This window comes from Lampris incognitus, chromosome 19 (genome assembly GCF_029633865.1).
Source record: "Lampris incognitus isolate fLamInc1 chromosome 19, fLamInc1.hap2, whole genome shotgun sequence".
Classification (NCBI taxonomy): domain Eukaryota; kingdom Metazoa; phylum Chordata; class Actinopteri; order Lampriformes; family Lampridae; genus Lampris; species Lampris incognitus.
The window spans coordinates 40,073,711-40,145,799 of record NC_079229.1 but is presented as its reverse complement, the minus strand read 5'-3'; the positions used below and the strand labels follow the sequence as shown (position 1 = coordinate 40,145,799).

The 72,089-nt window shown below is 43.0% G+C and overlaps 1 protein-coding gene across 1 annotated transcript; it reads left to right on the top strand.

Annotated features, from left to right (window-relative positions):
- Positions 1 to 24,311: 24,311 nt before the first annotated feature.
- On the top strand, positions 24,312 to 67,215 carry gcm2 (glial cells missing transcription factor 2). The gene is made up of 8 exons (XM_056299807.1): positions 24,312 to 24,404; positions 26,996 to 27,059; positions 39,628 to 39,816; positions 42,645 to 42,757; positions 58,345 to 58,470; positions 58,951 to 59,249; positions 61,931 to 62,162; positions 66,904 to 67,215. Exons 1-8 carry the CDS (start codon positions 24,312 to 24,314, stop codon positions 67,213 to 67,215), a joined length of 1,428 nt encoding a protein of 475 aa, XP_056155782.1.
- The last annotated feature ends 4,874 nt before the right edge of the window (positions 67,216 to 72,089 follow it).

The following is a 72,089-nucleotide window of genomic DNA, read 5'->3' as shown; positions in this document are numbered from 1 at the left end:
ATTAGGAGACCCTGGATCAAGGTGCGGTTTTTTAAGTAGAGGTTTAACCACAGCTGTCTTAAAACTGCCGGGAAAAATGCCAGCAGTAAGAGATAAATTAACAATGTCTAGCATTGTAGGTCCAAGAAAAGGCCAGAGGTCTTTAAAAAGTTTTGCTGGTAAGGGATCAAGTAGGCAAGCAGTTGGTTTAGAAGCTGACACAAACTTAGTCAAAGTATCAAGAGAGATAGTCTCAAAAGCTGTAATAACTGGAACTGTCAGTGACTCATTGTGTAGATATGAAAATAGTAAGACAGGATCTGCAGGAGTAGATGGACTTGAAGAACTAATTTTGTCCAAGATCTCATCAACCTTATTGCAGAAAAAATCTAGAAATTCATGGGCTGTGAATGGTGAGCAGCTAATAGACGGTTGCTTTTAGTAAATTTAGATACAGTGTCAAATATAAATCTGGTGTTATGTTTATTAATACCTATTAAGTGAGAGGGATACAATGTTTTTGCAGTAGATAAAGCACGCTTGTATTTCAATAAACACTTGTGCCACGATAGGTAAAAAACTTCCCATTTTGATTTTCACTATTTACATTCAAGTCTACTGCAGGTCCGCCTAAGAGCATGTGTCTCATCATTTGAACCAGGGTGTAGGCCTCTTTAGTTGCCTAGCTCTGGTAGTGAGAGGTGCAACTGAATCGAGGATACTAGAGAGGCCCACATTTAAGTCACTAGTGAAATTTTCAACAGAGTCATTTAACCACAGTGAAAGGAGCCAAGACTTCAGGCAGCTGCTGGCCAAATGCAGCTACAGTGGAGGGACCAATGTGGCGAGTGGCAATTACATCTGTGCTGACATTAACTGGACAGGCCAATAATGCTTCAAATTTGATGAGAAAATGATCTGACAGCACATGTGATTGGCAAGACATTCAGATCAGAAACAGCTATTCCTTTAGATAAAACCAAATCAAAGGTGTTACCACGGCAATGAGTCGACTCTTGAACAAACTGAGTGAACCCAAAAGTATCAACTAGTACCAGAAAGGCTTTACTTAGAGGATCAGCAGCCTTATTCAGATGAATATTAAAATCACCTCGAAATAGAATCTCATCAGAGTGAGTAACAAGACCTGAGACAAATTCTCCAAATTCTTCAAGAAATAACAAGTAACAGCCAGGAGGCCGATAAGAGTATCACAATTTGGACTGAGCCGAGTCTATTCATGGCTGAGGGAGATGGACCAAGAACAATAGACTCAAAAGACTGGAATTTAGATTCAAGTCTAGAAGTCAGATTGAAAATAGATTTATATATTAAGGCAACACCCCCACCTTGTTTATTTGCCCAAGCTACATGGGCGTAAGTATAGTCAGGTGGGGAAGCTTCATTTAAGGGAAGGAAAACATTTGGTTTCAGCCATGTTTCACATAACCCAATCATATCAAAACTATGTTCGAGAATCAGATCATTTATTAGTAAGGCTTTGGTAGACAGTGATCTGATATTTACAAAACAAAATTTAAGTGTCTTGTGGAAGTGATCAGTAGTAGGCAGAGCTTTAGAGCTACCAATAGGTGAAAGATTAATTGGATTTAGACACCTTATTGAGAGTTTTGGCCACCAACGCTTTGGACGATATGTGGTCACATTCTTGATAACATTAGCTGTTTGGTTTTGTAGATTATTAGGTACTTTGGCGCACATCTCACCACTACCAGTGGTAGGAATAATTACTAGATTATTGTGATTCACACATTTAGGAGAGGAGAGCTTGGGAGCAATACAGCAGGGCAGGGAGACAGTCTCAATGTTATAGACCAAGCTATCAGGCTGATAATCTACACTATGATAAATTCCCTGACTAATCATATTAATTAAAACTACTTGACTCCACATCCGCACTAGATTTAAACCTAGCAGACTCTCTAATCACCTGCAACCTGCTGAATGATAAGTCCCTAGTGTCAAACTAAACGTAAACAGCTATCTATATTGCTAGACAAAAGAGCGGCGCCGTCCCCAGTAGGGTGAATGCCGTCCGTTTTCAGCAGGTAAGGGCGGCCCCAGAAAGAAGGCCATCTATCAACGAAGCCGAATCCCTGCTCATTATAGTAACGAGCCAGCCAGCGGTTCATTGAGGTGAGCCTACTGTACATCTCATCATTACCCCTCGCAGGTAAGGGACCAGAGACAATTAATCGATGCCGACATCTTTCTAGCAAACTCAAGCATTCTGACTAGGCTGGCTTTTGTGATCTCTGATTGTTTCATCCTAGCATTATTGGTGCCGACATGAATAACAATGTTGCTGAAAGTAGTGGTGCTGTGTGCCTGGGTTTCCCGACTCTCCCTACGTGATGCCAGCACCCTAAGATTATCCTCTATGTCGGAGACTCTGGCCCCGGGTAAACAGTGAACCAAGGCTGGTGAAAATAATTAACATTGCGGGTAATGGAGTCTCCTATCAGTAGCGTGCATTGCTTTACTCTGTCGACAGAAGGGGGAGACGCACGATGACCCGTAGGACTACCAACAGGGCTGGTGAGTGGTGAAAACCGGTTTGCAGTCAGGAGGGGTGACTGCAGACCAGGCCACACGACCGATGGCTTGCTCTTTCGAGCCTTCCCACACCGGTAAACAGAGACAAACTCCGCCGCATCTGCAAACGAAGCTGAGCTACTGCTAACAGTAGCAGGTCTGCTGTCAGGCCCGGGGCTAAGGCTATCTGGAGTGCCCGTCACATCTAACGTAATCCTAGCCGAAAGCAGCTACTCTAACTCACGGACACGTCTCTCTAGTAGAGACAACCTATCTGTAACTACGGAGCAGTCACCACCAACCATCGTTTTAACGAGGCTGCTTTCACTGCGAATGTAATAGAGCTAACTGGTAAGCTAGGCTAAGCTCAAAGTTAGTAACAAACTGGGAACAAGAAGCAACCTACGAAACACAAGATTTGTATAAGAAACTAGAGAATCTAGCGATAAGTGAACTAAGCACAGAGACTAGCTAAATCCGAACAAAATGAGGTTAGGGCAGAATATAAATAACTAATAAGAGAAAAATAAAAGTTGTCGATCTCACGAAGCCGCCGCTCACGAAGGCGGAAGCTGAAAACAGCTGGCAGTGATCAGTCAACTCGGTGGAAGTGGGAAGATTGTATGTGTGTGTGTTACATGAAACACTGCATATTACTCATAAACACAGCACTGGTCTTAACATTAAGGCAGATTTGTCTCTGGAAATTTGTCTTTTACTGTTTTGGATTGGTGTATTCCCTGCTTGCATACTGGCCCTGCGGGCCACTGAACAGTTTAATCAGCTGGCCCGCTGTGGCCCGGAGTGTTGAAAATAGTAATGTCAAGCCCTGCTGCACAATACTCACTTGCGGTTGATGGTGTTTCCTCAAAGATTTCCTCCCTCTCAAACTCCAAACCCATAAACCAGTTGTCTGGTACGTTGAGCTTTCCTTTTTGGACAGACATGGCAAGAGCAAAGGTGGAAAATCCGGCTTCAGAAAGTAGAAATACTATGTATTTGCTGCACCATTGAACTAAACCAGCTGATTTCACTAGTTAGTTCTGCTACCTAGCTGAAGTGTTGTGCTAATTAGTATCAGCTGATCCAAATCCAATTTCTCATGTGGGGATTTATACTGTAGTAAAGTATTACCTTACCATAGATCATAGCTACAGTACAGATGTAACAACAGGTTTCTCATCCTTTCACTTAAGGTAAACCGGCCTACTTGTACAACAGGACCAACACTGACTGGGCACCAACACAAAATATGGGCCATAGCAAGCTGATGGTCTTCTCACCATTACAGATTTCCAGAGGGGTACGCTCAAAGAAACGCTCAATCAGACAGTCCCTTAGTACAGATGAACCAGGCACACCCAGGGAGGCTGAAACACAGGGAACAAATTGGCTGGACACGAATGAACCTATGGATATGAAAAATGTTTCATCTCACAAAGGTACTATGAAGCTCTTTCATTATTAAAATGTAATGTAAATTTTCCTATCCTAAAATTAAACTGTGTTTCTGTATGATTTTCTCCCCGACTCTGACTAACATCCAGATGAGTTATTTATTAATTATTTACACTGGATGTGTTTTGGTTTCAGATGCTGAACCCATGGAACTGAAAAGTGTGGCTCCTCACAAAACTCTGTGCCAGGGCCCTAAACTGAGGGCCAGTGCTGCTGAAGCTGGATGAAGTACAAAAGAAGAATATAGAAGAAGGTATGATGCTTTTCCTCCCTTAAAATTAAAGCAAAATGTGGTACGGTTTGATTGGCTCTCCAGCAATAATATGGAGGGAACTGTATATTCCTGAATGTTTTGTGTTTTCCGATGCTGAACATGTCATTTCCACTTAAGATGAGCCTGAACCGGGGGTTGGATGTCCGACTGATCTCTCAGGACAGCATTTGCTTCACATGGAGGAATGCATAAAGTCAATGATGAATGAACTGCATAGTCTAAGGGGTAGGGTCATGGAATGTGATTTTTCAGAGGATGGCTACTTGACAACAAAATGTATCATTTTACAATATGATGATGTACATTTGTAGCTTGCGTCTCATTTTTGTAGAGTACAGGTGTGCTATGAAATTGTATTTTTTTAATCATATTCAGACTGTCAGCATAAGAAATCAAATGAATAAAGGCAAAATGTAAAAGATTGTGCTTTGCTGTCATTACTGACACAATAAGAATTATTTTTTTACTTAAATATTGCACCAATTGTAAACAAAATAAAGTGCAAAACCAGTGAGGTGGGACCTACAATCATATGCACATGTTAAGTGGATCCTTTTCATCAAACTCAGTTTTCTTCAAAATGTAGGGGTCAAATCCAACAATTTCCACTTTTTGTTCATGATGTTTTTTAGCTTCTATTGGCAGTTTTGTATAATATTCAGAGTACATTAGGCTAGCTACTCGGAATCTCTACCCTATCCCACCAAACGTAAACAAACCTCTACCAACTACCAAGATAGCGGAAAACTCCAGTTTAAATATTTGTGATGTATATATGCAACCCTCCTATAATATTCATTCCCTTGCAACTCGGACTTTAACTTTAATGTTCTGTTTTATATTAGTTTATCAACTCAAAGCTTACACGTAGTAATGTAGTTACAAATGTGCACGTTTTCCACTGATGCAAACACTTCATCAGGGCCAGGACTATCTCAGAATAAGAAAGCTGTTGACATTGCCGGACAAGCAACCTAAGTACTACACCTGTGGCAATCTCATAAAACAACTTCCTTGCAGTGGGTGAGGTGACTGGAAAGAAGGCGTTGCCTTTCAGCTTAAACGCCTGCATCACTGCATGATGGTGCTTGCAGGGAGCACGCCATCTGGGCAGGTGAATGTGCCCATAGACACATTCACCGGGTATGTGGCATCTGATGATGCACTGGGATCGGTATAGTTTGACTCATCTTCCTACAATATGAAAAAAGAGAAGAATGTTGACAGTAATATTATGAAAATTTTTTGTTGTGAACTCTACAATATGAGCCGATATGCATTGAGAATACACACCTTGACAATTCTGTCAGCACTCATGATGCCTTTAAATTTGGGCTGATGCTTCGTGGTCCTGTTGTTTGCCACATCCGTCAATCTCCTCACATAATATGCCTCCAGCCAGGTTGTGATGAAGTCTAGCAGTTGTGTGACATTGTAGGCCTTCAGCCTGTAAAAGATCTTGTCCTTCAGGACCCTCATTGCACTTCCCACAAAGTTGTTTGTGTTGTTACCTCATGTTGGAAGGTCCCGACTGTAGGCAGATAGCCCAAACCTCACGCCTCTCAAAAACTGAAGCCAGATGGTCTTTGTTGGTGTACTGTGGGGTCCTGGACTGCCTGATGGTATTACACCTCCAGATCCAGTGGTGACTTGGCGTAGCTGAGATGCTTGAAAATTTCAAGGAGATGCTGCCGATAATTTTTAGGCACCCCACGGTGAGCGTCCTATAGCCATCTCCACACCACTTAGAGCGCGTGGAAGACACAGAGGATGGGGTTGGTTGGTTTGACAGTAGACATCTCTTACTGCCTGTCGCAGAGCTTTACAGTCGTCAGTCATTACGATCTGTGGGCCAAGCTCTCCCCTTCAATAAAAGGCTTCCTCAAGAAGGATGGTCTTCAGCAACTTCAGTCCTGCCCGGATGTTGTTGTGTGACTCACAGGTTGTGATCACCACTCCCAGTGGCAGCCCACCTGCAGCTGAATGTGTCAGGAGGAGGAAAATCCTGTTGTTCATTCAGTCGCAGTTTCCTGATGAATCAATAAACATGATCTCTCCACTGTGCTTTTCGTGTTTGAGCACTCTTTTCATTACAGGACTGCAGACAGCAATGATGGTTTGACCGTTGTCTGTGCACATCTTTACACATATCTCACCTTGTTTGTTGTTGTAGGCATCGAGACGTTCCTGTAGGTTGCACAACATGCCATCCCCAGAAGATGCTCCATAAGCCCTCCCAAAAATGATGTAGCATAATCTGTAATGACAGTAAAAACACATGTTGGTACTCTTTTTGACACCCTTTTAAGTAAAACAAGACATCATTTTCGGGTTGAATTTTGCAGGTTGGGCTTCTTTACATTTCACTTTCTCTTTTTTTTTTAAAAAATGGGTTAATCTCCACTAGGATAACTTAGTGTAAATAACTAATGTCCATAGGATAACCGCTACTCGTATTAAGTATGAACTGACAGCTGGCAATGAAACAGAATTGTGTCAGGGGTATTTTAAAGGAAAAAGAACGGGGAAATTTGAATGCCATTGATAAACTTCAAGCACATGATACATTTTAGGATTGTATTTGGATAAGGAATATGTTAGAAGCAGTATTCATGAAACTAACCTGTAACAAAACTTCACATCAGGGCAGGTGGAGCAATCTGCGGAGGCGCACACAGAAGAATCACCCTGCTCCTCCTGCAGGTCGTATTTGAGTGTTCAGTGCTGAAGAGGGAGAGAATGGCCACTTTCAAATAATTTGGTAATTTCTCTACTGTATCTTTTGACACATCCCGGTGCTACAAGGCCTCAGCACAAGTCAAGTGGTGTTTATGCTGGTTTTTAATGGTCACATGGAACAAAAACCCCTCTTGATTGTGGCAATCACCAGATCTGCAAAAAATGGAACTGAAACATGGAGCATGCTACCTTGATTAAACAGTATGCAATCTCAAAATGAATGATATGGTATTTCTTATTACTATGTTTAACAGCTAACCTGGCCTTTCTGTTTTGACTGCAAGTATTTTTTTCAGCACTAGATAGAGCACAGCTGGACAGAATGTGTTCTTTTTTGTAGGTGACGAATGCTGTGTGTTGTGCTGGCATCTTAAGTAAACCTTAGAACATAGAAATGCTTCATTCAATGTTCTGACTATTCAAACAATCATAAAACAAAGAACATTCATTTATCATGAATGCTCTTACTCTGTACCTGTTGTGGCTAACAGAATCCTCAGTAGCAGTATAGGTTTTTGCCACCCTCCAGGCAATCTGTGATAACCTTTCAAAGACCTCCAGCCATCTCTGGACCTCCTCCCTAGTGCTTAATTGTAGTTTCAAGGAGTCCCTGAAATCCCCCCCCCCCAGTGGCTAGTGAAATCACACATTGTGTTCATACCTTTCAGAGAAAAGTTGCTGTTTAAACAGATTAAATATTATTTTAGTATATCAACGTTATTTCAAAATTTAACCCTAACTGTCCTAACACAAATTCACAATGAACTATTTATAAAAACCGTCTATTTTACTAGCTTTGAATAGCTGTCTATTTTAGTAGAACAAAGTAGGGTGTATACATTGGCAATTCAGTCCTATGAGTCAAGTACCATGTACCTGAGAGAAATGTGCTTTATTTTCCTTATAAAATAATACCTCAACACAAAAATGGCTAATGCATGGTCAGACTGTAACTATAATTATAATAACTTGTGTTTAACAGTAAGATACTCTTAGCCATCTAACCTCAAGATGCTCCAGTATCTCCAAATCATCTTGTTACTCGCAAATATGACACCACTTAATTGGCATAGCTTCCTTCTCTCTGCACATGGCTGTGTAATGGGGAGTGGGGGTGCACATTTTTGCGATTAGATTTGTTCTCTTGTACCGTGGTGAGGCGATTTATAGATTGTCGTGACAATTCTGGTCTGCCGAACACACAACCCCCCAACCAAAAAAAAAAGAAAATCTCCCATAATTCAACGAAGTCGAGCTGGCCTTCCTATCGGGGAAATAGACTCGCCTGTCATAAAATGGCCGACGTGCGGAGGGAAGATGTCGTCAACCACCTGTTGCAGCTAGGAAAGCGCTATAAAAATGCAACCTGATTGATTGACTGATCATATTAAGATCATCTTTATGAAACCGATTAAAACGAGGCTGTCAAACTAACCTACGAGAGTAGGACCGGAAGAAAGGCATTGTGGGAAAAAGACACTATCTTTAAAATTAATTTCGGTAATTCAATAAACAATCCGAAATGGACGAACGATATACGGAAATTTCTACTTCCCATGAAACCACCATAATATACGAACCTTTCATCATAAGACCGGTTAAAATTAAAGAAATATTAGACTCAGGAAAACTGACCCCTGAGAACCAGATGAGAAGAAACGTTACTTTCTGTAAGACCAACAGCTCGACGTCGGGAAGCCCCGACCTCCTTACATAAATCGAAGGCCGGGCCCGTAACTTTCAATAACCATAAAACAAATTAAACACGAAATAAGACACGGCGAAACCAAATACATGTAAGACCCGTTTAAATAGCTACTGAGCGCTATAACTCGCTAATAACACAATAGGCATTTCACTCACTTTGCACAATGGCGGCAATCACTGGCGGTTTAGCGCCGGTGGGGCGGGGCTGTCCTGCTCATTACTGATTGGCTGTCTCTGGTGCGTGTCTCCAGGCAGATGTGGAGTTTGGGCGCGCTTGTTTTTCGGAAAGATTTCTGTAACTAAACGTTATCCCTCTCGTGGCAGCGAAACCCAGAGCTGTTTTGTATGTGTCTTAAACACACTGGACTATCACTTCCTTTTAGCTTTGTATTTCGAAGGCAGCTTCTTCAGTTCCAGCAAGCGCCTTCTCTTTAACTCCTGTCTGCCGCGGAAGGATGCGCTGAATTGTGTCTGGTTCCACCACTCATCCACTCTGGCTCCTGGAGGACATGTTGGCAGCCCATATCACTTGCACACCTAAAGACAACATGTTTGAAATTATAGTTAGTGTAAAAGCAAAAATCTTCTCGTTGCAATTCAGCCAAGTAGGCCTACCCGATCAAAGCCAGATTCAATCACAAGTTTATTAAATACAGTAAAATTATCTTTAAAATAATTTCTATGTTCAGCTTAATTACTCTTACTTGTATGTTTCATGCAGAAAGTCAGCTGTTTCTGACAGCTGCACAGCTGGAAACATTTTTGGCAGCTTTTGCGAGAAAGCCATGATGTGATGATTTCCTCTTGCTTCTGGATCCAAACATGTTAGTACCCTTAAGCAGGGGTTAAAGTGGGATTTGGTAAGTGGGGGATCTCTGTATTAGAGAGGTGGGAAAAAGTGCGGGAGTGATAGCATTGTTAGCTAATAATAGCTACCGGTAGCTAACGTTTGCTAGCTAGTTAGTTATTTGAATGAAAATATTGCATGGCCAGAGCTAAGGTTGGACAAACATAACTAGCTAGCTACCGGTAACGTTACCGGACGCTACCGATAGTTAGCTTGCCTAGCCGCATTCAAACAACTAGCCAGCAACGTCAGCAACTAGCTAGCAACGTTACCGGGTGGAAGATAGCTAGTTAGCTAGCTAGCTACGTTACGTTCGCTAACGCTAGTTGCTTGAATGAAAACCACAGCAGAGCTAGACAAAACTATTGGAAACACTATTGGAAATACACTGAAGATACTCACTCTTTATGCCCCCCAGTCCAGGATAATAGTGCAGGTAGCAGGTTGACGCTCTCTCGAGTCTTGTCTGCCTGGTGCGGTGAACTGACCCTGACCCGTGAGTGTGAAGCCAGTCTGCTTTGATGTCAAGTCTGGTGAAGCCAGACAGCAGGCAGGTGCGGGTCACGTGAGGACGCGATATCATTGAAACTTTTAGAAAAAGTAAAGTAGTATAAAAATAGAAGAACGACTTTATTTGCGATTTATTTTGTAATGCTTGTGAATTGGCTGCATCATGTTTTTTGTTTTAAATTTTACTGTGACAAAAAGGTTGATATTACTCCTGTCTACAGAGTGCCGGATCTCAGCTCCGGTTGACTTGGGGGAGGAGGAGGGGAAGTGCCGGTGTCTGGATCCGGGGAGCTCCGGCCCACTTTAATCACTGCCCTTAAGGTGTCGCTGTCCAGAGGCAGCTTGGTTTGCAGAGAAGAGGGACAATTTGCATATGCCTTGAAGACCTTGGTCATCAAGTCAGTCACTAGCGGGTGCTTCCTTCCAAGCTGCATGATGATAGACTTAGCCGCACACCCAAGAAATGGCTCTTCAGGTGCAGCCTCTGAGCTTGTAAGGTATAGAGTCTTCAGCTTTGGCCCAGACAGGTTTCTTTGTTTGTTGTCAATTAGGACACTTGGCTTTATGTAGCAGGAGAGAAACTCTCTGAAAGGTGTCTCCTGTGAATGGTGGAGCTTGTGTACCTGGGGATCCTTGGTCTGAAACAGTAAGACATACTGCTTGAGCATGGACATCACTGCTGTGTAGTAGTGCAGTTCAAGCAGGGTCCTCTTCTCTTGAAACAGAACCTGTAAAACAAGTAATCAACACATGAAGTAGGCATATGTTTGGCATAATATTCATCAACCACTTTTTCATCATGTCATGTATGACTACACAATAGTTTTAGGACAAGATATTGAAACTAAATCTATGTGCAGCAGAGCAATAGGTGAAACACCATCTAGACTGCTATCTACTCTAATTGGCTAGACCTGGTACCCACCATTTTCAGTAATTTCCTGGATTTTTCAGTAACAGCCTTTGTATATGTTGAGTTATTATTTAAGACCTATCTGCCTTGTGCAAAATTTATTTCCAAAGCCTAAAAGGCAAACATAAATCTCATTTATTTATATTTGTAAAAGTTCGATGTCCACAAATAAATGGTCCATAAGCTGTGTGTATTATTACACTAGTATTAGTAGGCTTATACTATAACAGTGACATATAATGACCAAAAAAGGACTAAATTAAATCATCAATTGCAATTATTTGTATGACAGTTAATCACATGAAATGTAAAATGTTGTGATTATGACAGCCCATACACACTCCACAATCATGTTCATTTCAAATTGAGCTCCACCTGATATTATTTCCAGAATGTGATAGGTATTGTTATCTTTGCAATAACTTACCTTGGTACAGATACGAGTCTTCATCCTCTTGCCTTCTTTCCTCTGTGAAGTCCTTGGACATCCTCTCAGCTCCTGCCAGAGCTCTTGAATTTGATTCTTGCCAGGCTGGGGAACTTCCTTCTTTTGAAGAATGGCACCTCCGACATCTCTGTAGATGGTCTTGTCTTCAGTCTTCTAGAATGACAAATAAAACAGGACAAAAACATCCCACATTCGGATTGTGTCAACACTGACATCATATGCCGACAGCCATCTGTGGGGTACATAGCACTCTGGTCTAGAGAATTTCATTCCGATGATGCCACATATTTCCCTCAAGCACTCCTTCATGTTGACAGACCACTTATGGTCGGTGTGAATATCTGGCAATAGTCCTTCAACCCAACGCTCAAAGGGGGCACACAACACCTTGCTGGCATTTTGGATATGATGACATGCATCACCGTCGATGTCAAGGAGTTGAGGGGCTCGGAGATCACTAATTCTTTTTTCCAGGCCAGTTTTGGAACCCCTCATAACAGCGCAGGACTCCATTAGAATGGACGCGAGGTTTTTCCAGGGCAGTTCTATTCTCCTGAAGAGGTCATCCAGGCATTGAAAAGAGTCAGTGAATTGACCGTTGTTGGCTCAATGGCAGCCAGGTGTTTGACAGCCATTGTCTTCACACCCTCTGACCAATAGCTCACTAGAAGACAAAGGACCCTTGCATGGGTTTTGCTGGTTGCTTCATCAATGTTCAAAGAAAATGGTGTTTCTATGATCTCTTCCAGGATCCCATCAAGCACCGTCTTTTTCAACCCATAGGTCAGTTTGTATGATGCTGACGTTCTGTCCATTGACAGATCTCCAAGCTTTGGGGTCTTTTGCGCGCTGCTTTGCCAAATCAGTCAGAGCTGGAGTGACCGATAGTGGCACTGTGTGCTCTGCTATGAAAGCAAGTACAAGTGCCTGGGGAGATGACCAAAAATAGGTTTAGAATAACACAACCATTTTAATAAAGTTAGGGGAGAACAGGGTGAATAGAGCCAGTGGTTAAACTGAGCCACCCATTGTTTCAATGAATCGCAAAACATTATCATTATTTGATTGAAAGTTGTATTTTTCTGGCCATGACAATTTTACTTTTAGAGCAGAAACCGGAAAAGCGGCCTGCAGCGGATGTGGTTAGTGGACCAATCACAACCAATGCTCCTGTGCTCGTGCTACGTCGCCTCGACGTGCGTCTAGGATTTCGGGGAGGCACACGTCAGGCCCTTGCGGTGGACGTAAGTGGACGTAAGGGGGGGCCGCAAGGACGTAATGGGTGAACGCTCGGGTATAAATTGCCACGACGTAATAGTATAAATCCCGCATTACTGTGTTGTAAGCTAGCGTCTGAACTCTCATGAGTAAATGATATGATTGAAAGTAAAGTTCCGAGTCACTATGCGTTCATGAATACGGATTATCGAGTGATACTAATTCCAGATCTGGTAATGTTTATTTTATAAAGAGTAATTGAGTATTGACCTGCTATGCAGGTTGGTTTTTTGTTTATGCGAGAAATTTAGACGATCCAGCGGACCGCTAGCCATTGGACAGACGAGTGCGCAGCCGCGGAACAGAGGGCGGAAGTGCAGCATCTCACCGCCAACACGGACTGTTCCAACTCCACGCTGTCTCCATTTCACCACACTTTAAAAGCATACCACCCGGGTAGATGGACTTTGAGTTTTATTTTGGGTTTATTTTATCAGAGCTCTGAATAGGTACTTTTCTTTTATATTTTTGGGCTACACACGCATTTTGATTTACTACACTGAAAATACCATTGCAAATGGTTAACGTTGATTTATACAACTGAAAATACCTTTACAAATGGTTCATTTTGATTTACACAACTGAAAAGACATTGAAAAAGAAAGTGAGAAATCACAAACAGTGTGTTGAATAGTTCATGTTTAATAAATGCCGGCTATTGTTCTGAGTTAAACTAAAAGAAGTGTTATTGATTTTCATTGAGTCACTCCTCCTCGAAAAGGTCCTTAGATCGGAGCATTTGGATATTGTAAACATATCTAGTCAGGTGCCCTGCCTTACATAGACTTACAGTGCATCCGGAAGGTATTCACACCCCTTCACTTTCCCCACATTTTGTTGTTACAGCCTTATTCCAAAATGGATTAAATTCATTTTTTCCCATCAATCTACACACAATACCCCATAATGACAAAGTGAAAAAGGTTTTGTAGAAATTTGTGCAAATTTATCAAAAATAAAAAACTGAAATATTGCATGTACATATAAGTATTCACACCCTTTGCTATGACACTCAAAATTGAATTCAGGTTCATCCTGTTTCCACTGATCATCCTTGAGATGTTTCTACATCTTGATTGGAGTCCACTTGTAGTAAATTCAATTGATTGGACATGATTTGGAAAGGCACAAACCTGTCAATATAAGGTCCCACTGTTGACAGTGCATGTCAGAGCAGAAACCAAGCCATGAAGTCAAAGGAATTGTCTGTGGACCTCCGAGACAGGATTGTATCGAGGCACAGATCTGGGGAAGGGTACAAAAAATTTTCTACAGCTTTGAAGGTCCCGAAGAGCACAGTGGTCTCCACCATTCGTAAATGGAAGAAGTTTGGATCCACCAGGACTCTTCCTAGAGCTGGCCACCCAACCAAACTGAGCAATCGGGGGAGAAGGGCCTTGGTCAGGGAGGTGACCAAGAATCCGATGGTCACTCTGACAGAGCTCCAGCGTTCCTCTGTGGAGATGGGAGAACCTTCCAGAAGGACAACCATCTCTGCAGCACTCCACCAATCAGGCCTTTATAGTAGAGTGGCCGGATGGAAGCCTCTGCTAAGTAAAAGGCACATGTCAGCCCGCTTGGAGTTTGCCAGAAAGCCCCTAAAGGACTCTCAGACCATGAGAAACAAGATTCTCTGGTCTGATGAAACCAAGATTGAACTCTTTGGCCTGAATGCCAAACGTCACGTCTGGAGGAAACCAAGCACCTCTCATCACCTCGCTAATACCATCCCTACAGTGCAGCATGGTGGTGGCAGCATCATGCTGTGGGGATGTTTTTCAGCGGCAGGAACTGGGAGACTAGTCAGAATCAAGGGAAAGATGAATGGAGCAAAGTACAGAGAGATCCTTGATGAAAACCCGCTCCAGAGCGCTCAGGACCTCAGACTGGGGCGAAGGTTTACCTTTCAACACGACAACGACCCTAAGCACACAGCCAAGACAACGAAGGAGTGGCTTCGGGACAAGTCTATGAATGTCCTTGAGTGGCCCAGCCAGAGCCCGGACTTGAACCCCATTGAACATCTCTGGAAAGACCTGAAAATAGCTGTGCAGCGACGCTCCCCATCTAACTTTACAGAGCTCGAGAGGATCTGCAGAGAAGAATGGGAGAAATAGCCCAAATATAGGTGTGCCAAGCTGGTAGCTTCATACCCAAGAAGACTTGAGGCTGTAATCGCTGCCAAGGTTGCCTCAACCGAGTAAAGGGTGTGAATACTTATGTACATGCAATATTTCAGTTTTTTATTTTGAATAAATTTGCAAAAATTTCTACAAAACATTTTTCGCTTCGTCATTATGGGGTATTGTGTGTAGATTGATGAGAAAAAAGGAATTTAATCCATTTTAGAGTAAGGCTGTAACATAACAAAATGTGGTGAAAGTGAAGGGGTGTGAATACTTTCCGGATGCACTGTATCTCACTCTGTGCATGACACAGTGGCATGTAGAGTTCCACTCACAGGAATAGGATTGCCTCCGTAACTCACAAGTTTCAGTGTCGGTTTACTCAGTCAGGTGTTTGGGAAAAGTTGCATTAACATTGCATTGGGAAGGATTGAAACGGCAGAGCCCGTTTCCAGCATACGTTCCAAATTTTTGTGTTGTCTGGCCCTCAACAGCCATCTGTACTGTGCACATTATTGTATTCCCAATGCGAGCTACAGTATCTACATTTAATATAGTCACTTCAGGCACAGTGCTCTCTACTTGTTCCACATCATCTGTAATTTCACTTACTCTCTTTGGCCCCCTACACACCTTTGCAAAATGTCCCTGTTTCCCGCAGTTATTACAGCGGGCCGTCCTGGCGGGGCAAGATGGGTAGGAAGCTTTATGGTCGCGTGCTCCACATCTGAAGCATGTTAGCCCTTGTCTCTTGGCATTGTCTCTCGTGGACGCTGGCGGTCCCCTGGTTGTGTCCACCGGCTGAACACCCACAGCTGCTGCGGGCGGCGCTGCAGCCGCAGTTCCCCAGTCCATGATTTTAGCATTAGATGTGACGGATTCAATTAGTCCAGCAATAGTCACAGACTTTTCCAGAGTTAGGGGCCCCTCCAGCAGCAAACGCTCTCTTATCCGATTGGAGTTTGTCTTTTCCACCAACTGGTCCCGTAGCACGTCATCCTCAAACGTTTTAAAGTCGCAAGTAGCAGCGAGTTCTCTCAGCGCGGACACGTACTGTGCCACTGACTCTCCGTGATACTGACTCCGTTGTCTAAACTTGTATCTTTCAGCCATCACGTTAACAGCAGGAACGAAAAACTTCGTCAGTGCAGCTACCATTGCATCAGAAGATTCATCTTCGCAAGTCAGTGTGTAAAATAATTTCTGTCCCTCAGCACCGAGGCTATGGATGAGAAGCGCGCGCATTCTAGCTTCCGACATTTTCTCCTCCGAAGCTAGTAGATCATTTTCAAAAGCACGTAGCCAGCTTGAAAAGCTTGTCGAAGGCTCACCCAGAGACAAGAGGAAAGGTGGCATTGGGTTCACATCCCATTCTCGTCGCCAATATGTTGTGTTGCTAAGGGACCACTCGAAGACACATGTCTGTTAGCATATGCTTCTTTACTTCAACAACCCACATCACACTCCTTCTCCCCTCTTACAGTCACTTACATCCTACTTGTCCTCTAGCTCCCCCTACTGTCCTCCAACTGCATCAACTCAAAACATCACACTACGTCGCACAGGTGAGACAGGTTCAAAGACGGGCGTTATTACGGTCTTATGACCGAAGATAACCTGGGACAAAAGTCTGACAAGCGTCAGAAATGTAGGATGACCATCTATATATCTATATGTTTATCTATAGCTCTATATATGTATGTATAAGGTTGAATATATATATTTGTTGAATCACATTAGCAGCTGATGAGTGCGAGACGCACAAAAGAGGCATGTACTGCTATGCCTATATATATATATAATACATGTAAAATCTAGTTAGTCAAGTAAATTCTCTGAGACAGTAGAAGCCTGTTTCATGCCATAAACAACACACAAACACACAAACTCCGCACAAACTAGCTAACATTAGCCACTAACTACCGCGACCTAGGCGCTGCTGCTGATTGGCTGAACAATCGGTCACGTAGGCTGTATGCAGCGAAGGCCCTATGACGCTGGCAAGTATAAAAGAATACGCGCACCCGCTACACATCAAAATCTGATTAGTTGAGTAATCTATCAATCCAGTATTAACACCTAGCTTATTTAGACAGCGGAGACCTTCACTCGAGATGCCGAAGGCGCTGGCAGGAGTCTTCTCACACGGTTACAACAGAAGGAAAAAGCTGATTGGATGATTTTATTGGCTGAGAGACTGCAAGAAGAGCCTCCCGAATTCGTATGTGTAGTCGAAATCGAAATGTAATGCGATAGTAACAGATTGATTAAAAGATTGTATTATATTTATGAAAGTGTTTTCCTTTTTCTATGGAGTCTTAGGCCTTCACCGAAGGCCTAGAAGGTCCTGAGAGTTCGCCGCAGATAACAAGATATAGTGAAATGTACACTCAAAATAAAATGACACTTATATCAGCATAAGAGAGCTGCTAAGTTGGTTGAAATATTCACAAGATAAATATATGCAGTATCACACAACTACAATTTCGGGGGGGAAAATTAAGGGTTCGGTTTCTTAAAACACTACGGAGTACCACATTGTAACTGGTGTTGTGAAGTATCTGGCGATCTGCTGGCGAAGAAGCTGCCCCCCCCCCCCGGATATCGGCTGTCCGCTGATTAAGAAGAGGGTTGACGGCACCAATGTAACCTCTATATTCTGGTCACAACTCCAAAGCAGAAACCACATCCACGCAGATACGTCGGGTTCAGGCGACAAATGTCCCGTTTATTATTGCCTGGCAATAAATCAAAATAACAGTTGGTCAAGATGAATGAGTAAACTCGCTATTAGCCGATTGGCTAACGGGTTGGACCCTTTAGTCGACTGGTTAATGTCGTCGCTTGTGGTGCGTGAGACCCGGGTTCGCGTCTCGGCTGCGGCTTGGATATATGTGTTAGTTTGGGTATGTGTGTTCTTGTAGTTTTTGAATGTGTTTTTGTCTTTGTGTTGTACTGCTATGGGCTGGGGGAAATGATGTTTCGTTTCATTTCATGTACGCAAGTGCATGAAATGAAACGACAAATAAAAGTGTTCCTGTTTCAGTAGGGGGAGTACTAGGTGGTCCCTATCTCCTCTCCAGGTATGGGTGGCCACTGCTTCATAGAGGCAAAGGACATCCTGCAAAGCCTGGTAGAAGGAACTAGGAAGAGAGGGAAACCGAGAAAAACTTGGGTAAACAACATCAGAGAATGGCTACAGAGCAGTGCAGTGGAGGCGGGGAGAGCTGCGATGGACAGATGGATAGATGGATAGGGAACAGTGGAAGAGACTTGTTGAGGCATCAGCTGTGCTCCTACGACCTCCGTATGTTATGGAACTGATGATGATGATGATGAGTCTTGATTTCTCGTTCATTACAAAAAGCAGAAGATTCCACTGCTTTCATAGTTTTCTTGTTAACATCATTAACACTAGTCTTGTTAGTTTAACATCATTAACATTAGTTTTACTAGTTTAACATCATTAACACTAGTCTTACTAGTTTAACACCATTAACACTAGTCTTGTTAGTTTAACATCATTAACACCAGTCTTACTAGTTTAACAACATTAACACTAGTCTTGTTAGATTAACATCATTAACACCAGTCTTGTTAGTTTAACATCATTAACACCAGTCTTACTAGTTTAACAACATTAACACTAGTCTTGTTAGTTTAACATCATTACTACCAGTCTTGTTAGTTTAACATCATTAACACTAGTCTTGTTAGTTTAACATCATTAACAATAGTCTTGTTAATTAAGATAGTTAACACTGGTCTTACCAGTTTAACATCATTATCACTAGTCTTACTAGTTTAAGATCATTAACAATAGTCTCGTTAGTTTAACATCATTAACACTAGTCTTACTAGTTTAACAACATTAACACTAGTCTTGTTAGTTTAACATCATTAACACTAGTCTTGTTAGTTTAACATCATTAAAACTAGTCTTGTTAGTTTAAGATCTTTAACAATAGTCTTGGTAATTAACGTAGTTAACACTGGTCTTACCAGTTTAATATCATTAACATTACTCTTACTAGTTTAACATCATTACTACCAGTCTTGTTAGTTTAACATCATTAACACTAGTCTTGTTAGTTTAACATCATTAACAATAGTCTTGTTAATTAACATAGTTAACACTGGTCTTACCAGTTTAACATCATTATCACTAGTCTTACTAGTTTAAGATCATTAACAATAGTCTCATTAGTTTAACATCATTAACACTAGTCTTACTAGTTTAACAACATTAACACTAGTCTTGTTAGTTTAACATCATTACTACCAGTCTTGTTAGTTAACATCATTAACACTAGTCTTGTTAGTTTAACATCATTAACAATAGTCTTGTTAATTAACATAGTTAACACTGGTCTTACCAGTTTAACATCATTATCACTCGTCTTACTAGTTTAAGATCATTAACAATAGTCTCGTTAGTTTAACATCATTAACACTAGTCTTACTAGTTTAACAACATTAACACTAGTCTTGTTAGTTTAACATCTTTAACACTAGTCTTGTTAGTTTAACATCGTTAACAATAGTCTTGTTAATTAATATAGTTAACACTAGTCTTGTTAGTTTAACATCATTAACACTAGTCTTGTTAGTTTAACATCTTTAACACTAGTCTTGTTAGTTTAACATCATTAACAATAGTCTTGTTAATTAACATAGTTAACACTAGTCTTACTAGTTTAACATCACTAACACTAGTCTTGTTAACTAACATCATTAACACTAGTCTTGTTAGTTTAACATCATTAACAATAGTCTTGTTAATTAACATAGTTAACAATGGTCTTACCAGTTTAACATCATTAACACTAGTCTTGTTAGTTTAACATCATTAACACTAGTCTTGTTAATTAACATCATTAACACTAGTCTTGTTAGTTTAACATCATTAACAATAGTCTTGTTAATTAACATAGTTAACAATGGTCTTACCAGTTTAACATCATTAACACTAGTCTTGTTAGTTTAACATCATTAACACTAGTCTTGTTAATTAACATCATTAACACTGGTCTTACCAGTTTAACATCATTAACACTAGTCTTGTTAGTTTAACATCATTAACACTAGTCTTGTTAGTTTAACATCATTAACAATAGTCTTGTTAATTAACGTAGTTAACACTGGTCTTACCAGTTTAATATCATTAACATTACTCTTACTAGTTTAACATCATTAACCTAGCCTTGTTAATTAACATCTTTAACAGTAGTCTTGTTAATTAACATAGTTAACACTGGTCTTACCAGTTTAACATCATTAACACTAGTCTTGTTAGTTTAACATCATTAACACTAGTCTTGTTAGTTTAACATAATTAACACTAGTCTTGTTAATTAAGATCATTAACACTAGTCTTGTTAATTAACATCATTAACACTGGTCTTGCTAGTTTAACATCATTTACACCAGTCTCGTTAACTTCGAGCGAGGTAGGGAACATACAAGCCTGAGAGGAAACAAGCAGATGTACTTAATCAGAAAGAAAGAGAGAAAGAAAGAAATGGAGGACGGAGAACTGCAAACAGGCCCAAAAAGAAAATGAGAGAGGTAGCGGGGTGGGGGTGGGGGTGGAGCTAGAGAGGATCGGCAGTAAGAGGGTATAAGTCAGTGTGTCCTCTAATTGATGACTAATGACTTGTTTGTTTTGGGACCAACACTTTTGATGCTGCTCTAATATTTACACAACACACACGCGCGCGCGCGCGCGCGCACACACACACACACACACACACACACACACACACACACACACACACACACACACACACACAGGACGGAGGCCGCCGTCGATGTATGCGTGATGTCCTGATAACGGGCCGTTGGTGTTTAACAGCGTTTCGTTTTGCTGACAGACAGTCAGTTGATTCTGCTGACAGACTGTCAGTCAAATCGACTCACGTTCCCAGCAGTTCTCACATCACCTCCAGCCCTTCATCATGCAGGCCTCAGACACGCAGCTACAACAACACGGATCCACTTCATAAATCGACTTCAAGGGCTCGCCTTAGAACGGGGACGCACAGTGTTCACTGCTGGTCCGCCTCCACCCACCAGCCTGGTCCCCCACAATACCTTGAAGTATGTCCAGCCTACAAGACGCTGAAGTATGGCATCAAAGGTCCACATGTGTCGTTGTTGTGACAGCAGCCTGAATTTAAGTCAGATGTAACAAGAAGGCAGTAGACAGAAGTGAGCAGACAGGTGAGGTGGAGGGTGAGGTGGAGGATGGGAGGAAGGCTACATGCTCCTCGGCACTTTTTCTAAAGAATGTAGTATGTTCTTTGCACCATCGGGGTTGTATACAGGTTTTGGTTTCGGAATGACCGTTACACTCAGCGTTTCCACAGTGAACCAGAGAAAGACAGGTGATGGGTTGTACACCAGCCAGTAACGTGAAATAATCCTACTGACACTGACAAGAACTGCAATCTAAATATGCATTTTCAGAGTGCCTGACACACCGTTAGCCAGTCAGAATGCAGACTTCTTTCACAGTAGCCATTAAGAAGCAGTGGAACAACGCGCGCTCCAGCACCCCGAGACGAGCTCCAGCACCCCGAGACGAGCTCCAGCAGCCCGACAGTGAGCTGACGAGCTCCAGCACCCCGACAGTGAGTTGACGAGATCCAGCACCCCGAGACGAGCTCCAGCACCCCGACAGTGAGCTGACGAGCGAGCACAATTTTTATTCAATCCCATCAAAGGACAAACACACTTCCGTCCGCCGGACAGACAGCTGAACAGCCGGACATGTGGCCTGTGGGCTGCACAACAGCCAGTAGGCAAGACTTGGTCTTCTGTAGCCTACATGGCCCGCCGCCCCTGACACTTAATAATAATAATAATAATAATAATAATAATAATAATATACCGGAATATGGTGGCTTGCTCCCTCCATGTTGGGGATGAGTTGTTGCCTCAAGTGAAGGAGTTCAAGTATCTCGGGGTCTTGTTCATGAGTGAGGGTAGGATGGAGCGGGAGATTGACAGGTGGATTGGTGCAGCATCAGCGGTAATGCGGACGTTGTACTGGCTGGACCGTTGTGGTGAAGAAGGAGCTGAGCCGGAAGGCAAAGCTCTCAATTTACCAGTCAGCCTTCGTTCCAACCCTCATCTATGGTCATGAGCTTTGGCTAGTGACTGAAAGGGTGAGATCATGGATACAAGCAGCTGAAATTAGTTTCCTCCGTAGGGTGTCTGGGCTCAGCCTTAGAGATAGGGTGAGGAGGTCAGACATCCGGAGGGAGCTCGGAGTAGAGCCGCTGCTCCTTCGCATTGAGCCAGTTGAGATGGTTCGGGCATCTGATTAGGATGCCTCCTGGGCGCCTTCCTCTGGAGGTTTACCAGGCACGGCCAACTGGGAGGACACCCCGGGGTAGACCCAGAACTCACTGGAGGGACTACATGTCCAATCTGGCCTGGGAACACCTTGGGATCCCCCAGGAGGACGTTATGGGGAGAGGGACGTCGTACCTTGCTGCCACCGCGACCCGACCCCGGAGAAGCGGCTGATGATGGATGAATGAATGAATAATAATAATAATCCATCCATCCATTATCTGAACCGTTTATCCTGCTCTCAGGGTCGCGGGGATGCTGGAGCCTATCCCAGCAGTCATTGGGCAGCAGACGGGGAGACACCTTGGACAGGCCGCCAGACCATCACGCCCCGCCCCCCCCCCCCCCACACACACACACACACACACACACACACAGACACACACACTCAATGACACCTAGGGAAAATGTAGTACGGTGATTCACCTGACCTACATGTCTTTGGACTGTGGGAGGAAACCGGAGCACCCGGAGGAAACCCACGCAGACACGGGGAGAACATGCAAACTCCACACAGAGGACGACCCGGGACGACACACCAAGGTTGGACTACCCAGGGGCTCGAACCCAGGACCTTGTTGCTGTGAGGCGACCACGCTAACCACTCTGCCACCGTGCCGGCCGCAATAATAATAATAATAATAATAATAATAATAATAATAATAAAGCCCCGAGGCTCTAAAGCACCGGGTTGGCATCCGGCGGGGGTTATCCTGCCTCATGGGCAGGAGAGCTCTTTAACTTTGGTCGGTAACTCTCCTAGAGCTGGTATCTCGAAAAAATACTGGTGGTTGTGCAACCTAAAATTCACTCAAACTTTTATTATGGAAACTCGTATTACCAGATATTCATACCGCATCGGTTGTCACGCGGGTTACCAAGGACCGCGATCTTCAGTGAGGAAGCAGACTGAGATCGAAAAGTGTGCTACTGGAACAAACTATACCCAAAATGCACCTGAGGATCACCACACCGAGTACATTCCTCAAAGAGGCCCTCATGATGCACCATCACAAAATCCCACTAAAGCCAGTCGACAGAAATGGTCTAGGGAAGAGTACAATGAAGTCATGGTAGCTTTCTACACTGCTTCCTCCAACCCAAAAACATCTGTAATTCAAAGCACCAATAACATCTGGCGTGCCAATAACACCACAAACAGTCTGTTCCTAAGAAAGGCACTAGCCATCAAATAGACTTCTACCTCATTCTATCCCTAGGCTCAAGGAACGGGCCCGGTTATTATGCTGTATTATGGCATGAAATTAAAAGACATTTGTATAATAATAATAATTAATAATAATGATGATAATAATAATAATAATAATAACAAACGTGATGTAGAGCGCTGTACTCAGGTTGGGGCCCCTGGGCGACACAACACAGTTGACGCAACAGAAGTTTTCATTAAACAACAGATGGAGATCCAAGGTCGCACTCCACTTGGCCTCCTTATGTTGGTATTATTATTGTTGCTATTATTATTACTGTTACTATTACTATTATTGTTGCTATTATTATTATTGTTACTATTACTATTATTGTTACCATTATTATTTCAGAAATACAAACGCTCTCTAGTAGAAAAACGAGACACATTCAATTTCTCCTCCTCCTCTCTTACTCCTCCCTCCTCTCACCTGTCCGCTTTTACCTGACATCACGGAAATGCACGCGCATACCGGGGAGCGGGTGTGCCGAGCAGAGGACACGTGTCGTTAACTAACACCGTTAAAGCTGAAACCGCGAGCTGAAGGTACTGGAGACTGGATTCTGGTGAGAATCAGGGACACGTTCATCTCATCTCTGCTCTAACAGAGGACACTGAACGGACCAGAACCGACTTCTTACCAGTTCTGAAGTTGGACTGTTTCAGTGGAGGGGCCAATAGTGGGGATCTGGTCCACAGCAGAACGGTTCTACTGCTTCTGTTTAGCCGGACTTTGTTCTAGCTGTTTCTTGTGCACGCTGAAGCGTTTCCTCTGTAAAGTCCACTGAACGGCACTTGCGCCAGTCGGCTGAAGAAGTTGCAGGAATTAAAACGGAATCAGTCACGATGTGTCCGGGTGTCTCGGCGCGCGCGCTGAAATAAACGAGCGGACGGAATCAGACGCGTCATGTCCAAACCGGAGCAGCACGAGGACGCGGACTGTGTGTGTTCCGTCGGGATGAAATTAACCTGGGATATTAACGACCCCAAACTACCACAGGTAAGATGTGATGAATGTACCTTTCCTTTCTACTGACCCGAACCCTAACCGACACAGAGAATCACCGACTCACTTCTGTCATCATTCAATTAGCAGCTCGTGACAGGCTGGTGTTTCTAATTGGTCTGTAGCGTGCACGACAGACGCGGTGGAAAAAACAAAACCATGAAAGCTGCAGACGGAGAATCACATCAGTCTGATCTAGTCTGATGTAGGCTGGTGTTGTTGGCCTTTAGTTGTGTTTGATATTAAAGTATCTCGGTTAGAAATACCATGCAGAATCCTGTCACATTGGTTTTAATCGTCTCATAAGATCTGTTCCTTTCTTCACGTCTTCATGAAGACTCGTTCTAGTTCACATGTTGATTACAGAAAGTCTTCGTGTCTTTACGAAGACTCGAGTTCACATGTTGATTACAGAAAGTCTTCATGTCTTCACGAAAACTCGTTCTAGTTCACATGTTGATTACAGAACGAGTCTTCATGTCTTCACGAAGACTCGTTCTAGTTCACATGTTGATTACAGAAAGATTCTTCGTGTCTTTACGAAGACTCGAGTTCACATGTTGATTACAGAAAGTCTTCATGTCTTCACGAAGACCTAGTTGACATGTTGATTACAGAACGAGTCTTCATGTCTTCACGAAAACTCGTTCTAGTTGACATGTTGATTACAGAACGAGTCTTCATGTCTTCACGAAGACTAGTTCACATGTTGATTACAGAACGAGTCTTCATGTCTTCACGAAGACTCTAGTTCACATGTTGATTACAGACATCACATCACATCTCATTCAACTCTTTTACGTCACGGAAAATTGGGTTTCAAAAACGGAAAATGTGTTTGGATTCTTTTTTCTCTCTTCGCTTAACTGTCACATTTTCACTTCGGAGCCGCGCGCTGGTTACACTGTTCCTCACAGCAAGAGGGTCCTCCAGGTTCCCTTCTGTGTGGAGTTTGCATGTTCTCCCCGTGTCTGCGTGGGTTTCCTTCCACCATCAAAAAGACCTGCATATTAGGGTTAATACTCCTGCCTGTGCCCCTGAGCAAGGCAATGGACAGAAGAACTAGAGTTGGTCCCCGGGTGCTGCAGCTGCTCACTACTCTTGTACAATAGGATGGTTACATGCTCCTGTACAATAGGATGGTTACATGCTCCTGTACAATAGGATGGTTATATGCTGCTATACAATAGGATGGTTGCATGCTGCTATACAATAGGACGGTTACATGCTGCTATACAATAGGATGGTTACATGCTGCTATACAATAGGATGGTTGCATGCTCCTGTACAATAAGATGGTTACATGCTCCTGTACAATAGGACGGTTATATACTGCTATACAATAAGATGGTTGCATGCTCCTGTACAATAGGATGGTTGCATGCTCCTGTACAATAGGATGGTTGCATGCTCCTGTACAATAGCATGGTTGCATGCTGCTATACAATAGGATGGTTACATGCTGCTATACAATAGGATGGTTGCATGCTCCTGTACAATAGGATGGTTGCATGCTGCTATACAATAAGATGGTTACATGCTCCTGTACTATTTTGAAAAGTGAAGACTTAACAAATTATTATTATTGTTGTTGTTGTTTTCATACAGGCCGATCTATTTTTAAAAGTGAAGACTTATTAGTGAATTATTATTATTAGTATTATCATCATTACTATTGTTGTTTTGATACAAGGCGATCTATTTTTGAAAAGTGAAGACTTATTAGTGAATTATTATTATTATCATTATTGTTTTGATACAACGCGATCTATTTTAAAAAGTGAAGACTTATTAGTGAATTATTATTATCGTTATTATTATCATCATTATTATTATTGTTTTGATACAGGCCGATCTATTTTGAAAAGTGACGACTTATTAGTGAATTATTATTTTCATTGTTATTATATTTGTTTTGATACAGGCCGATCTATTTTGAAAAGCGAAGTTATTAGTGAATTATTATTATTGTTGTTGTTGTTTTGATACAGGCCGATCTATTTTGAAAAGTGAAGACTGAAAAGTGAAGCCAAACGCATTCATTTTAAAAACAAACCTTTACCACAAATGTAATAACATTATTATTATTGTTGTTGCTGTTATAATTACTACCACTGCTAATGATAATAACAATAATAATAATAAGTAATCAGCCGTGAAGCATTTTGCCGTCAAACAGCTAAATTCATCTTTTGAAAAGGTGCTTGGTAATTTACTTTAAGTCCGCTGACCGGGGGAAAGCATTTCGTCAGTTTATAGACGTCTTCCTAACTTATTTCCAAATTTGGTTCCGGTACATCAATAATAATAATAATAATAATACAGGTATATCATAATACCCTTTATGGACAAATAAAGACGATTTTGGGTGTTTAATTTTAAAATGCATTGCTGAATTCCAATAATTTAATTTAGCCGCAATATATTTTAAATGTGGATTATTTGGTTCACATATTGTCGTTTTTCTCCAAATAAAAATATTTAAAACCTTGAAAATAAATGAATTGTTTCTTCAAAGTGGGGTGTGGCGTTTAAGGTGAATACTTAGTCTTTTCGATTCAATGTAACGTGTTTTGTGTCTTCAGGACAACAAGCAGTTCGACCCGTTTCAGGAGTGGACGGACGGTTACGTGCGTTACATCTACAGCGGTAAGAAACCCTGTTTACATGAACGTATACATCATCAACATCACGTGACTGAAATAACCCGGCAGCTGATGAGCGCGCGACGCACGAAACAAGCGTGTACTATGTGTTAAAACGTCTTGTCCTACAGCTATATTGATATTCCACTGCTAGTTTGTCGAGCACTTTCATCAACACCGCTGACGTTTTCCAAAAAAAGAAAAAATATACACACACACACACACAATATATATACACACACACACACACATTACTATTCTAGTATTGTACTAGAATAGTAATGTGTGTACACATTTATTTACACACACACACACACACACACACACACACACACACACACACACACATTACTATTACAATATAATGAAAATCAACGCTGGTGTTAATTTATAGCACTGATGAAAATAATACAACAATTTCCGAAGCAAAGACAAGAGACTAATCAAGTAAAGGGGTAGCAGCAAAAAACGATATATAAGATGGATATACCTATGTATATACATATACATCTAACAAACAAGCCAGCAGCTGACAGAATAAAGACAATTGCAGAGTTGAAGATGAGTTTTGAATCTACATTGAGAAGCTTTTCATCCGTCTGCTGGAGTTTCCTGAAAACCGTTTTATTCAGAGGTTCTGGATTTTAGTGGCCATCCAAGGTTTAGAAAATACCAAACACGTTTGTAAAAGTCAAATATATTATGAAATACATTTAGATTTAAATTATATTATTTTACAAATAGTATCTATTCAAATGTGTATATGAAATGTGCTCCGTTTCATTGCAGATTTTTGAGACAACTTAACAGTGAGTTAAGCTCTTCTGATCCATAAACAGGCCTAATAAATAAATAAATAAATAAATATATATAAAAAACAGGCCTTCGCTTATTCAGCCAGTCACAGTACGTTTGCTCCGCATCATCCATAAGATGAAGTAAAGTTATATGTCCCGACACACAGCAGAACACCTTAAGGGTCCAACGACCTTGATGTGGATCATTAACATTTTAACCTATTGACACTAACATTTCAACATTTTAACACATTAACGTTTCAATATTTTAACATATTAACACTTTAGCATTTCAATATTTTAACATATTAACACTTTAGCGTTTCAATATTTTAACATATTAACACTTTAACATTTCAACATAACATTTTAACATCTCAACATTTTAGCATATTAACATTTCAACATATTGATATTTTAACATATTAACATTCTAACATATTAACACTAACATTTCAACATATTAACATATTAACGTATTAACATTTTAACATATTAATATTTTAACTACTACTACTACTACTACTACTTTCGGCTGCTCCCATTAGGGGTCGCCACAGCGGATCATCCGTTTCCAATCATTAATATTTTAACATTTCAACATATTAACATTTTAGCATATTAACATATTAACATTTGAACATTTCAGCATATTAACATTTTAACATATTAACATTTCAACATATTAACATTTTAGCATATTAACATTTTAACATTTCAGCATATTAACATTTTAGCATATTAACATTAACATTTGAACATATTAACATTTCAACATTTGAACATATTAACATTTTAGCATATTAACATTTGAACATATTAACATTTCAACATTTGAACATATTAAAATTTTAAACATATTAACATTTGAACATATTAACATTTGAATATTTTTACATTTTAACATATTAATATTTAACATATTAACATTTGAACATTTCAGCATATTAACATTTTAACATATTAACATTTCAACATATTAACATTTTAGCATATTAACATTTTAACATTTCAACATATTAACATTTTAGCATATTAACATTTGAACATATTAACATTAACATTTGGACATATTTAACATTTCAACATTTCAAAATTTTAACATATTAACATTTGAACATATTAACATTAACATTTGAACATATTAACATTTGAACACATTAACATTTTAATATTTTAACATATTAACAATTGAACATTTTTATATTTTAACATATTAACCTTTGAACATTTTAACATGAACATTGTAAGAGGCAAAGGACGTTGCTGGCTCCTGATTTAAGCCGCCTGGTACGTTCAACTAAAAATGACATCTTTTATGTTCGGGACAGTTTGATCCCATCAGTTTAAAACTCGCCCTGGTTATCCAGATGAAAATGGTTGCTTTAATTCTTGCGAGCTCAGCACTGATCAATGCAATCATGTAATAAAGCACTATCTCTCTGATATTCATTTATTTATTTCAGTTCAATTCAATTCAATGTCATTAAAAACAATGTGCAGACACATTAAAAACGAAAATTATTTATTTGCTTATTTGTTTGTAAGGGACAATATTAAAAACATCAAAACAAATGCTTCCATTTAATGAACTGTACCTATGGTGACGTTCACTGTTTGTGTGGTTTATACAAGGTTCTGTTCAAGAAGTTGTGACTGCTGATTATCATGATGATGATATATTCTGCTCTGTAAGTCATGACCTGACACTTGGCATGAGCTTTATATATATATATATATATATATATATATGGGTGTGTGTTTGTGTGTATATATATATGTGTGTGTATATATGTGTATGTATGTATATATACATATATATGTGTGTGTGTGTGTGTGTGTGTATATACATATATATATATAACGTTTTCTTTTCTTTTCGGAAACCGTCAATGGTGGTTAGGGCTAGGGTTAGTTGGGGTTGATAAAAGTCAATGGTGTGGATAAAAGTGCTCAACTAATGAGGAGTGCAATATCAATACAGATGTAGGGGAAAGTTTTACTCCACAGCAGTACAAGCTTGTTTTGTGTCACACACTCATCAGCTGCTAATGTGATTCAATAAAGAAACACACAGTACACGTTGCCTCGCGTGGAGAGCAACCAACGAGAGGAGAAAACATTTGAACTATTACAACCAATGGGGTAGGTAGTTACGATGCACAGCAACCAATGGTGGGGTAGAAAACATTACAACCAATGGGGTAAGGGGGTGGGGCTTGTTTTGAAAAAGCATTTAAAGGACCAGGGCACTGTTGAAATAGCCTACATTTAGAATACAACAAGATAACATCCAGTGGGGTACTTTATGTATATCATATAGTGGGATGGTGGGGCACAGTTGGAAGGGCAGGCAGTTAAAATATTTTTTAAAAACTGCTGCCGTCAGGGGGCTTAAACCTTAAACCACTACTTCATGTGTCTACATATCCAAATCTGAGCCAGTCCAAACCTGACTTGTTAGTCACCTCACCAATCCAGATAGCATGTTCACATACCTGTGAAGTGTAGAAACATACTGGCGAGGCTCTTCTCCTGTGCTGCAAGTTGACAGGTGTTTATGGGTGTGTATGGGAAAAGACACTGCCTCACACCGTGTGTGTCTGCAAGACACATGCCAGGAGTGTTTATTGTTTCTTATTTTGAAAAGCCACTATTCCCAATGGATGTGCTCCTGGTCTTTCTTCATGATGTTGAAGGTTTGGGACATGGGCCTTTGTAGATGACAAAAATGCAATATTCAATTCAATTCAATTTTATTTTCATTAAAAACAATGTGCAGGCACATGTTAAAAATGAAATGAGGGCTGTGGCTTCACCAAACAGTGCAAGACAGACACAGACAAACACAGCAAACACAGTATAAGATATACACACATGAAGACCAAAAGCTAGAAATAAGGTAAAAAAAAAAAAAAGAAGAGCTGGAGTACAAAATATTTAAAAATATCTACAGACATTCAGTGGGTGGTCAGGTTCAGGTGGGCAACAGCTTGTGGAAAGAAGCTGTTTTTGAGCCTGGTAGTGCGGGCTCTGAGGCTCCTGTAGCGCCTCCCAGAGCACAGGGAGGAGAACAGTCCATGGTTGGGGTGGGTGGGATCTCTGCTGATGCTCAGACCCCTTCGAAGGCAGCGTTTGTGATAAATGTCTTTTATGGCTGGGAGCTGGGTACCGGTGATACGCTGGGCCGCCTTGACGATCCGCTGCAGAGCTTTCTGGTCTACTGAGGTGCAGTTGCCGTACCACAATGAGATGCAGATGGTCAGGATGCTCTCTATGGTGCAGTGGTAGAAGTTGGTGAGAATTTTGGGGAGCAGACGGGCGCTCCTCAGCCTCCTCAGGAAATACAGGCATTGTTGGGCCTTTTTCACAAGGGCCTGGGTGTTTAATGTCTACGAAAGGTCCTCGATGATGTGGACTCCAACGAATTTAAAGCTGGAAACATGCTCCACTTCCACCCCATTGATGTGTATGGGGGAGTGGCTGCAGCTTCTAGGCCTCCTGAAGTCCACAATCAACTCCTTTGTCTTCTGCACATTAAGGACAAGATTGTTGGTAGTACACCATGATGTGATGTGCTCAATCTCGTCTCTGTAGGCCATCTCGTCATTGTTGGTGATACGGCCAATGACTGTGGTGTCATCTGCAAACTTAACTATAACATTTGAGGGGTGAGTTGGCAGGCAATCGTGGGTGAAGAGGGAGAAAAGGAGGGGGCTCAGAACACAGCCTTGAGGGCTACCTGTGCTGAGGGTCAGGGTGGAGGAGGAGTGGTCACCTAACCTAACAGACTGAGGTCTGTTGGTCAGGAAGTCCAGGATCCAGTTACAGAGGGAGGGGTTGAGGCCAAGGGAGAGGAGTTTGGTGGTTAGTTTGGCGGGGATGATAGTGTTGAAGGCAGAGCTGTAATCTATAAACAGCATCCAGATGTATGTGTTGTTAAGTTCAAGGTGGGTCAGAGCAATGTGCAGGGCAGTGGCAATGGCATCCTCAGTAGACCTTTTGGGATGGTAGGCGAACTGATGTGGGTCGAACGTGGGGGGGATAATGTTTTTGATGTGAGCCAGAACCAGTCTTTCAAAGCACTTCATGACAATGGGGGTGAGTGCTATGGGTCGGTAGTCATTCAGACATGTGAATGTTGGTTTCTTGGAGACAGGAATGATAGAGGTGGTCTTAAAGCATGCCGGGACTTCAGATTGGGACAGTGAGAGGTTAAATACAGGTGTGAAGACCTCAGCCAGCTGGTCGGCACATTCCCGGTAGACCCAACCCGGGATGCCGTCTGGTCCGGCAGCCTTCCGCATGTTCACTCTGCGCAGTGATTCTCTGACCTCTGTGACTGATAGAGTGAGCACCTGGTTTTCTGGGTGGCTGGGGATTTTTGTGGCCGGGTCAGTATTGTCCTTGTCGAAGCGGGCATAGGAACAATTTAGCTTGTCTGGCAGGGAGGCATCATGGACAGCGGGACCGCGATTAGAGCTTTTGTAGTCTGTGATAGACTGAATGCCTTGCCACATTCATCGAGGATCAGAGTTATTGTGAAAGTGGTCCTCTATTCGTAGTGAATATTTATGTTTGGCTGTTCTGATGCCCTTTTTGAGGTTTGATCTGGCTGCGCTGTAGGCCTCACAGTTACCTGACTTGAATGCTGCATCCCGGACTTTCAGCAGCTGCCGGACCTCACTGGTCATCCAGGGTTTCTGGTTTGGAAAGGTGCGGACTGATTTTTCTGGCCAGACAGTGATTGTCTTTACTACTGGCTTGACCCGTTTTATTAGGGGTTTGGAGGCTGGGACCAGGAACAGGCAGAGGTGGTCAGAATGCCCCAGGTGGGGACAGGGAGTAGCTTTGTATGAGTCCTTGATGTTTGTATAGAGATGGTCCAGGTGTTTTGTCCCCTAGTGGGGCAGGAGACATGCTGATGGAATTTGGGCAATACAGCCCTGAGGTTAGCCTGATTAAAGTCACCCCCTATGATAAAGGCATTGTCCGGGTGTTTGGTCTGTTGTCTGCTGATGGCACATTGTAGCTGCTTAAGTGCTACCTTAGCATTAGCATGTGGGGGGATGTATACAGCGGCGATGGTAATGGCCGTTAGCTCCCTGGGCAGGTAAAAAAGCCTGCACTGAATCATAAGGAGCTCGAGATCAGCAGAGCAATGCCTTTCAACGATCTTTATATTGTTGCACCAAGAGTTACTGACATAAATACTCAAACCTCCTCCGCGGATCTTGCCGGAGTCCGCTGTCCTGTCGGCACGGAAGGCTGTGCGGCCCGCTAGCTCGACTGCCAAGTCGGCTATGTTGCTGTTGAGCCAAGTCTCTGTAAACATCAGCAGACAGCAGTTCTGCAGCCTTTTCTGAGAGGACAGCCTGAGTCTTATCTCGTCCATTTTGTTAGCTAACGACCGGACATTAGCCATGAAGATGCTGGGGAGGGAAACTTTGAAGGGAGCGCTACTTAGCTTAGCATGTAGCCCGCCTCGTTTCCCCCTCTTTTGTTTATGTTGCTGACAGGGGCAGCGTTTCCACTGCGAGACCGGTGAGCGGATAATATCGATGGGGAAATTGTCCGTGATGGTGGAGGGAAGTGAGTAATCCGTTCTGAGGTTTAAAAGTTCCTGATGGTTGTAGAAGAGATCAGGACCTACACTTGTAAGTAAACTTAAAACTAACGTATAAATAACACATATAACGACACTGAACAGGGAACCACAGTAGCCGCTGCGTCCAGCGCGCCGCCATCTTGGGAACTGAAACACGCTACACTTCCACCCCACTGATTCCTCCCTTTTATAAGTCGTAGGTCTTCTCTTCATCTCTGCTGGCCATGTGGTAGCTACATCACAAGTTCTGTGCGGAGGGTCAGTTAGGTGAAACTCCAGTGGCATGGTGTGGGAAAAAGCCAAGCCAAAGCTAGGCCGTCTGAAAAATAAGGCATAAAATTGGAGAGGTAGCCAGCGGACAACCAAGCCAAGTAAACCTACCTGGATATGAGGTATGGACACATGGTGGTGAAATCAAGTTGAATCACCAGATAACGTATAGAAAACAGGTTTACATTGCCATAAAAAAGACCAATGAGCCTCCCTTTGAAGTGTAGTCCAGAAAAGGGAACTCAAATTGTACTTTGAATCCACTGTCTTTCAGCATATGAAAAGAGCATTCATCCTGTCAAAAAAGAGTGTATTTCTGAAAGACGAGCCAACAGTAGCCACAAAACAGCTTCTCCTCATCTCACTCACTGGTGCAAACTCGAGCAGCTCCTCAAGTGGTGATATTCGAGCATGAGCAAGAAACCCTCCTACCTGCACTCCAGGTCCTTGCTAGATTGATTTTCCTGGGACCATTTCCAGCTGGCACAGCAGACACGGACAACAGCAGCTAGGTGCTTGTTGCAGAAGAAGACAGCAAGCTGCTGTCCTCCATCTCTGCTACAATAGCCTGCTGAATCCCACTGGACCTTTAACTCGGTCTGACTTCCCGCTGATGCTGACAGCAGCAGCATATTCAAAAGGTCCTCTCTGCCCAAGCCTGGTGCTCTTGAGCAGGCACACCTCCATCAGAAGAGAAGACACTCTTCATGCTTCATGCATTGATGAGTTCTGGCAGCTGAAAAGATCAGTGTAGCCTGACCCTCCAGACATCGGTCCCTGTCTTCACCTACATTCACCACAACAGATCAGTGTGGCCTGAGCCCTCCAGACATCCACCTGTCTTCACCTACGTTCACCACAAAAGATCAGTGTGGACAGAGCCCCTCCAGACATCCGCCCCCGTCTTCACCTACGTTTACCACAACAGATCAGTGTGGCCTGAGCCCTCCAGACATGGGCCCGTCTTCACCTACGTTCACCACAACAGATCAGTGTGGCCTGACCCCTCCAGACATGGGCCCGTCTTCACCTACGTTCACCACAACAGATCAGTGTGGCCTGAGACCCTCCAGACATCGGTCCCTGTCTTCACCTACGTTCACCACAACAGATCAGTGTGGCCTGAGACCCTCCAGACATGGGCCCGTCTTCACCTACGTTCACCACAACAGAGTGGATGGAATTACTGACAAGCACCACCAAGGCATCCCATGCCTGGATGATGGCATAGTCATCCACTTTGTTTGTTTATTTGTTTCTTTATTTACACATACTATGAAAAATTTAAAAAAAATACAATATATAATTGGAAAGAAAATGTGAGGGAGAATTGCCTAAAAACCCTCAAGGGGCTTAAAAAGTGGCATTCTCCAGGCAGCACACTACAGGAAATAATTACAGCAATGCAGTACGAACAACTTGTATGTACCAATCATTCCAGACATATCAGAAGATGGAGACACAGCTCAGCACAGCACCTGACAACAATGCATTCCATAAATACCCAGGTTACAGTAGGACAATGAATCAGTCATAGTTACAAGACACACAGACACACACACTTATCAAGAACACTCATTCATGATACATGCAAGTATACACAAACACTATCTTTAACAGACTAAGAACATGTGATATGGCTTAGAGTTTTCATAAGACAAGAAAGATAAAGGAGAAATGAACACAAATTGTGTTAATATATTCTGTGTGTATATATATATATATGTATATATATACATATATATATACACACACACACACACACACACACACACACACACACACACACACACACACACACACACACACACACACACACACACACACACGTTTATATAGCGTTTTTTTCCGAAACCATCAATGGTTTTTGAGTGCTCAACTAATGAGGAGTGGAATATCAACACGGATACAGGAAAAAAGATTTTCATACATTGCGGTACAGGCCTGTTGCGTCAGGAAAAAAACAGGCCTGTACTGCAATGTATTAAAATCTTTTTTCCTGTATCCGTGTATTTCCCATCAATCTACATACAATACCCAATAATGACAAAGCAAAAAAGGTTTTGTAGAAATTTTTGCAAATTTATTACAAATAAAAAACTGAAATATTGCATGTACATAAGTACTCACGCCCTTTACTCAGTACTTGGTTGAGGCACCCTTGGTAGCGATTACAGCCTCAAGTCTTCTTGGGTATGAAGCTACAAGCTTGGCACACCTATATTTGGGGTATTTCTCCCATTCTTCTCTGCAGATCCTCTCAAGCTCTATAAGGTTAGATGGGGAGTGTCGCTGCACAGCTTTTTTCAGGTCTTTCCAGAGATGTTCAATGGGGTTCAAGTCTGGGCTCTGGCTGGGCCACTCAAGAACATTCACAGACTTGTCCCGAAGCCACTCCTTCGTTGTCTTGGCTGTGTGCTTAGAGTTGTTATCGTGTTGAAAGGTAAACCTTCGCCCCAGTCTGAGGTCCTGAGCACTCTGGAGCAGGTTTTCATCAAGGATCTCTCTGTACTTTGCTCCATTCATCTTTCCATCGATCCTGACCAGTCTCCCAGTTCCTGCCGCTGAAAAACATCCCCACAGCATGATGCTGCCACCACCATGCTGCACTGTAGGGATGGTATTAGCGAAGTGTTGAGAGGTGCTTGGTTTCCTCCAGACGTGACGTTTGGCATTCAGGCCAAAGAGTTCAATCTTGGTTTCATCAAACCAGAGAATCATGTTTCTCATGGTCTGAGAGTCCTTTAGGTGCTTTCTGGCAAACTCCAAGCGGGCTGTCATGTGCCTTTTACTGAGCAGAGACTTCCGTCTGGCCACTCTACCATAAAGGCCTGATTGGTGGAGAGCTGCAGAGATGGTTGTCCTTCTGGAAGGTTCTCCCATCTCCACAGAGGAACACTGGAGCTCTGTCAGAGTGACCATCGGGTTCTTGGTCACCTCCCTGACCAAGGCCCTTCTCCCCCGATTGCTCAGTTTGGCTGGGCGGCCAGCTCTAGGAAGAGTCCTGGTGGATCCAAACTTCTTCCATTTATGAATGATGGAGACCACTGTGCTCTTCGGGACCTTCAAAGCTGTAGAAATTTTTTTGTACCCTTCCCCAGATCTGTGCCTCGATACAATCCTGTCTCGAGGGTCCACAGACAATTCCTTTGACTTCATGGCTTGGTTTCTGCTCTGACATGCACTGTCAGCAGTGGAACCTCATATAGACAGGTGTGTGCCTTTCCAAATCATGTCCAATCAATTGAATTTACTACAGGTGGACTCCAATCAAGATGTAGAAACATCTCAAGGATGATCAGTGAAACAGGATGAACCTGAGCTCAATTTCGAGTGTCCTAGCAAAGGGTGTGAATACTTATGTACATGCAATATTTCAGTTTTTTATTTTTAATAAATTTGCAAACATTTCTACAAAACCTTTTTCACTTTGTCATTACGGGGTATTGTGTGTAGATTGATGAGAAAAAAAAGGAATTTAATCCATTTTGGAATAAGGCTGTAACATAACAAAATGTGGGGAAAGTGAAGGGATGTGAATACTTTCTGGATGCACTGTATATGTACATACACACACACACACACACACACACACACACACACACACACACACACACACACACACACACACACACACACACACACACACACACACACACACACACACACACACATATATATATAAAATATATCCTCTTTTTTTTCGGAAGCCATCAATGGTGTTGATAAAAGTGCTCAACTAATGAGGAGAAGAATATCTTTATATATATATATATATATATATATATATATATATAAAGAATAAAGATAGATGTAGGAAAAAAAACTTTAATACATAGCAGACCAAGCTTGTTTCATGTGTTACACACTCATCAGCTGCTAATGTATTTAAACAATAAAGAAAAACACACAGCCAATAAATACTATGTTGCCCCGCATCATGCCCCTAGTTACGGTGCACAGCAACCAACAGGGGGATAGAAAACATTTGAAATATTACAACCAGAGGGGTAGGTAGTTACGGTGCACAGCAACCAATGGCAGGATAGAAACATTATAACCAGTGGGGCAGGGGGTGGGGCTTGTTTTGAAAAGCCAAGGACTTAAAGGGCCAGGGCACTGTTGAAATAGCCTACATTTAGAATATAACAAGATAACATCCAGTGGGGTACTTTAGGTGTACCATGTAGTGGAGTGGTGCTGGAGCACAGTTGGAAGGGCAGGCAGTTAAAATATAAAAATACAACATTGAATGAATATCACATGAGTATCATCTAATGGGGGGGGGGGGTAATAGAGACATTGGTTTACTTGTAGTTGCAAAGCAGATATTTTTTCTGTGTCTACAGCTGGTGGCCAGTTCATTTCTACTGTTGAGGTGGACACGTCAGGCTTGCAAATAATAAAATACTTCTCTGCCAAGCACAGGTTACATCTTTTGCTGCTAGCTGAACATGCCTTGTTCTTCATGAGGGTTTTCTATGAAATAGAGTCATTGATATCCTTGTCCACCAATGACCACATGTGGCGGCTTCTTGCATGTTCATGTCTGAAGCTACTCATATGGCCATTAAACCTCACTTTAAAAGGTCCTCTGTTTGTCCAACATAAGTGTCCACTTTGCAGTTGTCTTCTCTTGTCAGCAATGCCTGGTAGATGACTCCGTCTGTCTGGCATTTTCCTTCAAGAGGACACGATGCCTTAGCATGGCAGTTGCAGTTGGAGATGTTGGGTTGTGGTGAGGGTGTGTGTGTCTTGGCCATGATGCTTGTGTTGTGGGATGAAATAACCTGCTGAACATCTTGCCTGCAGCTGTAGCTCATTTTGACAGTGTTCTTGTTGAATATTTTTCTGAGTTGATGGTCTGCGGTAAAGCACTCATCCAAAAGATTGAAAAATAGTTTTCCAATATTACAGGCCACACGGTGTCGCTGTAGGAGGATTGTACCAGGTGATGTTCCACCTTCTGCTGTGTTTTTTTTTTTTGTTGCTGGCTGCCGCTAGTTAATGGTGGATTGTACTTAAGTCTGAAATTATATCCACATGTTTGTAAGGCTTCTTGGTATGGGGGGCTTCACGAGATGATAAACATGAGAGTCTGGACACTGGTTTTACTTATCGAGTCACTTTTAAAACGTTAAAATGTGATATTTTAATTTCATTTATAGTGATATGAGGCCTGTAACATAGATGTAGAAATGTATTTAAACAAAGTACTTTGACAGGTTGTAGGAAAATCTTTCGGTTCATATAAACATCCCTGAGAAAACATCCGCAATGAGCATCCATTGTTGGTCTTTAGTTATAATCTTTAGTTAACTTTTTTGAGTAAAAGTGTTACATTCTTATTTTTATGATTCAAAATCATATTTCAAATTCAGCTGATGATACTTGTGGAGGCTAACATTAGTTACTTTTGACCCAATAGAAAAAAAAAGTAAAATCCAACATTTTTGAGTCTTAAGTGTAAGAGTTTTAGTCCTCTAACAAATATCTGCCTTCAGAGAAAGTTAAGTCAAGTCAAGTTTTATTTGTGTAGCCCATGACCACAAATTACACTTTTACCTCAATGGGCTTTAAAGCAGGTAGCCTGGGCCACACTAACTAACCTGATTATCTTCTAGCTGAAGGCAAATTATTTAACTAACCCGATTATCTTCCAGCTGAAGGCAAGTTATTTAACTAACCTGATTATCTTCCAGCTGAAGACAAGTTATTTAACTAACCCGATTATCTTCCAGCTGAAGGCAGGTTATTTAACTAACCCGATTATCTTCCAGCTGAAGGCAAGTTATTTAACTAATCCAATTATCTTCCAGCTGAAGACAAGTTATTTAACTAACCCGATTATCTTCCAGCTAAAGACAAATTATTTAACTAACCTGATTATCTTCCAGCTGAAGACAAGAATGCCCAGAGACATCTCTCCGGATGGGCCATGAGAAACACCAACAACCACAACTGCCAGATTCTGAAGAAGTCCTGCCTGGGGGTGGTGGTGTGTTCCCGGGGCTGTGCACTGCCCGATGGCTCCAGACTGCAACTACGCCCGGCTATCTGTGACAAAGCTCGGCAAAAACAACAGAGTAAGAGCATTCAGATTAAACTAGAAGCCATCTTGGATTTTCAGAGTTTAACAACTTTGTGGAAAGAAAAAAAAAAAGAAAAAGATACAGATCTGCCGCTCCCCGAATTCTCCTAAAATTACACATATTTGCATTTAAAACGAGTTTTTGATCAATTGCACAAAAAAGCTATGATAAGATCTACCTAAAACCACCATGAGCAGTCAAAATGGCCGCTCATAATTTGCGCGTGATGGTGTGTGTCATGTCACTATTTATGACGTGTGTGGTCGTGTCATTTCCTTCGTGAAGTTCGTTGCTCTGTCCTAGAAACACACTAGCATTCTCCAGTGCAGAGAAATCGTCTAAACTTCATCTGGTTACAGACGCGTTACAGACGCACCATGACTACCACCGAGGCCTTGAAGTATTTGTAGGTGTTGGACAGCGGCCATTTGAAATTGTTATTAAAGTTGTTAAAATGTTAACTTTGGTGTCAGTAGTTTCTTAACAGACACACTAACATATATAATGCATTAATATCTCAGGTGGGTATTTATCTTGACACAATATAGAGTTTAAACACCGTGGCGGTCGTTCTAGTAGTTTTTCATTTCCAGTCGTTGTTTGGGACCGTTTCAATATTTATTTTCAGTTCTTTTGTTACATGTCACATTTTATAGGCCTTATTACATTTGTTAGATTAGCAATATGCGTTTTCCCTTTTGTTTTTCTGGTAATATTTTCACTTTTTCAATTTTGCTCAAGTTCGACCATGTCTCTCTGAAGTTTAAATAGTTTAAAATAGTATTATAGTTGTTAAAATGTAAATTTTGGTGTCAGTCGTTACCTAACAGACACACTAACATATGTAATGCATTAATATCTCAACTGGGTATTTATCTTGACACAATATAGAGTTTAAACACCAGCTGTCAATATGACCTCCCATGGTCACTTTAGGCAGGAGGGAAATCCCGGTCATTCCGCAAAATCACTGCAACAACCAGGCAACAAGTATAATACCATGAGCTCTACCTGTCTTTCTGCTGTTGCGATGACTCGCTTAACCTCAAGAGGACCAGCAGTCATCCATCTGATTTTACAGAAAGGGTTTGTTTTCTAATTTTCCTCTCCATATCAGTTTCCTGACTTATCTGAGAGTCTGAGTGCAGAGCCTTCTGAGGCGGTCCTCCCTGAGTCTGAGACCCCATCAAGCAGCAACACAGATGAGCTCAGCTGCTTGGAAGCCGCGGTATTAAACTGTGTCCTGTCATAACATCAGTACATCAGTACTAGATGCAGTGTGTGTAGTATCTGTATAACATCAATACTAAATATAGTATCAGTAACATCACTACATGTAGTTTGTGTAGTATCAGTACTACATATAGTGTATGGACTGTCTGTGCTGAGTGTACAGACTGCACTGTTCCTACTACCTGTATAATGTGTGTGCCCCCTCTTACTTTAGTATGGTATGTTGTGTATAGGTCCCAAATCAGGGACAAAGGGGTAAAGAGTCTATCCCAGCATGCACTGGGGCAGATAGATGGGATATACTGTGGACGGACAATCAGTCAATCATAGGACGAACACACACACACACACGCACACGGTAGGTCATTAATATTCATAAATTCAGGCAGACATTCCTCATTGGAGTCTCTGAAATGTGCACCGTATCTCTATACAGGTGCTGAGGGGAACCATGCGTGTCATAAGTATCTCTATACAGGTGCTGAGGGGAACCATGCGTGTCATAAGTATCTCTATACAGGTGCTGAGGGGAACCATGCGTGTCATAAGTATCTCTATACAGGTGCTGAGGGGAACCATGCGTGTCATAAGTATCTCTATACAGGTGCTGAGGGGAACCATGCGTGTCATAAGTATCTCAAGTGCTGAGGGGAACCATGTGTGTCATAAATAAAGCACAACCACCAATACAAAAACACATTTTACCGAAAAGAATGTATTCAGATGTAGCCCCTTTGTAAACCAACATTTAGTAACTTCATTACGTATTAGTAACTTCATTATGTATTTTTTCTCCGTAACTAATGGATTACAACTACATTTACACTGGAGTGACTGGGATGTCACTCCTACCTAAAACGACCATGGGCGGTCAAAATGACCGCTAGTTTTTAAACTCTATATTGTGTCAAGATAAATACCCAGTTGAGATATTTATGCATTATATATGTTAGTGTGTCTGTTAAGAAACTAACTGACACCAAAATTAAAATTTTAACCACTTTAATACTATTTTTAAACAATTTAAAATGGCCACTGTCCAACGTCTGTAAATACTGCAAGGCCTCAGTAGTAGTCATGGTGTGTCTGTAACGCGTCTGTAACCACACATGTTGGACATAATCACAAGTCAGGTTTAAACTATTTCTCTGCACTGGAGAACGCTAGTGTGTTTCTAGGACAGAGCAACGAACTCCATGAAGGAAATGACGCGACCACACGTCATAAATAGACATGACGCGCACCATCATGCGCAAATTACGAGCGGCCATTTTGACCGCTCATGATCGTTTGAGGTAGATCTTATAACTTTTTTTTTGGTGCAATTGATCTAAAACTCATTTTAAATGCAAATTTGTAAATGCAATTGTAGGACAATTCAGGGAGTGGCAGGCCTGTATCCCCCCCCCCCACAAAGTTATTAAACTGGAAGTTCCGTTCTAGTGTTTATTTTGTAACTTAATTATGTAACGCTGTTATATGTAACTAGTTACTCCCCAACACTGGTAATATGATGATGGAGTCTCATACTGCTGTGTGTGTGTGTGTGTGTGTGTGTGTGTGTGTGTGTGTGTGTGTGTGCATTTCAGAAAAATTATGTCCCAGCTGTAATGCAGGTTTGGAGTTGCTGCCCTGTCGTGGACACAGTGGTTATCCTGTCACCAACTTCTGGAGAGTGGATGGAAAAGCCATTTTCTTCCAGGTTACTTATGATTTATCAGTGTCCTTCTCATCTGACTCATCTACAGTCTTCTATATTAAATAAGAGCTGGGTTGGACAGAACACTTTGAAAAAGCATTTAGTCAAGTAACCCAAAGATGTTGAATCAAGTGCAACTGGACTTGGATATATACCAAGTCCAGTTGCACTTGATTCAACTCCTTTGGATAACCATGACCTGGATGAATGAGAACATTCACAGACATTTGGTCAAGGCGTCGGGGTGGCATAGCAGTCTATTCTGTTGCCAACCAACATGGGGATCGTCAGTTTGAATCCCCGTGTTACCTCCGGCTTGGTCAGGAGTCCCTACAGACACAATCGGCTCTGTGCATATCTGTAGTCCACTGACTTCCGGTTTCTACTGCAGCGGTCATACCAGTTTCCTGTTTGTTGGTGCGTGCTATTGACAATGGCATATTTTTCGCAATGCCTGCAAGATTCACCATGGATAAATGTCAACAACATGCACAGACTTGTCGACAAAACGTGAACACATTATCCCACCTGGGATGCCGACACTGATCAGGAGAAAGATTCTAAAAGTATTCTCCTAAAAAATTATAAAGTAATGGTAATTTGAACACTTTCAAAATGTAACATAAGCTGAATACAGTTACATCATTTCTGCCACATATTGAGCTGAACCCAAATGCAGACAACAAGACCAGCAGGTAAGGTGTAAACACAGGACTCTTATTGTGAACAGGCAGGGACGTTGAGGTGATGGCTGGCTGGGTTTGACCCGAGATAAGGGGAAGTCCAGGGCGAAGGAGAATGCAGAGGCAATCCGGAGAACATGAGTTGGTCGAGGGGCTTGGTGCAGACGAGGTGGGCTGGGAGGCTGCTGAACTGGAGACAAGAAAAACAGGTGTCAGACGGGCAGGCTAAGCAAACCGGCATAAACTAGCAAGCAGGCAAACTGGCAAAGACTGGCAAATTGACATAAAGTCAAGGCTGGATGCATGGCACATCTAACAGACCGTGTGTTAGGCAACGATCCGGCAGGGACTGTTCCTGTCCCTACAGGAGCCCTGCACCAGCAACCAGTCCACTGGCTTCCCACCACTGCCCGGTCCGGACTGGGATGTGGCGATAGCTTAATGACAGGCAGGTGTGATGATTCTCAGATGGAGGCAGGTGCACAGGGAGTGCAGAGGAGAGAAGGGCAAGGGCAGGCAGGGGAGAGGAGTGCGAGACTGCTGCCCAAATGCAGGTGTGGCTGGAATGATCAGGGGGCTGGCCCTGCCTCCAGCCGGGCACCAACAGACACGGCCTCAGACACACGTGTGCCTCTGTTGGGGCTGTGGCCAGGCTGGACACCTGGTGAGGAATTGCCCTGCCCGGGCTAGAGATGACGGGAAATGACGTGGGGTCGCAGTAGGCGGAACACTACTTACCCCCACACCAATGTCCCGTACACCGCCCATGCATGTCAGCCGGGCCTCACATAACAGTAGGGACAAGGGACAGGAAGCTATCGTGGCGGGAAGGACTTCTATTTCAGACTTTTGCCACATTCCTATCTGCATTGAGGGTGTTTCATGTACTGCCTTAGTGGACAAGGGGTTGACAGTCACAGTCGTCCGGCCGGAGGTGGTGCCAGTGGGGACGTGGCTGGAGGACACAGCTTTTAAGCTCCATACAGTTACCGGTCAGCTAGCACCATGGACGGGGAGGGGACAGCTGATGTTGATGGTTGGGGGGAGGAGCATGAGACATCTAGTTTGGGTAGCAGAGGTGCAAGACACATGCATTCTAGGCCTGGACTTTTTGAGGGATCACGGCTGTCAGCTCGACCTGGTGAAGGCCACATTGAGTTTTGGTGGGGGTCATGTTGTTAATATGAGGCCCCAGGGCCCTCAGTGCATGGAAGAGCTGACAGCGGGACCCCAGAGATGCTGTGTGGGGGGAGGTGAGCATACGGGCCATATGCAGATGCCCAGTGCAGCCCAACCTGAGTCCCTGCTAATTTCCTCAGAGCCCATATCCTAGGGAGCTAGAGCAGCTGAGGGTGTCCCAGGAAAAAGACATGGGGGGGGGGACTCCACATCCACTGCTGCTCCTGTTACTCAAGTATATACCACAATCCCGGGGGGAGGCGTGCAGAAGGGCTGTGGAGGCTCACCAGGCAGCAAGAGGAGGAGGATGGCAATTATACGGGAGATCTGGCAAAGGAGTGCCAGTGACCTGGAGTTAAAACAGCAGGAGCAACTGTGGCAACTGCTGATTGAATTTCAGTAGGAGGAGCTGGGACAGACCGCTCTTGTGCAGCACTCCGCTGAGATGGGGGATGCCTTGCCCATACAGCAGCACCTATGGCGCCTTGCTTTGGGTCAGGAGTGTACAGGCATAATAGGGCCCTCTGAGAGCCCCTGGGCTTCATCAGTGGTCATGGTGCCAAAGAAGGGGGGAGAGTGGCGCTTCTGTGTGGAATACAGGAGACTTGATGAGGTCACCAAGAAGGACTCCTATCCCCTTCCGTGTTTAGATGAATACCTGGATCTGGTGGCTGGCTCAGCCTGGTTCTCTTCCTTGGACTTAAGGAGTGGCTACTGGCAGGTCTCGCTATCTCCTGAAGCATGGCCCAAGACTGCAATCTTCACAGAGAATGGACTATGGCAGTTTAAAGTACTTTGTTTTGGTTTGTCAATGCGCCTGCCACATTTGAGAGCTTAACGGAGAGGGCGTTAGCTGGGGCTCCACATACTGAATGCCTGAGTTTTTGTTTTGTTTTGTTTCTTGATGACATCCTGGCTCACGGCAGCTCATCTGATTCAGCTGTAGCAACACTGTGCAGAGTGCTAGAGAGGATCAGGGGGGCGAGGCTGAAGCTACACCCTAACAAGTGCAGGCTACTGAGCAGGGAGCTGACCTTCCTGGGGCACTGCACAGGCAGCAAGGGGATTGGCACTGCAGAAGAAAAGATGTGCATTGTATGTGAGTGGCCCACCCCTGCAGAACAGAGGGGGTTAAAAAAAAATTTAGGGTTGGCCTCCTACTACAGGAAGTTTGTGTGGGGTTTTTGGTGCATTGCAGCCCCCTTGTACAAGTTACTGCAGAAGGACACCAATTCTTATGGTCAGAGGACTGCGAAAAGGCTTTTCGCACACTGCAACAGGCCCTGACAAGTGTGCCATTCCTGGTGCGCTCTGACCCCCATTTATCTTTTGTCCTGGACACGGGTGCGAGTGCGGAAGGGGTAGGTGCGGTCCTGTCACAGGTGTAGCTAGGTGAAGAGAAAGTTGTGGCCTATTACAGCAAAGCACTGAGCAGAGCTGAATGGCAGTATTGTGTCACTCGCAGGGAGTTGTTGGCAGTAGTCTTTGCCATCCGGTACTTTTAAGTATTATCTATGTGGCTGGTCTTTCACCATACGCACTGATCATGACCCTTTGCTCTTTGGCTGATTAAATTCAAGGAGCCAGAGGGGCAGTTGGCTCGTTGGTTGGACGAGTTTATAGTGCTATGAGTTCACCATAACTCACTGTACAGGAGAACAGCATGGCAACGCAGACTTGCTGTCTCATCGACCATGCAGCTCAGAGGGCTGCCGGTATTGTGACCAGAGAAATCAGGGAATATGAGCTGGTCCTGGCGCATACGGGCAGGACAGAGAAAAGCGTGGGGTGACCATACTGGCAAGTAGAGGGCTGTAGGTGGTGGATGTTACAGACCGGTCCACAGAGCAGAGACAGGACCGGGACCTGCAGCCTGGGATGCTGTGGGTGGGTGCGCAGCAGCAGCCACCATGGGAAGAGGTGGCAGCTTTCTCCCCATGGACAAAAGTGCTGTGGTCCAAGTTCAAGACTCTGCAGCTGCGAGATGGGGTCCTCCAATGAACCTGGGTGGAACCAGCAACCGGGGAGAAGAAGTGGCAAGTGGTGGTACACAAAGGGATGCAGGAGGCGGTTCTCAAAGCCATGCTTGGCTCTGCAGGTTTGGGTCACTTTGGGGTGATGAAGACGCTCCGCCGGCTGCGTCAAGTCTTCTACTGGGGTCATATAAGGAGGGACGTTGAGAGCTTTTGCAGCCGCTGCAACCTCTGCACAGCTCACAAAGGGCCATAGGGCCAGTCAAGGGCTGAGCTACTGCAGTGTTCCAGTGGGAGAGCCCATGTAGCAGGTGGGTGTTGACACTGTGGGGCCATTCCCACGCACAGCAAAGGGGAACCACTTCATACTCACTGCTATGGACTACTTCACTAAATGGCCGGAGGCCTATGTACTGCCGGACCAGGAGGCTGAGACTGGTTGAAGGAATGTTTAGCAGGCTGGGGGTCCCAGAGTCCATCCATAGTGACCAGGGGAGAAATTTTGAATCCAGGGTTTTCTCCACCATGTGAGAGCAGCTGGGAATCACCAAGATTCCTACAAAACCCCTCCACCCCAAAAGTGATGGGTTAGTGGAGCGGTTTAACCGCACCCTAGCAGGACAGTTATCTATCTTAACATCCACCATCAGCTAGACTGGAATATGCACTTACCCCTGGTCTTCATGGCATGATGCTCTGCAGTCCAGGACTCTGCTTCATGCACACTAGCCCACACCATATTGGGCAGAGAAATGAGGACCCCTGCAGCGCTAGCCTTTGGACAGGCCCTAGATGTACCATCTGCCCCTGCAGGTTCAAGCTATGCCAGGCAGCTTCAGGACTGTTTGGACACTGCACATGCGTATGCCCAGAGAAAATTGCAGAGTGCGGGGGTGCAGCAGAAAAGGAATTATGACCTCCATGCCGGGGGGCAACGCTTCGCAGCCGGGAAGCTAGTTTGGGTCTACACCTTGACCCGGAAGAAGGGTAGGTGCCCTAAACTGGACAGCCACTGGGTGGGGCCTTGATTGGTCGTGGAGCAGCTAGGAGAGGTTGTCTATCGGGTACAGTTGCCTCTACGGGGCCGCAAAGTGGTGCTACACCTTGACTGGCTGGCATCATACAGGGGCTCCGAATGCCTCAGATGACTGGAGGGAAGGGGGGAACTCCTGTGTTGCCTGCCGTGACATCTGCAGCAATATGACAAAATGGAGAGTTTACAACCACCCTCTGGACTTGCCTTGAAGTCGGGTAACATTTTGTTTAAATGGAGAAGATTCTGACAGAGGTTCACGCCACAGGCGTAATGAGTCAGTGCTGGGCCCTAAAGCAACATGATCAATGTAGGCCTGCCCATCACGATCACACATAACATATGGCCATGTCAGTAGCGAATGAAAGAAGTGAAAGCACACAGCTTTAAAATGACTACCAACAGCAACATGCACTGCACAGTTGACACATAAATGAAACCGATTACCAGGACACCACCGTGCAACAGAAGAGGAGTCATCATAGCAAGGCCAAGATGGTGACAGAGGAGCCTACTTACGACTTAACAACATGTGGTGTCGCAGCACCATAACAGATGAAAACATAATCGGTGACAGCGCACCTTGACACAAATGAAGACATATTCGGTGACGGCACACCCACATTTTGACAACATTATTCATGTCTGTGCATAGGCCTTATAAACACAAAACACAAGTGGGTAGGTTGATTATTACTCAAATAAATAACTGTGCGGTCTTGACACTTTGCCAGCTATCTAACTCTTTTGTGTGGAATTTGCTACCCAGTAGTAAAACTGTCCATAATTACATGCCGGCTCACTTTGCACATTTTTTAACATATCATATACCATGGACACAGCGCTCAAGATCTTTGATATGATAGTGGCGATATAAAGAGGGTCTGTGCGTCTGGGCCCAAATGCAGCCGCATTACCTGCATATATGGTAGCTTTGCCTCCGGTTCACACTGTACCGGGACGCTACGGGCTACATGGAAAAAGGTGCTAAAGGTACACTTGTCATTGTTTTTGCATGTGACTGGAGAAGAAGTGCCGGAAGCATATAACACATTCTTCTTCACAAATCCAGACGACATCAACGACATCATGAAATCACTGACAAAATTTGGCAATCATATTGCAAAAGTTTGAAGTGCACTGCAATCTGAAGAAGAATTTGATTACTACTACTACTACTACTACTTTCGGCTGCTTCCGTTAGGGGTTGCCACATCAGATCTTCTGTTTCAGTCTCTTCCTGTCCTCTGCATCTTCCTCTGTCACACCAGCCACCTGCATGTCCTCCCTCACCACATCCATAAACCTCCTCTTTGGTCTTCTTCTTTTCCGCTTCCCTGGCAGCTCCATATTCAGCATCCTTCTCCCAATATACCCAGCATCTCCGCTCAAGACGTGCAAACCATCTCAATCTTGTCTCTCTAGCTTTTTCTCCAAACCGTCCTACCTGAGCTGTCCCTCTAATATATTCAATCCTAATCCTGTCCTTCTTCATCACTCCCAATGAATATCTTAGCACCTTCAACTCTGCCACCTCCGGCTCCACCTCCTGTCTTTTCATCAGTGCCACTGTCTCCAAACCATATAACATAGCTGGTCTCACAGCCATCTTGTAAACCTTCCCTTTAGCTCTTGCTGGTACCCTTCCATCACATATCACTCCTGACACTCTTCTCCACCCACTCAACCCTGCCTGCACTCTCTTCTTCATTCCCCAATACTTTGGACAGTTGACCCCAAGTATTTAAACTCATTGAAAAAGAACTTAATGCATTGTTCATATGTTAAGTTCTTCAGAACTTAACATATGAACAATACATGTTTTTCACGTCTGTCCAGGGAGACATGAACATCAGTCAATATGTAACTGAACTCAGAACAAAAGCAAATTCATGTGAATTCGGTACTTTGGAGGCATCCCTAGTCAGAGAAAGAATAGTGTGTGGCATCAATTCTGATTCCTTGAGAGTGACGTTGCTGAGAGAAGTGGACATTTCTCTGGAAAAAAAGCCATAAGCATTTGTCCAGCATCAGAAATGACCAAGGCATAATCTAAACAGATGCGTGAGGAAGATAAGCATGCACAGGAGGAAAAATATGTAAATGTAATAAAAGAAAAATACAAAACACAAAAGACAAAAGAAAGACATAAGTCATAAGAAGTTTCCTTCTTATGACAAAAGAAATTTAAATGCAACAGGTATTGCAATGAACATACACCAAGCTGTACAGCATTTGGCATACAATGCAAAAGTTGTAAAAAAAATGAACTATTTTGCAAGGATGTGTAATGCAAAGAATGTGCATGTAGTCCCCATAAGGGATGCTAGTGATGAGGGAAGAGCTTTTTGTTGGTGTAGTTTGTTCGGATGGAACAGACTAGAATGACACAAGAATAGATGAGTGGACAGCAAATGTGAAAATGGAAAACAAAGACAAACTTCAAACTTGACACTGGTGCTCAGACAAATGTCATATCATTCAGCCTGTTAAAAGGCTGAGGAGAACACAGACAATTAGAAAGGAAAAAATCAGACTATCGACCTACACTGGACAGAAAACTGCAGTTAAAGGAAAATACAACCTGGAGGTGAAACGCAGGAAAAAGGTACAAACCCCAATTCCAATGAAGTTGGGACGTTGTGTAAAACATGAATAAAAACAGAGTACAATGGTTTGCAAATCCTTCTCGACCTATATTCAATTAAATACACTACAAAGACAAGATATTTAATGTTCAAACTGAGAAACTTTATGTTTTTTGCAAATATTCACTCATTTTGAATTTGATGCCTGCAACACGTTCCAAAGAAGCTGGGACAGGGGCAACAAAAGACTGGGAAAGTTGAGGAATGCTCAAAAAATACCTGTTTGGAACATTCCACAGGTGAACAGGTTAATTGGAAACAGGGGAGTGTCATGATTGGGTATAAAAGAGCATCCTCGAAAGGCTCGGTCGTTCACAAGCAAGGATGGGGCGATGTTCACCACTTTGTGAACAACTGCATGAGCAAATAGTCCACCAGTTTAAGAACAACGTTTCTCAACACACAATTGCAAGGAATTTAGGGATTTCCTCATCTCCAGTCCATAATATCATCAAAAGATTCAGAGAATCCAGACAAATCTCTGCACGTAAGCGGCAAGGCCGAAAACCAACATTGAATGCCCGTGACCTTCGATCCCTCAGGCGGCACTGCATTAAAAACCGACATCATTCTGTAAAGGATATTACCACGTGGGCTCAGGAACACTTCGGAAAACCATCGTCAGTTAACACAGTTTGTTGCTACATCTACAAGTGCAAGTTAAAACCCTACCATGCAAAGCAAAAGCCATATATCAACACCACCCAGAAACGCCACCGGCTTCTCTGGGCCCGAGCTCATCTGAGATGGACTGACGCAAAGTGGAAAAGTGTGCTGTGGTCTGACCAGTCCACATTTCACATTGTTTTTGGAAATCATGGACGTCGTGTCCTCCGGGCTAAAGAGGAAAAGGACCATGGATTGTTATCAGCGCAGAGTTCAAAAGCCAGCATATGTGATGGTATGGGGGGGGTATGTTAGTGCCCATGGCATCATGGGTAACTTGCACATCTGTGAAGGCACGATTAATGCTGAAAGGTACATACACGTTTTGGAGCAACATATGCTGCCATCCAAGCGATGTCTTTTTCAGGGACGTCCCTGCTTATTTCAGCAAGAAAATGCCAAGCCACATTCTGCACATGTTACAACAGCATGGCTTCATAGCAAAAGTGCAGGTACTAGACTGGCCTGCCTGCAGTCCAGACCTGTCTGCAGTCCAGACCTGTCTCCAATTGAAAATGTGTGGCGCATTATGAAGCGCAAAATACGACAACGGAGACCCCGGACCGTTGAGCAACTGAAGTCGTACGTCAAGCAAGAATGGGAAAGAATTCCACCTACAAAGCTTCAACAGTTAGTGTCCTCAGTTCCCAAACGCTTATTGAGTGTTGTTAAAAGGAAAGATGATGGAACACAGTGGTAAACATGCCCCTGTCCCAGCTTTTTTGGAACGTGTTGCAGGCATCAAATTCAAAATGAGTGAATATTTGCAAAAAAACAATAAAGTTTATCAGTTTGAACATTAAATATATTATCTTTGTAGTGTATTCAATTGATATAGGTTGAAAATGATTTGCAAATCATTGTATTCTGTTTTTATTTACGTTTTACACAACGTCCCAACTTCATTGGAATTGGGGTTTGTACATGTGCTCACAGCCACTGTGGTAAAGAGAAACATAAAGCCAACATTAGGCCTGGAGGCCTGTGAAGGAATGCACAGGATCAAAATAATAAATGGAGTTGAAGAAGCCAACAAAGATGATTTACTCTCTGAATCTAAAGATATCTTGCAGGTCCTGGGCTGCCAAGAAGAACTCAAGACAAGACTGGAAGAGACCGCTGTACTAAAAGTACACCCTCCAAAAAAAATACCTGTCCTGCTCAGGGACAAACTGACAGAGGAGCTCTGCAGGATGGAAAACATTGGCGTTATGAAGATAATCGATGAGCCCACTAAATGGGTGAGTTGTATCATTGTGGTAGGCAAGCCGACTGGAAGTCTCAGAATCTGTCTTGATCCAGAAGATCTAAATTCTGCGATAAAAAGAGAACACTCAGCTTTTAACTGTGGATGAAATCACATCCAAATTAGCAAACGCTAAACATGTCTCGGTCCTTGATGCTAGTTCTAATTTCTGGCAAATCAAACCCAATGACAGAAGTGCTCATCTATGCACTTTCAACAGCCCATGTGGACGCTATTGATTCTTCAGGCTTCCATTCAGGATAAACTCAGCATCAGAGGTATTCCAGAAGACTCTGAAGCAGGTTTCTGGAGGACTGCATGATGTGGAAACATACATCGGTGACTACCTAGTGTGCAGCAACACTAAAGAACAATACGATAAGGGACAAACAAGGAATGGAATGAAACAGAGGTAAGAACCTGAAATTAAATCAAGAAAAATGCAACATAGGATTGGAGGAAATTAAATATCTGGGACTCCTTCTATGTAAAGATGGACCGAAACCAGACCAGAGCAAGGTGGAGGAAGTAAAGAACATGCCAACCCCATAGTGCAAAAAAGACATGGAAAGATTCCTGGGAATGGTAACCTATCTTGGGAAATGTATTCCCAATCTCTGTGACCATACAGCACGGCTCAGAGAGCTCACACAGCATGATGTGGTGTGGGACTGGGAGGAGCACGAAGAAGCTCATACAAAGCTGAAAGCAATGCTCACAGAAGCACCTGTACTGAAATATTATGACCTCAACCTACCTGTGACTCTGTCATTCGATAGGTTTAAGAGAGGCTTAGGAACAGTGCTTCTACAGGGAAGAAGAACCTGTTGCATATCATGAGCCATAAGTGAAACAGAACAACGTTATGCACAAAGTGAGAAAGAAATGCTAGCAATAGTTTTTGGACTTTAAAGATTTCATAAGTTTGTCAATGGCAAAGAAACTGAAGTTGAATCTGATCACAAAGCACTAGAGGTAATTCTAAAAAAGCAACTCAGCTATGCACCTGCAAGAATACAGAGGTTACTGTTGAGAACACAAAAGTACCAGAAGAATGTGAAATACCGACCTGGTAAAGAAGTGATAGTTGCAGACGCCTTATCAAGAGCTCACATACCAGCTCAGCAGCAGATGATCAAGATACAGAGACATGTGTACATATGGTTGTAACAAGTTTTTCTGTCTGCTGACAAGTTGCAAAACAGTAGAAAGGAGACAGCTGATGATGAAATAATTCAAACACCGAGCCAGGTGGTGCATGTAGGCTGGCCAGAAAGGAGGAGCAGAATCCCCAGAGACATTCAAGATGACTGGAACCACAGAGAGGAGATAACATGTCATGATGGAATCATTTTCAACTGAGACCGAGTCATTGTACCACGATACACGAGACAGGACACGCTTGATCGCATTCATGAGAGTCACTTTGGGATTGAAAACTACTCTTTTGGCCAGGAATGTCCAAAGAAATAACAGAGCTGGTGAGTAGTTCAGTGTGTGACATACAGAAGGGCATAATCCAAAGAGCCACTGCAGCCACCCAGTGTACCTGAGATGGGAAAAGATCAGTGTTGATCGCTTCACGTACAACAAAAATTAGGACTTACTCATTGTAGATTCATGGAGGTGAAACTGTAACGTTATGCAACTGTATTGTTTATAAGGGTGGGATACCTGCAGTCAGTTGAGACGGAAAAGGCCACTTAGATGAAGATGAAACATTTCTGTTAAACGTTGAGTCCAGATGAACTGGATCGCCGGCAGCCATACCAATATATACCCTGGCTCTGCTGAATAACAAAGCTAAGCAGGTATGGGCTTGGCTAGTACTTGGATGGGAGACCTCCCGGGAAAACTGAGTTGCTGCCGGAAGTGGTGTTGGTGGGCCAGTAGGGGGAAGTCTTCCCTCTGGTCCTAATAAAAACAACAACAGTCCTCGCCATTATCAACAGCTCCTGGGCCACTGGTACCATTCCAACCTGTTTCAAATATGCAGTAGTCCAGCCCCTACTGAAAAATCCCAACTTAGACCCTACCTTATCTAGTAACTACAGACCTATTTCTAAACGTCCATTCTTGTCAAAGGTTCTCGAAAAGGTTATTCCAAGCCAGTTGCTGCCCTACCTATGTGAAAACAACATCTTGGAGATCACAGAAAGGTGAGTCAGTTCATCTGGACACAACGTTTAGTGGGAGAAACGTTTCATCACTCATCCAAGTGACCTCGTCAGTCTCAACTGACTGCAGGTGCCTATGTGAAGAGGAAACAACCATCCCTGAACGGGGGGGGGAGCTAAGACTGTCACCATCTTACAATGCTGTGATTGCAACTAGTCCCCAGTCCTCTGTGAATAGTACACCTGGCCACTGAAACTCTAGTTGGTGGACATGCTCATTTGCATACGAATCTAATCATTGGTTTCAGCCGTTATGCAACTGTGCTTTTTCTGAGGGTGGGGATACATGCAGTCAGTCGAGACTGACTGCAGGTATATAGCGATACAAAAATCTGCTATGTGTAGTAGTACTGTGGGCGGGGCCTGGGTACGGTTTCAAAATAAATGGCGCTATTATCTGTGTGCTCTTAAAATATTTTAATGGTACTCTCTTTTAAACTAAAATAACTGGCAGTGCCTCCAAATAAATTTATGATATATAATAAAGATATATCACTTAGATTTTGGTTTTCAATTCAATTTATTGTCATTTAAAACAATGTGCAGGTACATGTTAAAGATGAAATAAGGGCTGCGGCTTTGCCAAACAGTGCAAGACATCACTTTTTGTCTCTTGTCCTAATTTTTATCTGTCTTTTTAACAGTTATTAAACATGAATTACCTATGAGCTATGACACAAAAAGGTTTCTTTAAATGTAATGCCAAATTATAGTAGGCTATTTACGAGAAAAAAAACAGAATTTCTCAAAATCACATTCACGAATAAAGACAAATAGGACTATATCCCAAATATGAATAAACACAAAATAATATCAAATAACATCAACCATAGGCCCACAAACACACACTGCAACCTATGGTAAGCGTAAACCAAACCCCCGTGGCTGGCCTTAGTCGTAGCTTGGGAACGTATCTAGAAACTAGTGGCCGCTTCTCTTGGTCACACAAGCCAGATTAAAAAAATCAATAAATAAAAGCAGGTGCTCAGTACTCACAGATCCAGGGGACATTTAGAGGGGGACAGACGAACAACAGAAAACCGTTCTCCAAAGTGGTCCAACGGAGCTGTCGTCTCTTACAGCTACAACTCGTCCGTCTCCTGAATCAGATAAATCAGCTGAGCAACAAGTCCACACACTATGTCGTGGCGAGCTAGCAACAGCTTGTCTTGACCAATTCTTCAAAGCTGAGCTAACTGCTATTATGCTAATACTAATGGCTACTCACAATTAGCAACACAATGCAAAGCTAATGCTATTATGCTAATGCTAACGGCTACTCGCGATTCGCAACACAATGCGTTTTTACACCATAACATGTAGTCACAGTACGAAAAGCAATACACAATCTTATATTTACCTCTTGCGGATCACAAAAATCCGAACCCTTTGGATAACTTCGTCAACCACTAAGTTAGGAACGTATTTTGCTCTCGAACAATCTGCACTGTTCACTTGACGGTGACCATTTGCTTTTTCCCGTTCTCCAACGCGCACCAAACCTAACGGCTTACAACCAAGCCCCGCCCCTCTACCCGGGAATGGACTACGGATTGGCTATCATTTCAGGACATGCCAATTAAAACAAAGGAAAACGTAGACTGACATAATGCAGCTAATCAGTTAAACTTAGACTGACTACACGTGATTGGTTGGCCCTGTACATATTTTTTTTTTTTTTAATAAATTTATTTCTGATTTTTCCCTTTTTTTCTCCCAATTTAGTGGCCAATTGATCCCTATTTTGATTCAAGCACCCACCCTCGTATTGCATGCGTTCGCCAACTGCATCTCTCCGGCCGGCAGTCTCGAAGGAAAGCGCCTCCCCACTTTCGTGACAAGGCGAATCCAAGCCGAACCACTGTTTTTCCGACACACACAGAGACGCATTCATATGACGAACACAAGCCGACTCCGCCCCCCTCCCGAAGACAGCGTTGCCAATGATCGCTGCTTCCTCGAGTCCGGCCATAGTCGGATCTGACGAGACCGGGGCGCGAACCCCAGTCCCCAGTGGGCAACTGCATCGACACCAAGCCGATGCTTAGACCGCTACACCACCGCGGACGCGGCCCTGTACATATTAAGCAAACTATGCTCATTGGCATAAAATCTAACCTTTTAACTGTAAAGATTATGACTTCTCTATTTTATCCTTCCATTTATATTTTAAACATATTTAAACATTATGAACTTCATTTTTAAAACTATTTATATCCTCAACGAATTTTAAACAAATGTATATGAATTTTAGGTGTCTAACTGAATTTCAGCCAGATGTCTAAATGCATTTTAGCTAGGGCTACAAGTGATTTTCTTACCTGGATTATTGAGTGGCGGCCTGTCCAGGGTGTCTCTCCACCTGCCGCCCAGTGACTGCTGGGATAGGCTCCAGCATCCCCGCGACCCTGAGAGCAGGATAAGCGGTTTGGATAATGGCTGTATGGATTATTGAGCATGCATAAAAAAAAATCTTGGAAAGATTTCAGTCAGGTTTTAAGGCTTATCATAGCACAGAGTCTGCCTTGCTGAAAGTATGGAATGACCTGCTCCTCTCTACTGACTTCGGTGACTGTGCCATCCAATTCTTCTCGACCTCAGCATGGCATTCGATAGTCTGGATGATGACATTTTAATAGACTGTCTCCAGTACGTGGTTGGTGTTGATGGCTCTGACTTGAAATGGTTCACATCCCACCTCAAAAAAATAAGAAAAGAGAAGCTTCTCCATTAACATAGGCAATTGTTCCTCTCCCCTAGCTAGCCTCTCCTGCGGGGTCCCACAAGGTTCTATCATAGGTCCCATTATTTTCTGTGTATGCATACTTCCCCTCAGTCAAATCATTCAAAAATACATTTCCTTTCACTGTTATGCTGATGACACAGCTTTATCTCCTCCTGAAACCAAACTACCAGTCCAATCTAGCCAGCCTCTTGACTGCCTCGAGGACAAAGTGCTGGATGGCACAAAAACTTCCTAAAGCTGAATGAAGGCAAATCTGAAGTTGTCCTATTTGGCCCCCCTTTAATCTATTGTTTACCAATAGTCTGGGCAACCTGTCCACCCTAGTCAACCATCATGTCAAACACCTTGCTGTGAATATTTGATTCAGCCTTCAAGTTTGACAAGCAAGTTAGTGCAGTAGTGAAAGCCAGTTTTTTCCAGTTTTGTACTATTGTCAAAATCAAACCGTTTCTCTTTTTTAAAAATCTTGAGAAAGTCATCCACACTTAAATATCCTCCCGCTTACACTACTGTAACTCCATGTATATTGGGATTATTAGTCAGTCACCCATGTCCTGTCTGCAACTGGCCCAGAACACCGCAGTCAGGCTCCTGACAGGTACCTGGAAGAGGGACCATATTATCCCTATACTGGCCTCTCTCCACTGGCTGCCTGTGTGGTTGAGAATTGATTTTAAGGTTCTCCTGTTTGTTTATAAAGCCCTAAATGGTCTGGCCCTGTCCTATATGGAAGACCTTTTAACCCTCTATTCCACCTCCAGGTCTCACAGGTCGGCTGACTTGGAACACCTGGCTGTCTCGTGAACAAAACTCAAGCTCAGGGGTGACCGCGCCTTTGCGGTTGCAGCCCCTAGACTCTGGAACAGCATTCCCCTTCCTATCAGATCTGCCCCCTCCATCGAAGTCCCGGCTAAAAACTTACTTTTATTCACTTGTGTTTGAATCCTCCTGATGTGGCTGATTTCTGGCTTGTGCCTATGCCTGCGAGCTATGTGCCTTGTGTTTTAGCTACCTGCTGTGGTCTGTACAGCACTTTGGTCAATGTGGGTCATTTTTAAATGTAACTTACAAATACATTTGGGTTGATTTGACTAATGGTATCATTCCACCAAATGTACAAGGTTGGCAGTGATTGGTTGGTGGTAGTCACTTCTTCAGCAAAGTTTGGTTAACATGCAACTCATGTCTGGTGTCTTGGTTATCGTAAGAACACAACAATTGTTATTTTTTATTTTTCAGGCTAAAGGGGTTCATGACCATCCCAGACCAGAGTCAAAGTCAGAAACTGAAGCCAGACGGAGTTCTGTGAAGAGACGCGTCAGCTCTCCTCCATTTACACAGAAAAGACGACTCATTGAAACACAGGTAAACTTTGTCTGTCTTCCACTCATAGATTCTGGTTTTATGAACTTTTATTTGTATTTTATGTATTTCTTATTATTCATTTATGGTATTTTATTGTCTGATTTAAGTGTGTTTGACTAGTACAGTCAGTCTCTAATGTGTTAGATGGCATTGTATAGTTTAAGTGAGTTGGATAAATTTAGTCTGTTTAAATAAGTTGGGTTGATTTAGTCTGGTTAGTTGTGTTGGGTTTGTTTAGTCTTTTTTTAAGTATGTTTGATTGGTACAGTCTGGTTTAAGTGTGTTAGATTGGTTGAGTCTGGTTTACGTGAGTTTGATAGTTTAGTCTGGCTCCTACTGTCCCCTGAATTGTACTGTGTTGTAGATTGAACTATCAAGTTGTGAATTATTAATGGTGTGTTATTAATGACGTTAATAGCAACCTGAAATATTTTACATATTCACCCTTGATGTTTCTGTTTTTTTAAATGTGTATTTCAGGGCATCGGTCCAGCTCTTCTGTCCTGTGTTGAGGCTCCAGAACGCTTCTCCTTCATTACTGAGACCAACTTCCCTCTCCAGTCACAGCACTACCCAGCATTCCAAAGCCCTGAACCTTACTATAATACCCACAATCCTTTAGGTGAAGCCTCAACCCCCCTTCAAAAATCAGCCAACCATAGGTTGTATATGTCCAGGGCAGGGTGTGGCTATGATTTCCCCAGCTACCTGACACCCGGGTCCTATCCCACACCTCTCCACCGAGACCCAGCAAGCAACCCGGACCTCTGTGATACCAGGTCACCTTTTGCCGCTGTCTGTGTGTGTGTGTGTGTGTGTGTGTGTGTGAGTGAGTGAGTGAGTGAGTGAGTGAGTGAGTGAGTGAGTGAGTGAGTGTGTGTGTGTGTGTGTGTGTGTGTGTGTGTGTGTGTGTGTGTGTGTGTGTGTGTGTGTGTGTGTGTGTCTAATGTATACTAATTTGTGCGTTAAAGCTGTATTGAGCTGCAGTGAATCAAATGGTCCCCTATGATAACAAAGGGTTGTGCGTACTGCCAGTGGTACTGAGAAGCAACACCAGTTTAGGTTGGACAGTTAAGGAAACTGTAGACTGCAATCTTGATTCTCAGTGTGATCAGCAGTACGACCGATGCTTTGCCATTAGAGAAAGTCGTTTGACTCCCTGAAATAATGTTTTATGTAGCTTTAATGTTTACATAATATCTTTTAGTGTCAATTAATGTGCCTGTAATGTGAAATGGTCACGTGGTACGATATGTATAAAAAGGTTAAATGAAGCATAGATGTAGAGGACAGTGATGGAGGTGTCCGGGTATAAAGGATATAAAAGGGTGTAGACGTAGAGGACAGTGATGGTGGTGTCCATGCATAAAGGAAAAAAGGGGTGTAGACGTAGAGGACATTGATGGAGGTGACCATGTATAAAGGATGTAAAGGGGTGTACATGTAGAGGACAGTGACGGTGGTGCCCATGTATAAAGGATATAAAGGGGTGTAGATGTAGAAGACAGTGATGGAGGTGTCCATGTATAAAGGATATAAAGGGGTGTAGATGTAGAGGACAGTGATGGAGGTGTCCATGTATAAAGGATATAAAGGGGTGGGTCTGCAGTGGTGTAGCGGTCTAAGCATCGGCTTTGTGTCGATGCAGTTGCCCACTGGGGACTGGGGTTCGCGCCCCGGTCTCGTGAGATCAGACTATGGCCGGTCTCGATGAAGCAGCAATAATTGGCAACGCTGTCTTCGGGAGGGGGACGGAGTCGGCTTGTGTTCATCACATGAACGTGTCTCGGTGTGTGTCCGAAAAAGCAGTGGTTCGGCCTGGATTCGCCTTGTCACGAAAGGGGCGAGGCGTCTCCTTCAAGACTGCCGGCCGGAGAGATGCAGTTGGAAAACGCATATGCAGTACGAGGGAGGGTGTTTGAACTAAAATAGATTGATTGGCCACTAAATTGGGAGGAAAAGGGAAAAATCAGAAATAAATTTATTTTAAAAAAAAGGATATAAAGGGGTGTAGATGTAGAGGACAGTGAATGAGGTGTCCATGCATAAAGGGTGTAAAGGGGTGTAGATGTAGAGGACAGTGAAGGTGTTGTCCATGCATAAAGGATATAAAGGGGTGTTGATGTAGAGGACAGTGATGGTGGTGTCCATGCATAAAGGGTGTAAAGGGGTGTAGCTGTAGAGGACAGTGATGGAGGTGTCCGTGTATAAAGGATATAAAGGGGTGTAGATGTAGAGGACAGTGAAGGTGTTGTCCATGCATAAAGGGTGTAAAGGGGTTTAGATGTAGAGGACAGTGATTGAGGTGTCCATGCATAAAGGGTGTAAAGGGGTGTAAATGTGGAGGACAGAGGACAGCTTCCCACAAGTCTCCCCAGAGAGTTTAGGTTTTAATGCCGGCGTGTCGTCGTTCTACTCGCCTCATATTTGATTGGTCTAACGAGCTGGAAACATGTGTCGCCTACGTCACATGGGTCTCGGCATCTTTGATGCCCCCATATGACGTAGACAATTCGGAAGACGTTGATGGTAATGTGTATGGAGGAAAAACCATTGATTTTCCCCGACAAAGTCTAGTTTTTGTTTAAGTCATCATGACGACAATCAGTTCTACCATCCTAGAGCCATACCAACAAGTTGTCCAGTCAACACAACAAGGGAACATGTACGGAGTGTTTAATGGTTCTTCATTCAGAGTGTATGGTGGATTTGTGGGTAGGTGGTTTTACTGTGTATTTTGTGTGTTAATGTGTATTAATTTATATATTTATGTGTACTCGATGTTCTGCATGTGTAGCTATGTGTAATAACATAAGTATAGTCACCCTAGCCCAAGGGTAATTGAACAGTTACATTGGACTAAACATTAAATATGTTGGGTCATCCAGGTAGCGTAGCGGACTATTCCGTTGCCTTTCAACATGGGGATCGCGGGTTTGAATCTCTGTGTTACCTCTGGCTTGGTAGGGCGTCCCTACAGACACAATTGGCCGTTGTCTGCGGGTGGGAAGCCGAATGGGGGTATGTGTTCTGGTGGCTGCACTAGCGCCTCCTCTGGTCGGTCGAAGCGCCTGTTCAGGGAGGAAGGGGAACTGGGGGAATAGTGTGATCCTCCCACGCGCTACGTCCCCCTGGTGAAACTCCTCACTGTCAGGTGAAAAGAAGCAGCTGGTGACTCCACATGTATCGGAGAAGACTTGTGGTGATCTGCAGCCCTCCCCGGATCAGCAGAGGGGGTGGAGCAGAGACTGGGGCGGCTCGGACGAGTGGGGTAACTGGTCAGATACAACCGGGGAGGAAAAGGGAAGAAAAAAAAACATTAAATGTGTTGTTGACAGATCGTCGCCATTAGTTGTATTTTGGGAAATGCATTTCAGTTGCATGAATGTTTTGTCTGTGAGATTGGGTACAGTAATGTATATCATGTATGTCCTCGGTTTGTCTTTGCTTCTCACAGCAGAATGGCTCCCGTCCTGGGCTCCTCCTCCTCCTCTGGGCCTCTCTCCTCCACCTCTCCCTCCTATGACCCTCAGGGAGCCAAGTCTCCCCCAGGCTGGAAGGATCTGCTTAAGAGTGGCACCCCCTATGGAGACAACCACCACTACTACAGCCCAGAATACCCCTGTCGTTACCCCAGCAACGCATCAGGGTCCCCTGCACCACTACAGACAATCATCACAACAACAACAAAAGTAAATAAACATTGCATTCAAGCTACATGTAATAATAATAATATCAATAACAATAATAATAATAATAACTAGTAGTGAGAAGATAACAGTAGCAGCAGAAAGAAGAATAATTTTTTTATTGGGCTTTAAATGATAAGTGATTTAAAAGGAACAATGAAACACAATAAAATTAGAATGAAACAAGGGAAGAAATAAGAACACGGACATAAAGGATTATAGACTTACAAAGGCTGGTCTATAAATAGGGCTTTTAAGAGTATTTTTAAATAAGAAAGAGTATTTGCCAACTTGAGCTCCTTGCCTGATCGCTGATCATGAATTTAGATCTTGGAAAAGTTAAAAAAAAAAAGAACAAAAGAAGCCTGTCCTAGAACCGCAAGCTGAATTCAGAGGTTTATGGTTTAAGCGGATTGGATGTATGCTGGGGTCAGTCCCAGACAGTTTAACCGTAAAAGAAATATTATGTTTCTACACAATTGGAACAGTTAGTGACAAAACGGCAGTGGCTCTCAAATTGAATCATGAATTGAGCAAAGGAAGGAGTTTGGCTTTGAGTACTCGATTTTAATTGGTGCGGCTAAATGAGGACTTGTTGGGCAGGTAATACTTCAGAATTTGATATGCGCCTGAACGTTTTGCAACAGGGTCTCTATAGGAACTGGAGAGGAAGCTGTAAACAAAGAGCTTGAGTTGAGTCAAGCTTTCGCCCCCCCCCCCCCCCATCTGTCAGACCACTTCTTTATTTAATTCATGGCCTTCTTATTGGAAGTTATATGGTTTGGAGACAGTGGCACTGTCGAAAAGACAGGAGGCGGAGCTGGAGGTGGCAGAGTTGAAGATGCTAAGATTTTCCTTGGTAGTGATGAAGAAGGACAGTATTAGGAATGAGTATATTAGAGGGACCGTTCAAGTTGGACGATTTGGAGACAAAGCAAGAGAGGCAAGCCTGAGACGGCTTGGACATGTGTGGAGGAGAAATGCTGGGTATATTGGGAGAAGGATGCTGAATATGGAGCTGCCAGGGAAGAGGAGAAGAGGAAGGCCAAAGAGGAGGTTTATGGATGTGGCGAGGGAAGACATGCAGGTGGCTGGTGTGACAGAAGAAGATGCAGAAGACAGGAAAAAATGGAAACGGATGATCCGCTGTGGTGACCCCTAACAGGAGCAGCCAAAAGTAGTAGGAGTAGTAGGCCTTCTTACTGGAACATCCCCACGTTCCTCCACAAATAGTCTCCTTCCGCTGAAACATCCGAGCCCTTACCCCGACCCAGCTTTCCAATGAGATCTTGGCTTCTATGCCTCCTCATAATGAATTCTCCTTCTCCCTGTCAACGAGGCTACAGACACTGTTCCTCACTAGCCTCCTCGCTTAATAATCTCTGCCCTCTAGCATCCAAATCTTGTCGTAACGCCCCCCCCCCAGTCCATGGTTCACTGAGGTCATCAGAAAGCAAGGGGTGGAGCTCAGAGTGGCAGAGAGAAAATGGCATAAAACCAGAGTCCACTGACCTCTGCTACTATCAGTGTCTCCTAGCATCATTCTCCTCCAGCTTAAAAACAGCTTACTATCAGAAAAAGATCTGTGGCGTCACTGATGCTTGAAAAAATTTTTTTGCTTTTAACTCACTCCTCAATCCGGCTCCTCGTACAACTATCACTCTGCTCACTCCAGGCATGTTCACCTTATACTTTACTGATAAGGTTTCTGCCATCAGTAACCATTTCTCTGAGCCTGGCCAACTCTGCCTGATGCTGTGAGCTAACAGTGCTCCACTCATCTCATTCTTTCCCCTGACCGAGGAGGAAGTCTCCAAGCTTCTGCTGGACTCTCGTCCCACTACCTGTCCGTTGGACCCAATACCATCCAATCTCCTACAGACCATTTCCCCCGCACTTAACCCCACAGTCGCACACATCATCAACTCCTCACTTACAATAGGTGTGTTCCCCACTGCATTTAAGGAAGCTCTGGTCACCCCACTGCTAAAAAAACTACACCCAACCCAGCCCAGGTTGAAAACTACAGAACACACGGTCTTTAACCAAGTCTCCGAATTCCTTTCTGAGAACAATCTGTATGATCCGGCTTTAAGCGGGGTCACTCTACCAAGACTGCACTCCTGTCGGTAATAGAATCACTGCATTTAGCTAGCACTTCTGGTCAGTCCTCAGCTTTATTGCTGCTAGATCTGTCAGCTGCCTCTGACATGGTTAACCACCAAATCCTCCTCTCCACACTCACTGAGCTTGGTATCTCAGGGTCTGCCCTCCGCTGGTTCATGTCCAAACTTCACGACTTATCTACAGGGGTGCCTCAAGGGTCAGTGCTCAATCCCCTTCTCTTCTCAATATACACCACCTCACTTGGTGTAATCATCTACTCCAATGGTTTCTCATACCAGTGCTATGCTGATGATACGTAGCTCTTCCCATCATTCCCGCCGGATGACCTCACAGTCTCGACACGGATAACATCATGCCTTGCTGATATCTCTGCATGGATGAAAGAACCCCGCCTTCAGGTTAACCTATATAAGACTGAGCTCCTTGTCATCCCAGCCAGTCCGTCCTTACAACAACAGATCTATATCCAGCTCGGATTAACCCAACTCATGCCCACAAAGTCTGCCTGAAACTTGGGTGTCATGATTGATGACCAACTAACCTTTAAGGTTCATGTGGCTTCGATTGCTCGGTCGTGCCGATTTGCCCTGTACAACATCAGAAAAATTAGACCCTACCTGTCTGAGCATGCAGCAGAACTCCTGGTACCGGCTCTTGTAATATCATGCATTTAACTACTGCAACTCCTTACTGGCAGGTCTCCCTGCATGCACTTTCAAACCTTTGCAAATGATCCAGAATTTGGCGGTGCATCTGGTCTTCAACCAACCCAAAACAGCACGTCACCCTGCTGTTTATATCCCTCCACTGGCTCCCAGTAGCTGCCAGCATCAAATTCAAAACCTAAATGCTCACTTACAAGACAGCAACTAAAACGGCTCCCACCTACCTCAACTCCCTCATTCAGGTCTGCACTCAGTCCCACTCTGCCAATGAAAGACGCCTGGCACTTCCGCCACAACGGGGCCTTGAGTCACTACCCAGACTCTTCTCTTCTGTAGTTCCCCAGTGGTGGAGTGAGTTACCAAACTCCATTCGATTTGCTGAGTCCATCTCCATCTTTAAGATGAAGCTAAAGACCCAGCTCTTTCACGAACACCTCCACACCTGATGGTATTAATAAAATACAAAAAAAATAAAAAAAATAAAAAATCGCTTCTATGCAACCTATGCGTTGCTTTTATGCACTGTCTGTTGACACCTATGTCCTATCGGTCTTGAACCTAGTTTTTTTACACTTACTTGCGTTGTTGTCCCCTGACTAGATCCTTGCTTGTGTTGTGTTAACTCTCAGATGTACGTCGCTTTGGATAAAAGTGTCTGCTAAATGAAATTGTAACATTGTAACAACAGACTTTCTTGCCTATTTCCAAAATAAGTACAACTGATTAATCTAATCACATTTTGTTTTAGCAGACCCCATTAAAGAATAAAAGCACACTGGAAGACATTTCCTCAAATTTTAAAGGGAATCTGTGCTGAACTGCATTGAATGGTTAAAATATTATCGTTTAAGCACAATTAAGAAATGACAGATATTTCAGACATTATACCTGGCTGCCTTCCTGTCACTCGTTTTTCTCCTGAGCTTTTTTGCATCTTTGCACCTTGTCGTCCTTGTACATTTTGGTTTCGTTATTCAGCCTTAATGTTTTAGTTATCCAACTGGTCACATTACCAACCTCAGAATTGCATCTCTGCTCTTTGCAGATGATGTGGTTTTGTTGGCTTCATCAGAATGCGACCTCCAGCATGCACTGGGGCAGTTTGCAGCTGAGTGTGAAATGGTCAGGATGAGAGCCAGCACCTCCAAGTCTGAGGCCATGGTTCTCTATCAGAAAATGGTGGATTGCTCCCCCGGGTTGGGGATGAGTTGTTGCCTCAAGTGAAGGAGTTCAAGTATCTCGGAGTCTTGTTTATGAGTGAGGGTATGATGGAGCAGGAGATTGTCAGGCAGATTGGTGTAGCATCAGCCGTAATGCGGATGTTGTACTGGACCGTTGTGGTGAAGAAGGAGCTGAGCCAAAAGGCAAAGCTGAGTTTCCTCCGTAGGGTGTCTGGGTTCAGCCTGAGAGATGGGGTGAGGAGCTCAGACATCCGGAGGGAGCTCGGAGTAGAGCTGCTGCTCCTTTGCATCAAAAGAAGCCAGTTGAGGTGGTTCGGGCATCTGATTAGGATGCCTCCTGGGCGCCTTTCTTTGGAGATTTACCGGGCACAGCCAACTGGGAGGCGACCCCAGCATAGACCCAGAACTCTCTGGAGGGACTACATGTCCAGTCTGGCCTGGGAACGCCTTGGGATACCCCAGGAGGAGCTGGAGGGTGTTGCTGGGGACAGAGATGTCTGGAGTGCCCTACTTAGCTTGCTGCCACCGCGACCTGATCCAGGAGAAGCAGCTGATGAATGAATGAATGAATGAATGAATACTGGTCACATTAATTTAGTCGTTGTTGTGTCTTAAATGTTTTTTTGTTTTATTTTTCTTTTGTTTTATTAACTGCTTTTATGATGGGGGCACTCCTTTTCTCTCCTCTCCTCTAACCTCTTGTCCTCACCTCCTCTCCTGTGTGCTCTTTCTTCTCATATCCCCTTTTGTTGTCCTCCTCTTTGTCCCTAGGTCTCCTACCAGCCGTGCCCTAAGCCCCCAGCAGCCATTCCTCCCTTCCAGTCCTGTCCCAAACCTCCAGGTGGCCTGCCCTCCTACCAGGCCTGTCCTCCCCCCAAAAACCCAGGCCTCCCTGGCTGCTCCTCTCTGCTGGATGACTCCTCCTCCTCTTACTCCTCTGAGGTGAAAGTAACTGAGGAGTCAGGCGGGGTGATCAAATCTCTCTCCTTTCCGCCAGAGTCTCTTCCAACCAAGACGGAGCGATCTGAGAGCTATGACTACCGCTACACTTACCCTAATACCTATAGATATGACAACTACTAAGAACGACTCTTACTACTGCTGTGGTTTCTACTAACACTACTACTACCATGACAGTGTGATTAGAAAGCTATGATTACCACCACACCCTGCCCAATACCTATAGATTTGACAACTAAATATCACAGCCAATACTACTATTAATACTACCGCTAGTAAAACTAGTTCTACTACTTCTTGTTGCATTTTCCATTACAATTTCATGTAATGTAAATGTACAAATACAACTGCAGTGATCAGTTGTTCTTACTGCTTATACTACAGTCACACCATCTAAATAAATCTTTCAGTTGTTAAGATTCAATTGTTTAATCTATTTCCCTTCCAGATAAAGGTAAGACACTGGCTCATGCATTATAATGAATCTTATTTAAATAAGAAATAACAGACTGGACTAGTCTAGTCTAAATTTTGAATCTAATTACTGGACTGTGTCTGAAGTCTTTATTCTTATAAGTGGGCTGAACTGAACTGTTCTGTACTGCACTAAACTGAACTGTACTCCACTGAACTGTGCTGAACTGTACTGAACTGAACTATTCTGTTCTGAAATCTATTGAATTGATCGTTGGTGTTCTAAACTTAACTGCGCTGAACTTATGTGAACAGTTCTAAACTGACCTGAATTGTGCTGAACCTCACTAAACTGACCTGAACTGTACTGATCGGAACTATTCTGTTCTAAAGTGAACTGTTCTGGATGAGCCGAACTGTGCTGAACTGTACTGAACTGAACTATTCTGTTTTTGTTTTTTTATCCCGCCTCCTCTTTTTCTCCCCAATTGTATTTGGCCAATTAACCCACTCTTCTGAGCCATCCCGGTCTCTGCTCCACCCCCCCTGCCGATCCGGGGAGGGCTGCAGACTACCACATACCTCCTCCGACACATGTGGAGTCATCAGCTGCTCCTTTTCACCTGACAGTGAGGAGTTTCACCAGGGGACGTAGCGCGTGGGAGGATCACACTATTCCCACCAGTTCCCCCTCCTCCCCTGAACAGGCGCCCCGACCGACCAGAGGAGGTGCTAGTGCAGAGACCAGGACACATACCCACATCTGGCTTCCTACCTGCAGACATGGCCAATTGTCTCTGTAGGGACGCTCGACCAAGCCGGAGGTAACACGGGGATTTGAACTGGTGATCCCCGTCTTGGTAGGCAATAGAATAGACCACTGTGCTACCCGGACATCCTCAAACTGCACTGAACTTTCCTGAACTGAACTCTTTTTGTTCAGAACTGAACTGTGCTGATCTGTACTGATCTGAACTATTCTGTGCTGAAATTAACTGTCGTTAACTCTTCTGAACTGTTCTAACTGAACTGAATTGTGCTGAACTGTTCTGTTCTGAAATGAACTATCGTGAACTGTTCTGAACTGTTCTCTCTGAACTAGATTGTGCTGAACTGTATCAGATTTAACTGTGCTGAACTGTACTGAACTGAACTATTATGCTCTAAACTGAATTATGTTGAACAGTACTGAACTAAACTGAACTGTGCTGAACTGAACTATTCTGTTCTGAAGTGAACCGTATTGTGCTTCATTGAACTAAACTATTCTGTTCTGAACTGAATCGTGCTGAACTGTGCTGTGGAATGCTTACAACTCTTTGGAGCAGGAGCTGCTGACCAGAGTTTGTTTTATTTCAGTCAAATGTCTCAGGCATCATCTTAGTTCGTCAGCTTCCTAACAACTAAAGTTTAGGACTGACCTTTACCCTAACATCATTAAACAGCAAATTAGCCAAATAGCCAACTGCAAACTAGCAGAATATCTAAACAGTACTACCTAAGCAGAAAAAGTGAAAATGTTAACAAGCAGGCCACACCCATATCATGTTGGAACTGCTCACTGAGCCATCATCCTCATCTCCATCTGAAGTCATCCTCCTACCTGTCATAAAGGAGATCTTATGAGACAAGGGGGGAAAAAAGATACAGAGACACTGAGAAGAACACGAGGAGATAAAAGTAAAAGGATAAAGGACAACAACACCACAGAATCAGCATTTAAGAGGCTGAGAAAACAATGGAAATTGGGCTTTGATACAGTCTGGTTGTAAAAAGGAGTCAAATGACAAATGGAAACTGATGTGAACCTTCACCAATAAGGAAAAAAGGTTTTGTGGGTTAGACCATGGCTTCCAGTACAGATGCCAGGGTCATAAATACTAATATATATTAGGGTTAATTAGACACATTCTGCCACATAGTACTTTTAACAGATACATACTAGCACACAATAGTGCTCTTGTCATGGTAGGACTCCACACTCCGGTCTACAGTGTCCTGGTCTAAGAAGCTCTGCTGTAAATGATCAAAGGTTGGATGTTGAGGATTGTTGGCTTGTGTTTCATTCTGTGTCTGTGAGTAATAAATGTTGTTTTGACAAGAACACGCCTGAACATGAACTACTTCTGCTGGCCTGCCAATGAACCTCAGTCTTCTCCCCTTTCTTCTCGTCTTGTTTCCGCTCTCTTACTCTGTCTGCTCCCTCTCTAACCTCTTTTTCTGAATTATCTTCTTTTCAACTATTTATCTCTCTCCTCTTTATTTCTCTTTTCTTCTCCCTTGTTCTTCCTTTAATGTCTTATTCCGGTATAATTAGTGATCAGTCTTGTTAAAGCTCAACACTTCAGGACTGTCATTACCTACTATGACAGTCTCTCCTCCACCAGTCACTCATTACAGTCCATTTACTTCCATCAGCATCCATCACTGCTTTTTAAGCTGCAGCTTCCACAGGCTGGCACAACAGACCACCCAATACCAGCCAGCTCTAATATGTTCCTCTACAATATCATGCTGCATGACACACGTTACACAAACAACATGCTATAATACACACCATATATTACACTACACACAGTACATGCTGCATTAAACAATATAGAACTAAAATACACCACATACAACATACATAGCCCAACATACATATCAACACACTACATACATGCAACATACACATTCCAACATATAAATACACTACATACATACAACACACATATTCCAACATACATATCAACACACTACATACATACAATATACATATAAATACACTACATACAACATACATATAAATACACTACATATATACAACATACATATTCCAACATACATAAATAAAAACACTACATACATACAACATACATATGCCAGCATACATATAAATGCACTACATACAACATACATATTCCAACATACATAAATACACTACATACAACATACATATTTCAATATACATATCAACACACTACACACATACAACATACATATTCCAACATATAAATACACTACATACATACAACATACATATTCCAACATATAAATACACTACATACATACGACATAAATATTCCAACATATAAATATACTACACACATACAACATACATATTCCAACATGCATATCAATACACTACATACAACATAGATATTCCAACATACATATAAATACAATACATACACACAACATACATATTCCAAAATACATATCAATACACTACATACATACAACATACATATTCCAACATACATATCCATACACTACATACATACAACATACATATTCCAACATACATATCAATACACTACATACATACATACATATTCCAACATACTGATCAACACACTACATACAACATTCATATTCCAATATACATATCCATACACTACATACATACAATGTATGTGTTCCAACATACATATCAATACACTACATACACTACATACATACACTACATACATACATACATACATACATACATACATACATACATACATACATACATACATACATACATACATACATACATACATACAACATGCATATTCCAACATACATATAATACTCTACATACAACATACATATTCCTACATACATATCCATACACTACATACATACAACATACATGCATACAACATACATATTAATACACTACATACAACATACATTGAATATCCGTGAAGACATTTCGCCTCTCATCCAAGATGCTTCATCAGTTATGCTGTACAATGCAATGAGGATTGCACTGACCTATACATAGTAGAAACCAAACAACCACTACACAAACGGACGGCCCAACACAGAAGGCCAAACTCCTCAGGACAAGACTCAGCAGTCTATCTACACCTAAAGGAGAAAACACACTCCTTCCAGGGCAGCAACGTACACATTTTGGACAGGGAAGATAGATGGTTTGAAAGAGGGGTGAAGGAAGCCATCTATGCAAAACTGGAAAAACCATCCCTCAAAAGAGGAGGAGGTCTGCGACACCACCTATCTCCCACTTACAATGCTGTCCTCTCATCTCTACCCAGGAGACTCAAGAAGCCTAGCCTCCAAGAACAACAGTCGCTCACTAACGGCTCCAACGACTCATGACCACTGAATGGAGCACAACAAGGTCGAAACTAACACCCCCAACGACCGTCGCTGCTTAACATCGGATCACAAAGAGCCACGGACATCAATAGCTCTGATAACGACGGGCGTGGCTAAACATCAGAACACAAAAGAGCCATGGACATCAATAGCTCTGCTAACGACTCCAAAGAGGACAAATATCCGAGTTTCATCACCAGCCAGTCAGACTAGCTTGGTCTAGTCAGAAAGGCAGAACTGAGGAAGCCTCTTGGATGAGAGGCGAAAAGTCTTCACGGATATATAACAAGTCCAGTTGCACTTGATTCAACTCCTTTGGATAACCATGACCTGGATGAATGAGAACATTCACAGACATACAATATACATATTCCAACATACATATCAATACACTACATACATACAACATGCATATTCCAACATACATAAATACACTACATACATACAACATACATATTACAACATACACATCGATACACTCCATATATACA

Excerpts from the sequence above, each read along its gene's own strand:
- gcm2 (XM_056299807.1), top strand. The coding sequence starts at position 24,312 with ATGTCCAAACCGGAGCAGCACGAGGACGCGGACTGTGTGTGTTCCGTC. Across the intron at positions 27,060-39,627 it reads CGTGCGTTACATCTACAGCG|CTGAAGACAAGAATGCCCAG; the intron begins GTAAGAAACCCT and ends ATTATCTTCCAG. Across the intron at positions 59,250-61,930 it reads CCGGACCTCTGTGATACCAG|AATGGCTCCCGTCCTGGGCT; the intron begins GTCACCTTTTGC and ends TTCTCACAGCAG.